Below are 72089 nucleotides of genomic sequence, written 5' to 3'. Positions count from 1 at the left end.
TGAATATCATATGCTATGCAAGGGGCATGGAGTGGAAACAACTTTCATATTTCCAATCAATGACCTTGGTTCTCAAATTCATAACATGAAGCCATCAAATTCGAGATAAGAAGTTCAAGAGCAAGCATTGAAAAGTGATCATCAGATATCAAGAGTTACAAATCCATAGATGGAGGATGTCGAAGAACAAGTTTCGCTCTATGAAAGTCGAAGGCACGTATTAGAATCTTGAAAGAAGAAGATTTATTATCTCTTACCTGGAAATGCCGTCAAACTCCGTAAAAAAAAGAAAAAGAAAATAAAAAAATAAATAATCAGTACCAGAGGGACTCTAGTAAACTAGATCGACTCCCAATCTGAACATCGGAAGGCCTCCTTTGGCCGAATAAATCCCAAAATCAGAACCCAACGTCAAAAGAATACTGGTTTGCAAACCCTTCGAGCCTAAATGAAATTTTCTTGAAAACCCATCAAACTAGGGGCATTCGCCCCGAACTACGCGAGACCTGATCCCTACACTGGGGTACGTAGGCAGCTCGGTTAAACCGAGTTCGGTCGATTCAAAAAAAAGAAAAAAGGAAAAGAAATGTAATCGTTCCAAAAAAAAAGAGGGACCAGTTCCAAAAGAAGAGAGGTCAATTATTCCAGAAAGAAGAAAAACAAAGAAAAATCAATAAACTTTCGAACAATTTATCTTCAAACTAGGGGCATTCGCCCTGAACTATACACGACCTGATTCCTACCTTGGGATATGTAGGCAACCTATTCACAGGTTCGGTCGAAATCTTTGTTGAACCTTAAGCCATTCTTTGAAAAGCCCTATCCTACCTATAAAGTCCTTCCGGTGTTCAGAACTAATGATCTAGGTCCCGAAAAAAAAAAAAAATGATGATGAATAAAAAAAATGGAGTTTGAAGATCTGCTAGACTGAAAACCTGAAAGGGCGGTTTAGGCAAAATTTAAGATCATTCCCCTGTTAAGTTGAAAACCCGAAAGGGCGGCTTAGGCAAAAGCTAAGGGGATAGCCTGCTGAATCGAAAACCTAGAAAGACGGTTCAGGCAAAAGTTAAGGCTACCACGGTCCGCCAAGTTAAAAACCCTGAAGAGGTGACTTGGTCACGGTAAGAGAATCATTATAAGAAGGCTACAGCCAGTATCAAGACTGAAGATCAACTGAAGTTCAAGCAAATTTATAAGAAGGTTACAGCCGGTATCAGGACTGAAGATCAATTGAAGTTCAAACAAATTCAAGTGACATCCTCAAAACTGGGGGCATTGGAGCTAAGCAATCCTAGGAGTTGTAATTAAATCATTGAGGCATTACTGTTTTAAGGAAAAAGTCCAGTGTTTACCAATTGAAAAAAATATTCCTTGAAAGGATAGACTTACCAAATAAAACGTTAACTAAGTCAGAAGCATTACTGTGTCTGTCAGTGTAGTTAATCAATCGTTGTTATTCTATGTTCACTCCTTTAGAGCTCCTCAATCCTTTGAGTAGTGCCTTTTATCTAAGTTTTCTATTTAAAAAGAGTCAATCGTCATCCATATGTCCAAATGATGCAACTGTCTCGGTGAAGGAGGCCCGGCCTCGTCAGCTCCCTGCGATTGTACCTGAAAAAGTTCGAGAATCTAGTCAAACAGCTATATTTCAAAGATGATCAACCCAGAAGAATTCAGAAGTAGAAACATCAGAAAGCCCAGCTTCCGTAAAAAGATCATACCCCAGGAAGGCATCTTAAGCTTGGAAGAGCCTCAGATGCAATGATGGTCGAGCCAATTTCTCAGAAAGATGAACCGTTAAAATTCAGAATTTCCTTCCAGTTAGTTAAATACTTTCCTGGTCAAGAAATGTTTATCTAAACACCTATCAAGAGGCAAGTCCCACTTTTCCATGATTATATCCAAGAGAGCCGTTGTTCTAGATTACCAATTTCAAGTGTCTTGTTCAAGGTTTCAGTCATCCAAATCCCCAAAGACAAGACCAGCAGTCTCTTTGAGAAAAATCTTGTTGAAGTTTCATAAAAGTGTTTCTAATTCATTCTTGTTAGTAATGGTTCTTCGGTTTGCCGTTTCATCATTCGTCAAAGTCCTAGTTTCCGATATCTTTGTCAGGCACGATCTATAACATCCTCGATTTCATTAAGTTCAAAAAAATCAAAAAATCATCAAATCCAATCCTATGTCAAATTCAAGTTCATGAAAAATCTCTAAATTCTTCGTTATTGAATTCATCAATCAAAGCTATCTTGTTTCTTTGAGCCTGTTTGTGAACGGTGCCTCTTTTCTCGAGTCCATTTGTAAATGGTCTCGTCTTCTCCTTGAACCCGTTTGTGAACGGTGTCTCATTTTTCTGAGTCCATTTACGGTCTCATGTCCTCCTTGAGCCCGTTTGTGGACGGTGCCTTATTTCTGAAAAATCAAAAATTCATCAAATCCAATCCTATGTCAAATTCAAGTTCATGAAAAAACTCTAAATTCTTCGTTGTTGAGTTCATCAATCAAAGCTATCTTGTTTCTTTGAGCCCGTTTGTGAACGGTGCCTCATTTCTCGAGTCCATTTGTAAATGGTCCCGTCTTCTCCTTAAGCCCGTTTGTGAACGGTACTTCATTTTCTGAGTCTATTTGTGAATGGTCTCATGTCCTCCTTGAGCCCGTTTGTCGACGCTGCCTTATTTCTGAAAAATCAAAAATTCATCAAATCCAATCCTACGTCAAATTCAAGTTTATGAAAAATCTCTAAATTCTTCGTGGTTGAAGCTATCTTGTTTCTTTGAGCCCATTTGTGAACGGTGCCTCATTTCTCGAGTCCATTTATGAATGGTCTCATGTTCTCCTAGAGCCCGTTTGTGAACGGTGCCTCGTTTCTCGAGTCCATTTGTAAATGGTCTCGTCTTCTCCTTAAACCCGTTTGTGAACGGTGTCTCATTTTTCTGAGTCCATTTACGGTCTCATGTCCTCCTTGAGCCCGTTTGTGGACGGTGCCTTATTTCTGAAAAATCAAAAATTCATCAAATCCAATCCTATGTCAAATTCAAGTTCATGAAAAAACTCTAAATTCTTCGTTGTTGAGTTCATCAATCAAAGCTATCTTGTTTCTTTGAGCCCGTTTGTGAACGGTGCCTCATTTCTCGAGTCCATTTGTAAATGGTCCCGTCTTCTCCTTAAGCCCGTTTGTGAACGGTACTTCATTTTCTGAGTCTATTTGTGAATGGTCTCATGTCCTCCTTGAGCCTGTTTGTGGACGCTGCCTTATTTTTGAAAAATCAAAAATTCATCAAATCCAATCCTACGTCAAATTCAAGTCTCTAAATTCTTCGTGGTTGAAGCTATCTTGTTTCTTTGAGCCCATTTGTGAACGGTGCCTCATTTCTCGAGTCCATTTATGAATGGTCTCATGTTCTCCTAGAGCCCGTTTGTGAACGGTGCCTCGTTTCTCGAGTCCATTTGTGAATGGTCTCGTCTTCTCCTTAAGCCCGTTTGTAAACGGTACCTCATTTTCGAGTCCATTTGTGAATGGTCTCGTCTTCTCCTTAAGCCCGTTTGTGAACGGTACCTCATTTTCTGAGTCTATTTGTGAATGGTCTCATGTTTTCCTTGAGCCCGTTTGTGAACGGTGCCTCGTTTCTCGAGTCCATTTGTGAATGGTCTCGTCTTCTCCTTAAGCCCATTTGTGAACGGTGCCTCATTTCTCGAGTCCATTTATGAATGGTCTCATGTTCTCCTAGAGCCCGTTTGTGAACGGTGCCTCGTTTCTCGAGTCCATTTGTGAATGGTCTCGTCTTCTCCTTAAGCCCGTTTGTGAACGGTACCTCATTTTCTGAGTCTATTTGTGAATGGTCTCATGTTTTCCTTGAGCCCGTTTGTGAACGGTGCCTCGTTTCTCGAATCCATTTGTGAATGGTCTCGTCTTCTCCTTGAGCCCGTTGGTGAACCGTACCTCATTTTCTGAGCCCATTTGTGAATGGTCTTTTTATTCTCCTTGAGCCCGTTTGTGAACGGTACCTCATTTTCTGAGTCTATTTGTGAATGGTCTCATGTTTTCCTTGAGCCCGTTTGTGAACGGTGCCTCGTTTCTCGAATCCATTTGTGAATGGTCTCGTCTTCTCCTTGAGCCCGTTGGTGAACGGTACCTCATTTTCTGAGCCCATTTGTGAATGGTCTTTCATTCTCCTTGAGCCCGTTTGTGAATGGTACCTCATTTTCTGAGTCCATTTGTGAATGGTCTCATGTTCTCCTTGAGCCCGTTTGTGAACGGTGCCTCGTTTCTCGAGTCCATTTGTGAATGGTCATGTGTTCTCTTTAAGCCCGTTTGTAAACGGTACCTCATTTTCGAGTCCATTTGTGAATGGTCTCGTCTTCTCCTTGAGCCCGTTTGTGAACGGTACCTCATTTTCTGAATCCATTTGTGAATGGTCTCTTATCCTCCTTGAGCCCGCTTGTGAAAGATGTCTCATTTTCTTTAAAAAAAAAAAAAAAAAAAAAAAAAAAAAAAAAAAAAACCGCTTGAGAACGATCTTTGTTCTTTCTGTTCGGAATCCATTCGAAAGTGGTATCTCATTCTCTCGTTGCCCGTTTGTGAACGGCACCGCATCAGGATTTCTTATTATGTTCTAATTCTAGGATTTCATTTAGGGCCTTGCATTAGGTAGTAAATGTTTGCGTCTAAGTTCCGTTTGTGTAGAGTCTTTTGTCGATTAAAGCTACGCAAAATGGCTCTGTCATTTTGACTTTGGTATTCGATGACTACGTCATCTCTACCAAAGAGGGGCATCTGTAGACACCCCATTTTGCTCTACCTTAATCGATAAAGAAATTAGGGTTTGTTTTCCGTCGGTTTTCCAATGTCTTTCTTTCCCGCATCCGTTTGTTACATTTCTAAATATTTTTGGTCGTTTCCGTCGTGTTTCGTATTTTCCCGCTAAATGTTGAGAAGGATTATTCAGAAAAATCTAAACCAGAGAGAATTGGGACCCGTTTGGTGGGCCCGCATTGGGTGCTTCGATTAAATTTGGATCGAGAAAGTTGGACCCATTTGCTGGGGCCGCATGATGCATTTTGATTAAATTTGGACTCGTTTGGTGGGCCCGCATTGAACATTTGTTTAAAATCGAATCAACCGAGGGCCCACATTGTGGGGCCCGCGTTGTGGGGCCTCTTGTGAGGCCTCTTATGAAGAGCAATGATGGTAGCTCTCCACTAAGACAACATGATGGGCCCTCCACTAAGAGCAATAATGATGGACTCTCCACTAAGAAACATGATGGGCCCTCCACTAAGAGCAATAATGATGGACTCTCCACTAAGAAACATGATGGGCCCTCCACTAAGAGCAATAATGATGGACTCTCCACTAAGAAACATGATGGGCCCTCCACTAAGAGCAATAATGATGGACTCTCCACTAAGAAACATGATGGGCCCTCCACTAAGAACAATAATGATGGATTCTCCACTAAGAAACATGATGGGCCCTCCACTAAGAACAATAATGATGGATTCTCCACTAAGAGGGACAACATGATGAGCTCTCCACCAACATATCTCTCTCTCTCTCTTTCTCTCCCTATATATATCTCCCTTCCCATCCATAAGAGAAAAAAAAAAAAAAAAAGGAAATTTATCTTCCATTATCTCTTTCTCTTCCATTATCTCTTCTAATCACTCCCTCCAATCCCTTTCCTCAATATATTCTTCCATCCCTCTCCCTAATATTCTTCTTCCATTATCTCTTCACTCCCTCAATCACTCCCTCTAAACACTCCAGAGAAAGCGAAAGACGGCGGAGCGGATCGGCGGCGGCAGGATTTTTTATATTTTTTTGGATTGGGCGGAGATCTTCACCACAGGTAGGTGCATTGTTCTCAAAATATTTCTGTATTTTTCCGAATTTTTCTGATTTTTTCCGCAAATTGTGTTTTAAAAATGGAAAACTCTTCAAAAAACATCTTTTGACGAAGAAAAATTAAATTATATACCAAACAGATTCTAAAATTAATGAAATTTCGTGGGAAAATAATATGTTACTGATTCATTTTACCATGAATTTGTAAAGATTTTTGGAGTTTATTTGGTATATTATTTAATATTTTCTTTGAAACTTATCAGATTTTAGGAGAATTTTTACTAACATCAGATCATCATTGAAATTCATAAAATTTTTACAGTAGTCTTATCTTCCATATTACTTGTTACTGTAAAATTTTCGTATGATTTGGATCTGTTTTAATATGGGATGTAGTGTTAATTTATAATCTGGTCTGGAAATTGTAAAATCCGAAATTGGTAGTAAATAATTTCTAAAATTCATGAAAATCTCACTGCATGCTATTTTGATTCATATAGTATTTCTGTAGAAATTTCATAGAATTTAGAGTTATATTTCTACTAGTTTATGTGTTAATTGTGCAATCTGGACATTTAATGGTTTAATCAAGATTAAATGTGAATTTAATGTAAAAATATGCAAAACTCATCCTGTAAGCTACATACATTTTCATCTTGCTGCTGTAGAAATTTCAAATCATTTCGAATTTATTTGCAACAATTTCACTTGTAAAATCACTCATATGCTTAAAATTGATAAAATCCATTGAAAATTCGAAATCAATTAAAAATTATTGTGAAAATTTCCAAAGAACCTTAAATTCTGTCACATGTTCATTCCTTAATCCATTGAAACAGAAATTTTAGGGTCTTTAGATTTTCCTGGAAAAATGGCCAGTGCATCCCTAATCGTATCCTAATTGCAACCGATCTTTGACAATTTTAATATTTAAGCTATAGCATGTTGTTGGCTCCGAGGTTACTGTCCACGGAAATCCTGAGATTTGCCAGGCAATAAGATGCTATAACCTAAGTATTAAATTGCACAAGGAAAGAGAGCACGATTCCCTTCCTTGGATGCCATTCTTAGCCGAAATTGGCGAACCCTAGAACCGTTGGTATTCCTTAAATGTCCAGAAACTGAAAATCCTCAAAATCTGAAATTCGTTAACTTCAAGAATTTGAATCGATTTGTCTCAAGTCTTCCGGAACCATTCGATTATGGTTTCCAATCTAAGAACCATTAGAGCCCAATTTAGGAACACTGGTGTCGTGCCGTGTCCTAGGTTTTAGGGAGTCCTAGAGTTAGGAGTCCAGCCTCATCACGGACGCTTGCTATGAATAGCAACCGTACCATAGGTCTAGTTACACTAGTCACCCGATCTTTCCCTAGGACAAGCCTAGTAAACTAGGATGTAGGCAAAACCTGCATTAGTCTAAGGGACAACTTGCATTCAGATAAGAATCATATAGCATCTTAGATGAAATCCTAAGATAATAAAATCCTCAACTTGAATTAAATAATTCCTCTTAAAACTGTTGAAACAGTCAAATCCGTCTAAGTCGGTGTCCTAGTTGAGTTAGGCATATGTAGCTTAGCTTAGGTGCACCGAACTACGTCGACTCTGATCCCAGTGAGGCTTGGGTACGTAGGCAGCTTGGATGTCTGACGGCATACCACCCGCGAGTCGGCACCACAACAAATTGTGGTGTTTTGTATATTAATTTTCTTGTAAATACTTAATCAAATCAGTTAGGGTTTTCCATGAAATTAGAATTCTAGGAGAACTTTCACTTAGAATGAATCCAGACAAATTAATAAATCAAGATACACATCTAGGATTCACATTGAAATTAGATTCTAGGATGCATGTCACTTAGTTCGCACATTAACATAGAGTTGAATGAGCCATTTAAAATAAATTTAAAAGAGTTAGCTTTTAGAATCGAAGACCGATTATCGGACAAGAATGGTGCATGTGGTGGATAACTCCCCATACCTTCCATTCTCGTAACCAGGTAGCGAGTCTAGATTTCTGGTTAATTACGGGTCCTAGATCCCACATCTAGGTGGCGACTCTGTCAGTCTCTTTCGTGTGGAATTCGGATTGCCTTAGTGATCCCAAGTCCACAGGAAAGACGAATTCAAATCAATATTAAAATGCACACGCCAATCGCGTGGGAACGAGAGACCAAAGAGAGAGCGCGCGGCGGCTCGCGCCCCACGCCCCTCTCGCGGGATCATGTCCCACAGGTTGTGAGTGCTTACGTGGTTTATAGTTGTTTGGAGGTTGTGGGTGGTTGTTGGTGCATTGGTGGTTGATGGTTGTTTGGAGGTTGTGGGGGTTTGTGGGTGCTTTGGTGGTTGATAGTTGTTTGGAGGATGTGGGTGGTTGTGGGTGCTTTGGTGGTTTATGGTTGTTTGGAGGTTGTGGGTGGTTGTTGGTGCATTGGTGGTTGATGGTTGTTTGGAGGTTGTGAGGGTTTGTGGGTGCTTTGGTAGTTGATGGTTGTTTGGAGATTGTGGGTGGTTGTGGGTGCTTTGGTGGTTTATGGTTGTTTGGAGGTTGTGGGTGGTTGTTGGTTTCGTGCTTTGTGATTGTGGATGTTTTGTTTCAATTGTTGCGACTATAATTATAGTGTTTTTGGTGGTTGGCTCTTATCTTCTGTTATGTTTTGTTTTTTTTAGTATTTGGTAGGCTACCATCATGCCTCGATAACCAGCACATAGGCGCATGTTGATCCTTCGAGCTGCAGCTTTAGTAATCTCTGCGGCGGCTGCAGTTACGCTTATGGTTCGACTATACCTCGAGCAAAATATTACAAGAGCCCCTTACGAAAGTGGGTACTTAACCCATAGGACCTTTGTTAGGCGTATCACACACGCAGAGGACCATTGTGTTGCCCTTCTTCGTATGGATTTCCGGTGCTTCCGCACCTTCCTGGGCCTTTTCAGAAACGCGACCTTGCTAGAAGACACAATTCACTGCACTTTTGAGGAACAGGTGGCCATTTTCTTAAGTGTGATTGCACACAACGAAAGGAATCGTACTATTAGGGCAACCACAAGAAGGTCAGGGGCAACTGTTTCAAAGTATTTTAATAAGGTTCTCGATGTTGTTTTCATTCTGCTAGACATGTTCATATTACGTCCATCAAGGGAGACACCACGGGCAATCCTTGATAATCTTAATTTTATGCCTTACTTTAAGGTATATTTACGGTAGCTACGCATTTCGACTGTTGGTTGTTAGTAATGGCGGTCTGTATGTTTACACTGATGGTTGACATCTGAATGTCTATATTATAGGATTGTATCGGTGCAATTGACGGGACACACATTCATGCAAAAGTATCTCAAGATATTCAAAAAAGATATATTTGTCGTAAGCACGTCCCATCCCAAAATGTGTTAGCCTGTGGACCCCGATCCGAGAGAGGCGGGGGACGAGCCCCAGGAAGTCTTTAGATCATCCACGTGAAGGAGAGCTCTATGAAGGAACTCTCGAAAGAGTGCCCCTCATAGCATAGTGGCAATGTAAGGTGAGATACATCTCGATTCGAGGACTAGCCCGGATTCTAGACGTACCTTAAACAAAGAAGAGTCGCCATCCAAGGAAGTCGGCCCTGCAACCCATACTATGCTCTGTTGCAATGGATAACCACAGATATAAAAGGTCCGTGCCTGGTTATGAATTTGGAAGGTCCGAAGAGCACCTCATCCGCCCAAGTGCAAGCACCTGGTCCCTTATGCCATTTATTAATTGATTTTGAAGAGCTTTGGGCAAAAATTATGTGAAATGGGAACGAATATCCCCAAGATAACGTCTACCTAAGCATGCATGTCCTGGGGATGGGAATAATAAGCACACATAAAATGAATGAAAGAAGTGTCACCTAAGAGTGGCTAGTTTATGAGTGTCATGCCTAAATGATGTCTAAGTTCGGGTGTGCAAACACATGCATGCTACAACTAAAGGTATAAGGTCTGCCCCTTCCCCTCTGCGGGGAATTTTCCCCCTCCCCTTCCCCTCCCCACGGGGAATATCTAATCCCCATCCCCTCCTCTTCCCCGCTCCGCATCCTTCGGGGACAATCACTTTACTTTCTCACTTTACTTTGGTAAATGCTAGGTTTAAAACTAAAGATTTGCTAGGGACAATCACTTCAGGCATGTTGCGGTTGCATGTGAGAGTAGCCACACAACCCACACAGGCTAAACTTTTGTCTTATTCATTTTATTAACCTAGGGACAAAGGTAGTTGCTCTCAGATTCATTTAATTGATCGATAGTCCCTAGCAGATCCCTAATTCCCAATCCCACTTGCCAAAAAGTACTGTACGTGCCACACCATAGGAAGATCCAAACCGTCCATTTGAAGGGCACACCACACTACCATAGGCATAGGATGATCCAAACCTTCCACTTGATGGGCACATTGTAGGATGATCCAAAATGTCCATTTGATGGGCCACAACGTAAATAGGTTGTGGCCCAAAAATCATTTCCATAGGATAATCCCAACCCTCTGATCTATAGAGGAATTGCATATTATGGTACCTTCTATAGATTGGAGAGTTGCAATCATCATATGGAAATGATTTTTGGGCCGCAATCTATTTACGTTGAGGCCCATCAAATGGACGGTTTGGATGATCTATGGTGTGGCCTATAAAGTACTTTTAAATTGTAGCCTATCAAATGGACGGTTTGGATCATCCTATGGTGTAGCCCATACGTTACTTTTTGAAAAATAATGGACTATACGAGCGCACACCATATAAAATCTCATCACTCGTCAGAGAGATGTTGCCTTTATTTGGGGGAGGGAGATTTTCAAAGGATTTAATGTTGCCTTACAGTGATGGTTCGATGGAGAGATTTTAGGGATTTCTAAGGGTAATATACTAATATAATTAGGGACAATGCCCAATGGATTATGGGTAAAAGAGAACATAAAAAGCTATTTCAGGGACAAAACTGTACTAATGGAAATTATGAAAATTTTGGGGGAATCTTGTAGATATGTTTCAATCGAAGGGGTTTCTAGTAGTTTTCCCCAAAAAAAAAACACTTAAAAAAATACAAAAAAAAAATGGCATTAATGAGGCGGGGCGGGGCGGGGCCAACTCCATCCCCTTCTCCTCCCCTTCCCCGCACCGGGGAATTTTTTAAATCCCCTTCCCCTTCCCTGCTCAAATCGGGGAATCCCCTCCCCAAGCGGGGCGGATCCTCGCTTTCCCGGGTGAAATTGCCAGCCCTGTATGTTCACGACTTATTTAGAGGGATATTATTATAAATTGAAGGGGGAAGTGATATTTACGCCCCTTTTGATCACCAAGGACACCCATCGCTAGTGTATCAATGACTAAAGGGGGGCTACTTACTTGACGTCAGAAAGATTCAGTGGGTTTGATTGCCACGTACACTGGTGCTGGGTGTCCCTCGTGATCAAAACGGGCGTAAATATCACTTCTCATTGAAGGCCTCTCTAGATAAAATTTGAATTACACCAATTCGAGCTACCTTTTTTTCAAGTGTAATCAAACAATGGAAAAGCAAGATTTGAATTTCACCAATTCGAGCTACCTTTTTCACGTGTAATCAAACAATGGAAAAGCAAGATTTGAATTTCACCAATTCGAGCTACCTTTTTCACGTGTAATCAAACAATGGAAAAGCAAGATTTGAATTACACCAATTCGAGCTACCTTTTTTTCACGTCTAATCAAACAATGGAAAAGCAAGAAATTCAGGATAAAATTTTCTTTTCCAAACTTTTTAGAACAATTCTTGCAATCCAAACAAGGCCTAAATTATTTCCCCCTAAAAAACCAATGACAAAGGAAATAAGTCAAATAACCTAAAAAAAACCAATGACTAGGAAAAGTAACATCATAGTATCCTATGGATAGACAGATAAGAGAGATAGAGAGACCGAGAGAATGATAGAGAATAAAGTTTTCAACTGCCACATATGCTCTTGATCAGACCATCCGATCAAAACATTGTTTGACTCCTACGGGTAATTGGTTGGATCCCTCCTGTACAGAGATTTCCCTTTTCTTTTAACTAGTCTTTGAACCGACTACCAATGGTTCGAGTCTCTGGATAGGTCTGTGTTGAGTCAACTTGTGCTGGTCTAAACCCTCCCTTAACCCTAACCTTAAATACCACCCCTCCCCTCTTTCCTCTCTCGCGCCCCCCTCCTCTCCGTCTCTCTCCCTCACCTTCTCGCTATTTATACACCGAAAGGGCTTCGATTTTGATTAAAATCCTCATCATATAATTCCATTCATCTGTTCTCTTCGACTTCTTAATCTGATTCTCTATTCACTGCAACCTGATTTTTAGGGTTTTTTTTTTTTTTTGGATCATGGATCTACCGAGCCTTGCTGTTGTTCTTCAAGCCGCACTTAGTCCTCAACCGGAGGAGCGAAAAGCGGCAGAGGAGAGCCTCAATCAGGTGATTTTTAGGGTTTTTTTCCTCTATTTCTGACTCAGTATTGTAGACACCCCATTTTGACCGTACCCTAAACCCTTCATGATTGAGTAAAACCATATCAAACCAATGCTTTAGGACCCCAAATATCGTTCCAAGGTAGCTTAGAGTCCCAGCTAGGTCCCCATAAAATTTCGTCAAAATCCGAGCGCGTTTGCCTAGCGAACGAGCCGAGAGAGGACCGTAGTGTAAAACAGAAAAGGGGGTGTGTTTATCCTGTGAGGGGGGCGAATTTATTCTGGAATGGTGCGTTTTTTTTTATCCGAATGGGACACGATTGTGTCGCGCGCTCATCAAATAATCGCGCAAAACCGCACGATTATCAAATTCGGTAGTGCTGATATCAACACCCCAGATTTCTCTATAAATAAGAGTTTTTAACTCTTTTTCAAAAGAAAAAAAGAAAAAAAAGAAAAAAAAAAGAAAAATCTGAGAGAGAGAGCGAGATCCATCTTCGTCTTCTCCGATCGATCATCGGTCGGACTCCGGCCAAGCTCCAACGGATTAATCCCTTTCTTTTTCCCTTTTTTTACTGAGAGCAAGAGAGAGAGAGAGAGTTTCTCTCCAAATTTCCGATCCAAAACCCGTATTCTCCGATCAAATTTTTCCTTCTCCGGCCAAGATCCGATCGGATTCCGGCAATTTTCCAGCCAGGTTCTTCTTTGATCAGACGTTTTGATTTTCTAATTGTTTCTCTTGTGTTATTCCATCTCAAACCCTATCATCTCCAAATCCCAAGCCCTAATTCCTCATTCGACACCCTAACCTTGGCTCTTCCATTTTTTTTTTTTTTTTCCGATCATGCTCCGATTGTCTCCGGCAATCCTCCGGCCAACATTTCTCCTCTGGCCAGCTGCTCTTTGGTTAGATCTATCCTATGTTCGACTTACAAACGTCAGATCCCAAAGCTTTAAACCCTAGATCTATACTCCTAGACCTTAGATCTATGATCTCTAGCCCTAACCTTCATTGATTCCGGCAATTTCTAACGGAATCCGGTTACTCTTTTGCCATTGCCAATTTTTTTTCTTTCTTTGAAATCTTTTAAAGTCTATGATTCTTTAGATTCCAGAGATCCAAGGCATTAGAACAGTTTTTTTGAAGATTTCATAGGAAAATTGTAGAGAGGGAGAAAATCTTGTTGGAATTCGGCATCAATCTGACCGTGCAACCATTATTTTTTGTTCATTTCCTGAGAAAATCTCAATCAGCAGAAAACAAAGAAATCAACAATTCCCAGTAGGTATGGATTTCTAGTTTGACCCACGGATTCTTTAAATGATATTGCTACTGATGGTTTACAAATTTTTATTTTATTTTTATTTTTAGAGATCCATTAAAATTCTGTGTTTATGATGTTTTGATCCATGTGTTGCTGTGTTTACAATTGAATTGGGATTTCCTTTCATTAACTTTAGGGATTCAATTAGCAGGTGGCTATATATACAAAACTTTTATTACAATTTGCTACTACAGATTTCTGGTACAATCAGTTTTTTTTTTTATATAACAATAAGATTCTCAAAATTTCTATGCATGAAGGTTGTTATTATGTTTTGGACAAGAGAAATGATACTAATGCATCCATTCTCTGTCGTTTGTTGCGGCTATAGCTGAAATGACCCTGCTGTTCAATATATGGCTATCAATGTTCCAATTCCCATTCAGTCATGCATTATTAACTCCATACATATTGAACTGTGCTTCACCCTTGCATGTTAAGCAATCCCCAATTATTTTCAATCAGGTTGTTGAGGTTTCTTTAGAAGTTGTCGTATCTCTTTTAGAGATCCCAGGTATTAAGGGTTAAGATGTCTTGATATTGGATCCTCTGTGTGCTAATGTTGACAACATTTTTTCTCTCTCTTTCTTTTTCTTGATTCGTTAATTTCTTAACGACAGTAATGGCTCAGGACAAGCATAAAATAAGATGAACTCGGGAGTGGTACATACTAGAATGTAGAGTCCTATTATTCCTTTGGTGTTTAAAGACAAATATCCTCCTCTTTGTAGTTTATTCTGTGTTAATTTCAGAGTTTGTAAGGGTTCAATGGGAAACATGGGGTAAATTCTTAAATGCTAGTCTCATCTAGATTTCGTAGTTTTGTACATAAGTTCAAGCTTTATTTTTTATTATAATTCAAGATTATAATTCCAATGAGTTGTCTACTCTCTGATCAGTATTGTCAAGATAATTGCTTTACAGGCTATGTAAGATCAACATTATTTCTAGATTGAACCAAGTTGATTTTATTTCTTATTGAATTAACTAATTCGGGCAGTTCATGAGTGGTTATTTATTCCACTGAGAAAATAAGACAGCATTTGGGTTTAATTGACTGTGTTCATTGTGGAATAAGTCGATCAGGGCAGCAGTTTTCCATCTTACTTGAATTGATTTTGTTTCATATAGAACAGGTACATCAAAGCGGTAACTCCATTTCCTTTCATCTTTTCTTTCCCTTCTCGGGATCTCTATATTGGATTTGAGGGTTTCCTTCGTTTTCATTCTTGCCTTCGGCTTCAGAGTTTATTTCAGCATTGAGATTTAGTGATAACGGAGTGTTTCATGAGCCAACCCTATCTTTTCCTGTCTTAAGATTTTACAGATAAAGGGATCTCTTTCTTAAGGGCATATTCTTCATATCCATAGGATCGTTTCCTAGGGTCTTGTCCTTTAATTTAGGAAGTTATCTTGTCCAGTAGCTTATCATCTTCCCTATCATAAGGGCGATGAAGGCGTTAGCCCAAGCCCATCTTTAGGTGACTTGCTCGGTCTAAGTAGCACTCCTCTTATTTTTAGACTTACTCAGTGTTTAGAAACCCTTATAATTTGTCCTCTCATTGCAAGGGCGATGAAAGAGTTATTTAGAGCCCTCTTTTAGGAGACATGCTATGTCTTGGCAGAAAATCAAACCTTTTAGAGACAGGCTTTGTCTCATTGGCCCAACTTATCCTTTTGTTTTAGGAGACATGTCATGTCTCATTAGAGCCCTTCTCAGAGTCATTAGCATAGGAGTCTGTCCTTTTGTGTTAGGAGTCAGTCTTTCAGTTTCAGGAGTCAGTCCTATCATCATAGGAGTTAAGATTCTTTCTAACCTCTCATCAAATCGTGTGATCTTTATCCGCTCCTGCAAGGTATAGGATGCTGTCCAACCCTTGCAGAGTTGTTATTCTGTTCATTCCCCCGCAAAGCATAGGATGCTGTCCAACCTTTGCGGGATATCAGGAGTTTGTCCTCCCCTTATGATGATAGGAATTTGTCCTCTTGTGTCAAAAAACATAAAAAAAATTTAAAAACCAAAAATCTCAAAAATCTTGAGTCTTTTAAAAGTAGTTAGGAAAGTCTGTTCCGAACTACGTTGGCTTGATCCCTCTCCACAGGCTACGTAGTGCAGCTTGGGATCTTTATCCCAGGTCCAGCCAAACCTTTAAAAATAAACATTTCAAATCTTCCCAAAAATACAAAAATCTTCAAAACCTTTTCAAAAAAAATTTTCCTCTAGAGTTAGGAGTCTGTCCTAGTTGTTTGAGGTGTTTAGAATTAGGAGTCTGTCCTGATTTGTATTGATATGGTGTGTCCTGTCGTGTGAGTGTCCCTAGAGTTAGGAGGCCTCGAGTCGATCGGTTAGACATTTAGTCGAACTGATGGCTAGACTAGGATGCATATAGTCAGCCCGTGGTTTTCTTTAGGATGCACAACCTAGTTACACATAGGATGTAGGGCCCACCTGCATTAGCTTAAGGCTAACCAACTTGCATTAGTTAGGGCATATAGAGAGTCCTAAAAATTACAATTCACCTGAACTTAAGCAATCGTACAAAAAACTTTAAAAATCAGTCGAGTCTAGTGGATCGAGTCTAGGATAGCGGTTCTAGATGGTTAGGCATCATAGTTTAGAATAGGTCATCGAACTACGTTGACTCCGATTCTTCCCGAGGCCGGGATACGTAGAGCAGCTAGGATGGACGACCATCTTGGTCCGAGTCAAGTCGCATTAGAGTTTTAGGGTTCATCTTGTCCAGTCATATATAGAGTTGATTTGTGTGTTTTGCTGTGTTTTCTTACTTTCATGTACAGATCCTATACCTTTAGCTGTAGCATGCTTGTGTTTGCACACCAGAATTTAGACACCAATTAGGTATGACATTCATAACCTAGTTATTCTCAGGTGACACTTCTTTCATTTCTTTTTCTGTGTGCTTATTAATCATCTCCGAGACATGCATGATTAGATAGACGTCTTCTCTGAGATATTCGTTCCCATTTCATATGACTTTCGCCCAAAACTCTTCAAAATTATTAAGTAAATGACATAAGAGACCAGGTGTTTGCACTTGGGCGGATGAGGTGCTCTTTGGACCTTCCGAATTCGTAACCAGGCACGAACCTTTCTTTCATAATCTCTGGTTATCCGTTGCAACAGAGCATAGTATGGGATCCTTGGCCCACTTCCTTGGATGACGACTCTTCTTTGTTTAAGGTACGCCTCGAATCTGGGCCAGTCCCCGAATCGAGAGGTATCTCACCTTTTATCGCCACTCATGCTGTGAGAGGCATTCTTCTTTCGAGAGTTCCTTGGTAGAGCTCTCCATTCACGTGGATGATCCTGAGACTGTTCGTGTGGGGCTCGTCGCCCGCCTCTCTCGGATCGGGGTCCACAAGTATATTCTATTTTAACAACTTACAATCTTTTCCATATGGATTTTTGTTGGATGATTGTTTAGCAATCTAGGTCTTAAGTGTTTTTTTACAATATGTATCGATTTTCTGATTAAAGTTAAATGTTAGCTGTAGTTTGTTTGGTGAAGAAGAGTTGATATTGATAAATTATAGATTTGTTCCACTAATCTTGGATACACTACAATTAGCCCTAATGAGTGTTTATGTAGAACACTTAGAAATCCTATCTACTAAATCTAGCTTAGTTGCTAATCTATCTAAACTATCTAATCTTCCACACACCTGATCAAACGGTCAAGATCTGATGTATTCTAACAAATATGTTGTGGGTTTATTTATTTGGATTGATTGCAGCAATTAGCTTATATTAGTTAGTCTATGGCATTATCAATTTCACATCTGCTGATTCTAAAAAGGTTGTTTTGTGGTAGATTCATTTAAAGGGTCTCTTTTATTTGGATTGATTTAGTTAGTGCGTAATTTGTAAGCTTCGAGTTATGTGGGATCTGAGTCCAGCTTATTACGTGTTCTTAGATTGAACTGTTGTTGATTTCGTTCTTATTCATTTTACTAAATGATTTCTTGATAAATCTGAGATTGTTCACTGTTGTCTTAATTCTTACATGTTATATTTGTACGCTAAAAAATATCTTAATTGAATCTTGATACTCATCAGCTCTTTTTCGGAGTGCTCATATTTTTATTTTTATTTTTCATAATTCAAGATGCTTTGCTATTTTTTCTCAGTTCCAGTATACTCCACATCACAATTCAACATATTTTGCTATTTTTTCCCAGTTCCAGTATACTCCGCAACATTTGGTAAGGCTGTTGCAGATCATTGTAGATGGTAACCGTGACATGCCTGTACGTCAAGTGGCCAGTATTCATTTCAAAAACTTTGTGGCTAAAAATTGGTCGCCTCATGAGCCTGGTATGTCTATATCAGTAAGTAAAGTTCAATCAATTTATTCTCCGTATGTGATTTTAACAGTTGTTGTATCTAATTACTATAGATGAGCAGCACAAGATTTCAACTATTGACAAAGACATGGTCAGGAACAATCTTCTCCGATTCATTGTTCAAATTCCCCCTTTGTTGAGGTACATCAACGAGTGGCCTTCAGCAACATATTTAGCGTCGTGATTGGAAATTTGTGATCATAATTTCTAATTCTGGTTGATCAATTATCTCCTTAGGCTGCATCACTACGGTCCTGTTCGTTTGAGATTATGACAACCGATTGTGAGTACAGAACCAATTATTGGACTCAAAATTAAACGTAAATTTGAGTCCAATAATTGGTTTTGGACTCGCAATCGGTAGGCATAATCTTAAACGAACGGGGCCTAAGGGATTACATTGCCTGCATACTTCTCTATATATGTTGATTCTTGTTTTTTTGTACAAATACGAAATTATGGCCCTGTTCAATATTTCTATTTGCCCTTTAAGCTTCCCTTTTATCCTAAATATTTTTGGATTTTATGTCTGCTTCTAATTTCTATTTTTTGGTCCTGAATTTCACAACTTCCTGTTTTACCTAAATCTATGTGAACTACCTTTTGTCCTTTCATTTTTTAAGTGAAAGTTATGAAACCAAAAGCGATTTCTGTGGAAGATCTCACATTGAAAATACCAATGGCCCATAAACAGGGCAAGGTCATAGGTGTTATGTGGAGCAAAATTTATTATCAACTCTATAATTTGGATGCTTGTTATATATGAAAAATGAATTGTTATGGGGGAGGTGACTAATTTCGTGAAGTTAGAGTACATCGGCCAAAGTGTTGAAGTGTGTTTCTTCAACTATCTAATTGTTTGAGATGTCCCATTCAATTTAAATTGTAGGTTGGGGTGTAGTTATCGAAAACCCATGTCTCATTCACTGTTGTTATACTAGCTAGTCCAATGTAAGCTGAAGTGAATTGAATCTTTTGATGGCCTCCCACCAATCCCCCTTTGGTTGAAAGAATAGATCCCAAATATCAGTTCTGCCCTTCTCTCCTTTCCCTATTTGGAGGTCCTTTCCATACATCTGCAGTTACATCCAAACTGAAGAGCAACTCAGAAAACGATCCACTAATTTATGAGTTTGACACAGTTGAGGTCCTTCAAAAAAAAAAAAAATCACCAACTCTCTTGCGCACTTCTTGGGTTGAAGAGTCTCTAGTGATCATCTGTGTAGAAACTTAGGTGAGCAAAAAAGGGCGTCTTGCTTCCAATGCTAGTGAGATGGCTGGGTGTTGGTATAGTTGCGGGAGGAATCTCAGTAGTTGTGTCAGCCTGTTCACTGATTTGATCCAGGCTGGGTATTCGACTCTTGAAGCTTTGCAGGCTTTATTGTTGGAGGAGTGTTACCGTCATAGCGTGGGACTCTCTGGCAGGCTGTAATTAAAGAAAATGATGGATACGGAGAGAATGAAGGTAGGTCTTCTGAATGGTGGTCAGGGGGTGAATGTGATTGTTGTAAAGAATGGAACTGCCACAATGAAGTTGGGGAAAATAGCATCTAGGAACAGAGAAAGAGACAAGAAAGTTGTTCCTAAATCCCCTCCTAGCGAGGTTCAAGGTGTTACCTGGAGACTGGCTGTGTAAAGAATTTGGTTACCATGCCTTCATGAAAGGAGTGGAATTTATGTGGTATTGATACAAGCCATATCATGGGAATGATGCGAGGAAGGCATTGAAGATCCAGGGTATCGATCTCAAGATGGTTTGGCTGAAAAGTGGCCTGGTTTCTATTTTTGAGGAAGGAAACCATCTCACTGTTACCATTACCATACCAGGGATGGAAGTGGAAGAGAGGGTAGTGATTTTGAAATTGTGCCTCATCGGAAAGGTGAGAAAGGAGACATGGGAGGTGGATGAAATCCATGATTGGGCTCGCTGGTTCTGAAGTATTCCTATCCTCCCCAAACCAAAGCAACTGAATCGGAATGAAGTATTGTTTTGGTTCAAATCAGAGACGCAAGCTACTGGTATTCTTAGATAAGAAGGTCGGGCATTTGGCAAACATCTTATGGAGTTGGAACCGTGGAACTAGGCTTACCACGTTGTGGCGAAGTTCGTTTGGGTAAGATTTTTAGGCACCCCCTACTTGCTAAGGCTTAGTCGACGGTGGAGGCTTTGGGAAGCTTATTTGGAATGATTCTGAAAATCAAAATGGAGGCGGTCGAGGGGCCTAGTTTGGAATATGCTTGCCTAGGGCCTTTGGGGCAGTTCTGAAAATCAAAATGAAGGCGCCGGAGGGGGGCCTTTATTTTCATGGGGAATTGGGCCTTCCTCAGCATTTTGTCTAAGAACTAACCTAACATAGAATTAGACAAACATGTGTGAAATTTAACTTGCACATCCCCAGGTTTGTGAAAATTTGTGGGTTATTAAAACCACTTAAAAGGACTTACTTCAATAAATAAATATACCCCTAAAACTGTTAAAAAACATGTTCTACTGCTAATTGTATAGAGGGGCGTTGGCTTATGGGGGCTACCAATGCCCCTTGGGCTCGAAGGGGATGACCGAGGGGGGTTTGATCAACCTGGCCCCGACGTCGCGATGGTGCTACTCAATAAAGATAATGCTTGCTCCTTTCCCATCACCAATTGGTTTTGGGATAGTTGGTAGCGCTACGATCCTACAGGTGGTATGAGAGCAAGGTCGCGGGTTCGAGACTCCCAGGGTCATCGCCGGGGGTGAGGTGGTGGTGGTGGTGGTGGTGGTGGTGGTGGAGAGTGTTGGCTTATGGGGGCCAGCAAATGCCCCTTGGGCTTGGAGGGCACGGTCATGGATGGTTTGATTAACGTGGCCCCGCGCCGCGATGGTGCTACTCAATGAAGATAATGGTTGTGCCTTTCCCATCACCAATTGGTTTTGGGATAGTTGTTAGCGCCATGATCCTACAAAGGGGTCACCAGAAATCACTTTAAGACCAAACTACCATAGCTCGTGCTGTATGGACATGGGTGGGGCCCATCTTAAACCTCTCCAATTTTAAACATAAGATCCTTTTATGATTATTGGACCTTAAGTTCTTGCTCTCCTCCTTGACTTCTTATTCTTCCTCATGGATGATTGTCGAGCATCTCTAGGGCTGGCATTGGAAGTATAAAATGCGTGGTTCCTTATGTCTGATATCTTGCACACTTCTAGGGAATGTAATTTGTAATATATGCTAGATGTAACTGGGGACATCCTTTTTTTTCTTCGAATTTATGGAGATACAAACAAGGTGATCCACTTGTAGATGTAGTTTTGGTGCTGTTGTAGTGATATAACTTGATGTTAGGACTTGACATTGGGTCTTTTTTGCTGAAAGACATCATCGATTCAATCTTTTTAGTTTACTCCATACTGATTAAACAAAGTCATTTATTGGAGGGTTTTTTTTTTTAGAATAATAGTGATAATTTATCAAAGAATGGCCCTGCTTTTCAGATGATTGAACAACCGGGATCAATTTTCTTATGATACTTATTTGACATTCATTAAACTTATCCAATGAATTATGAGTTCAATAAACCCTTTTGAGCAAAAAAGATGGATCTTCCTTGCTCATCATTAGACAATCACGTACATACCTTGTATGGGGCTAATAGTTCTCCTTTCCCATCTCATGGAAAACCCTTGACATATTTTTAGATTCTGAACAGTGTTTTAGGTTCTTGTTTGCATATTTTAATAAAGTTGCATATTCAAACCTTTCCTATCTGTTAGTATCATTTCACATTGCACATAGGCAAATGTTTTTTTTTTTTCAATGGTAAAGAGATTTCATTGCCGATCCCAACTAGTTTGGGACAAAGGCTTAGTTGAGTTGAGTTGATTAAAGTGATTTCATTAAAGAAAACAGAGACCGAGGAGGTCCCCTAAAAGTACAAAATCATAGAAAGAGTAAGAAAAGAGAAAATGTATACAGATCTTATGACTAGGGAGGGAGGAAATCAAAGAGCTCTATGCTCTACCGGGCAACACCCTTTCTAGCTAATATGTCCGCCTCCCCATTAGCTGGCCGCCTAATATGAATAAAGGAAGTTGATGCCGCCCCAATCCTATCCTGGATCTCATCGAATAAGGCGGCAAATCTCCTTGGAACCCCGTGTGAGCCTCTTAGCCATCTAATGGCATAGGCAAAAATGTTTATTGGGCCTTCTCTCTGTTGTAACTCATTTACTAAATGGATTCCTTTTGATGATTGCCAATTTCTATTATATGGGAGGAACTGTCTGACATCTACTTTGCATCGAACAGAGCACAGCTTGGTGAGTGCCTCAAAATGATCATCCATGCTGATTACCCAGAACAATGGCCTACCCTTCTCCAATGGATAAAGCACAACTTACAAGATCAGCAAGTATATGGAGCTTTATATGTATTGAGGATTCTTTCTCGCAAATACGAGTATGTCTCAATTAAATTTACAAATGAAAATTTCTCCTGCTATATTTTGTTGGTGACTGTGTATCTGATATGCCTTTTCAATTGTTTGATCATCAGTCTCCTCAATTTAATTTGGAAATAGACATGATTACTTCTGTGCACATGTTTGACTTAGAAAACCCAAAAACCTGATAATAAGCACATCCTTATTGTTGTTTTGTATAACTATCAAGTATCTTCTAATGTATTATTCGGAATGGTGTAATTAGTATACAATTATATGTAAGCATGTAACCCTGATACACAAGGCTAAAGGCCGATCAGTTTTATTTTGCTTTCCCTGTCAACATGCATATTTGACATACAACTTCTCCGAGAAAAAAGGGAAAGAAAGAAACGGGGAAGCACATCTTTCTGATTATGTTATGTCTCCATCTTTATATTTCCAACTGAGTGGAAGCATGAAAGTGAATTATACTTGTACTTTCCAAATCAGGCATTGTAGCTCTTTTTCTAGAAACTCTAGTATTCCTTGTCTGAAGAGTTAGAGTCCTATATTGATGTTCTTTTAAAATCTAAACTTCCATTACCTTTTCTCTTGAATGTAGTATTGCATTTCCTTTTCAGGGATCTTTTTGATATTCTTTGTGATGAAGGGTCCTATATATTCTTTTAATTTTTCTTTCTACTTAAAGATTAACTTTTCAAACTATTCGTTTTCTTTGATCCTGTCTAAAGGTTCAAGTCGGATGATGAGCGGACGCCAGTTTACCACATTGTTGACGAGACGTTTCCTCATTTACTTAGTATATTTAATAGACTTGTTCAGATGGGCACTCCTTTGCTGGAAGTGGCAGATTTAATCAAACTCATCTGCAAAATATTCTGGTCTTCGATATATGTATACCTTCTGACACAAGTTGATAATTTTTGTGAAATATTTGTTAGTGCTTATGATTTTACCATGCTTTTGGTTTCATTTTTTCCAGTTAGAGATTCCAAAGCAGCTGTTTGATCCCATTGTCTTCAACGCATGGATGGTCCTATTCCTGAACATATTGGAAAGGCCTGTCCCTTTAGAAGGCCAGCCAAATGACCCAGAATTAAGGAAATCGTGGGGATGGTGGAAAGTGAAGAAATGGACTGTTCACATATTAAACCGATTGTACACTCGGTATGGTTCTTGGGAGCAAAATTGATTCCTGAAACAAGGTTATATTGTTATGGAAATATTTTGGTATATGACCATTTAATCTGCACCTCACAGGTTTGGAGATTCGAAGCTTCAAAAAGCGGAGAACAAAGCTTTTGCTCAAATGTTTCAAAAGAATTATGCTGGGAAAATTTTGGAATGCCACTTAAAATTGTTAGATGTGATCCGCATAGGAGGTTATTTACCTGATAGAGTTATCAACCTTATTCTCCAATATTTGAGCAGCAGGTTGGTGTAATATGAATTCTTGTGGTTTCTCAACTTCAACTATGTACTTATTAATGCCTTATTTTATTTTTTATTTTTTAAGAAGCATATTTAACACTACTATTTAATCAATTATATGAAGTTGATACTTTATATATGATAGTTGGGTTATAATGCTGTATAATGTGATACATAATTGGTATGTAAATGTAATCCTAATATTTTATTTTCTAACAAAAGGATTCTTTCGAGATGAGTATGTTTGGTTGAACTTGGATTCTTTGGTAGAACTTGGATCCTATGGTGAATTTAAGTTTATTATTTTTTCTTTATTTTTTCATTCTTTGTAAATATAAACATGTAAAATATTTCTTAATAAATAAATGTAGACTTCAAGTAGCTACTCAAATAGGACAACCAAAAGCTACAAATGCAACGTAAAATAACCTCCAAAAACTAATGAATACATTAAACATGTACGATACAAACTCTAGCATATAAATATTGCACAGTGTGTGATGTTCAGGTTACCCATCTGTGTTGACATTTCCTTCCCTATGAAAGTAGGAAATACATCTAGCCTCAAAGTTTGCCAAATAAAGATATCTACGGAGTAGACGACTTCTTTTTTAAGCTATTTGATCAGCACTTCATAGTGTCATTTGATCCACAAGTTTTGATCATTGAACCCACCAACGAACTTTATGCTAAGTTTTGGTCACCACCACAACGATTGCATAGCCATAATCTCATATCAATATCTTGCGCAGGATTGTACACTCTTCTATATGGAATGTAGTAACTCGATTCTCCCCTGCTATAGTCTTCTTCGAAACTTATGAACCACGCAACCCTTTCTTTCTCTCATAACAATAACCAAATGCTTCTACTTCTTAACTATCCTATAAACACTCGATAAATTTTACATAAATTTTTTTTTTTATGAAACGGCAAAGAATTACTTTTGAAGGTGACTGTAGTCACTGTAATATAATATTGATTTTCAAGTTTAGTTGGAATCCGTATTTTTATTGCAAGGTACTTTTGGTTAATATGATGATCTTAGCTAGGAAATAATTTCTTTTTTCTACAGTATTTCGAAGAATAGTATGTATCAGTTGCTGCAGCCTCAACTTCATATTGTTCTTTTTGAGATAATTTTTCCACTTATGTGCTTCAATGACAATGATCAAAAGTTATGGAATGAAGATCCACATGAATATGTGAGGAAAGGCTATGGTGAGTCTTTAAAATCAAGCCATTTTACTTTCAATATTTCTGCAGTTATTTTTCTTGATTCGTTCTTAATTTGGTTATTTGGTATTTGCTCCTTTGTTTTTGTGCAGATATTATTGAAGACTTATATAGTCCTTGTACTGCGTCCATGGATTTTGTAAGTGAATTGGTGAGGAAAAGTGGAAAAGGAAACTTTCAAGAGTTCATTCAATTCATTGTACTGACTTTTAAGAGGTATCATAACTGCCCAATATTCTATCAAATATCATTCTAGGCTGAAGGATCAATGCTTTTGAAGTATTTATTATGCAATACAGGTATGATGACGCACCTATAGAATGTAAACCATATCGGCAAAAGGATGGTGCTCTTCTTGCTATTGGGGCATTATGTGATAAATTGAAACAAACTGAACCTTACAAGTCTGAGCTTGAACGTATGTTGGTGCAACATGTTTTCCCTGAATTTAGCAGTCCCGCTGGTCATCTAAGAGCGAAGGTTGGTCATTTTTCTCTCCCTTTAATTCTCTAATACACCCTTCTATAGCTTGCACTGTGGTATAAATTTAATTTTTATTTGATTTATGCTTCTTTATTGATGGAGAGATGGAAGTCACTTCAATGGTTAGTGACTTCACAGTGTTTCAATAAATATGCTCAGTGACAAACCATTTTCTTGCTTTGGATTTGGGTAAGGCATTGAAAATCACAACTGAAACATTGTTTAGTAAGATGATGGTGCATATGAAGACTATCATAGATTCCATTTGCTACAAAGCAATAGATAGAGAGAACCATCTTTCAATGTTATTCGGTGGCTTAGAGATTTTAAGGTTGCTCCATGGCGGTTTTGCTTAGTATTTCGACGAGATTCTAGATTGAGTGGAAGGATCGTCGATATCGCTCGTCCATATCAGGAGATCCGCTAATAGTGTTGCTGATAGATTAGCTCGGGAGGGTGCCGATAGGCCGGGGTTGGAGATGTATGATTTTCTTCCCCCATGATTGTTCCGTTACTTTGTTTCGTTTGGTTTTTGTATTTTTGTTGTGTTTTGATCTTCTCTTGTATTTCTCAGGTTGACCTCCTCGGTCTCCCTTTGCCTTGTTAATAATATTATCTTGCCATTTGAAAAAAAAAAACAATAGAGAGAGAAACAAACTCCCACAAATGGATCCACCAAAACAAGAGCAGAAATGCATTTTAAATGTCAGGCAAGAAATGTCAAGAGACTGTCATTACTAAAAGTAAAAACACCCTATAGCTAATTGATTCAACAACAAACCTTCTCTATGTATATGAAGAAGCATTCATGTTGCATATACATCTTAAATGTCCGGCAAAAAATGTCAAGAGACTATGTCATTACAAAAAACATCATATAGCTAATCGATTCAACAACGGATCTTCTCTATTTATACAAGGAAGCATTCATGTTTAAAACAGCAAGTCCAAAAAGTCTCAATAGAGGTAAAACTTGAGAGGTTTGTAGAAATGTCAGCATATCTTAGAAGCCCTTGGGCTCTCAAGGAAATATGAAAAAGTTGGGATAAATATAGACACCCTGTCATCTGAGTTCAAGTGCAATTGGTAATGATCCCTTCATCAATATTGGTTACCCAATATTGAGCGTGTTTGATTTTCTATTTAGTGGGTTCCTCAATAAGGGCCTTACGGATGTTAATATTTCTAGCTTGATTTTTTGAAGCCAAGGTAAAACAATAGTATTCTCTCATATTAAAGACGGGATATTACTGGCCTAGTTCTGACCTTTGTACCTTTTGAATGACTTACGTCAATAGCTTTCTTGAATAGGTAACCAATGGCTTCCGCCGGTAGCTGATGCCTCTTGAAATGGAGAAAAAGCCATGTGGAGCTCCATTAGTTATAATAGAAAATTGGGCAGAATGTATGCTAGAAATCCACTTCCTTCACCTCAAGCCAAAACCCACTTATTTGTAGCGCCTAAAAAATAATAGGCCACTCATGACAATCACATGCCTTTTCTTAGACACCACTTCCTCCTTATGCAGTCAATGCTTCGTTGGCAACAAACGCTCTGGAACTTGTCTTGATACATATCCACTTTGCTTTATATCTACGAGAAAGCCATAATCCCTTTAGTATTTAAAGATATACATTGACCAAAATTATGTAGACCCCACCATCTAGGCTTGTAGGTCTAAATTCTTTTATGTCCTCTATATTCTTCACCTTGGGGATCAAAGCAATAAAAGATTCATTAAATGCTTTGGATGCCTAATGAGAAAAATAGAACTCTTCCATGACCGTCATCACATTGGAGTTGATGGTTTCCCAAAACTCTTGGAAAAGCTCTAGGGAAAAATCGTTCATGCCAAGAGACTTATCGTTTTGAAGACTAAAAGCTGCCTTCCTAAAGTGAATCTCTTGGTACTTTCTTTCTTCAGCCACAAGCCTTGATATCATTGACGCAAAAGAATCTCCTCTTGGTCACTAATCCCTTCCTTGCTTAATTCACCTATGCATCTTTCTTTGTTTGACATAGTAGAAGTTTCCTCCTTATAGCCTAAAGTTCAGTCTCGGTTTCATTATTCCACTTTCGAAGGTTCTCTTCAAGATCTACAGAGCCTGTTCACCATGAGGATAGCAAGCCGGGATTTATTTTATCCTTACGTAGACTTGGTTAGATAAACTTATCCAAGCAGGATAGCCAATCCCAATAATAACTTATCCAAGAATTTCTATCCTCGTGATGAACAGCGCTATAAGCTTGCAAAATAGTGTGACACACCTAGGGCTGCTTTCAAAGGATTTTGATTTCCACCACCTAACGAAAAATCTTTGAAGTCAAGAGAGAAAAACACAGTTGCTGGAATCTCAATGGGGTAGGCTTCCTCATGCCCTCGGTCGTGTTTGAGGAATGAGTGAATGCTCTGATAAAGACAGATGAGAATTATTTGAAAGGAATCAAGAAATGATTTGATGCAATACATATCCTTGGTTCGAAAAAAAATTTAGAATGGGAGGATGGCCTTTGGAGAAAGGAGTTGTTATGAATTTTGGTGATTTTGTTTGAATTGGAGATAGTCCATGTCTGGTTAGAAGTTGGGTTGCCTGAAGTTTGCTATTTGAATTGAAGAGGTTTACGTTGAACTAGGAAGGTTGAATAAGGATTGATATATATCTATATACTATATAGCAGAAGAGAAAAGGAGAGAATTATTTGAATTTCTCCCAAAATTCTATGAGAATTACACATCACTTTTTTTGACTTTTTTTAACAAAGGCACCCATTCAACCCACATATTTTCAATCCTACCCCCTCCTTTATTCTTTTTAATAAAGGCACCCATTAAAGCCACATAATTTCAATCCTACCAATTTACGGAATTATTTGAAAAAATAAATCATTATTTGCTAGCCACCTTCTCGAAAGGCTACGTCTCGCCCATCCTTTGCAATTGTATGTGTTCAGAGATTTGTCTTATTAGAGGTGGTGAATAACTGCACGGAAATACTATTTCTTCAAAGGTGGCTAGCAATAATAAGTACCGAAAGAAGCTACCAATAATAATCATTAGTAGTAAAGTTTTGGAGGGAAATTATGGACGACGGGTACTTGTATATGACAATTACAGAAAAAATTACAAAAAGAGGTATCGAAATATGACAATTACGAAAAAACTACTTTTCCTTAGTAGTTTTTTGAGGATATTATGTATGAGTACTGTTCTTAAATATACTATGATCTGAGGATACCCTTGTAGGATGACAATAGGAGTTCCAGTCTATGCTTGCCAATGATACAATGGTGTCCTTCTGGCACTCCTCTATAGATTATTATATACTATTATTATATGTTGTAGGAAATTAAAGTCGTGAATTTTGACAATGGACCATTCTAAAAAAAATAAAAATAAAATTGACAATGGTTTTTTGAGCTTATGCAATTTTTTTCTTCATAACTACTCACTAATGCCTTTTCTTATGCTCGTGGTACATGTAAATTGTGGGTATTTGAATTTCTGGCATTTGTGTTTTATGTACCTTTGGATGCCTATGTTTAATCTGTATGGAGTCTTTATTGTTTCTATAATAATTTGGGATTTCATAGTTATTTCATGCTTATTTTCCTTTTAAGTGAGATTTGATGAATTATAAGAAAATTTCTAGTAAAATCTTTTATAGTCATCACTTATGGATGAGAACCATTCTCATGTTTTACCCGTGTTCATGATTAGGATCCAATTAAACATCCGATTAAGCAGATTCCATACAATACACAATCAATCAAAACACAATTCCTGAGACATTTCTGCAAGTTGTATTTTGAGAACCTTAAACGCCAATTGCAGAGAAAAAAAGACAAGTTAAGATAACGGGAATACAAGGGATATCAGTCGTATACAATACTAAAATACATCTTTCTATGTAACTACTATATTAGTATATAGGGTTCATGATCTTTTTCAAAATTTAGTATATACTAGAAAATTCATACTAAATCTCCCAATCATGAATAATACTCAAAGTCTCAAACCAACTTTCCTGTAAAACATATGTACAGGTCCTCGATTTATTTTGTTAAGGGGGCTTTGGTATTCAGGCTTTGTTTGGTAATCAAGCCATTCATTTGCATGCATTCCAAAATTTTACTTCTTCTAAAAAAATTAACCGCCTGTTTGTCTACGTGAATTCTGAGATTTCAGAATCCAGGTTTTAGTTTGGAAGCAGTGTAAAATTCTGGATTTTTACATTGGAAGTAGGTTGCAGATGCGGGGGAAGTAGGTTGCAGATGAAGGGTTTAAGTAAGAAATCCTGGTTTTAGAAATCTGTTCCCCATCCTGAGGATTCTAAAACCTGGAAACAGGGGCGATCTACTCTCTCGCTCGATGGAAAGAAAGGCGACTAATCAGAAAACGACGGACGGTCTCCTTCTCTAGTCTTCGATCCACGATTTTGAGGAAATCCAAGATTCTAAAATCCGTGTATCCAAACGGCCCCTAAATGACACTACAAATGTGGGTTTAGTTTGATATACAGACCAGCACCACATAGAAGCCCCCAAACACTGATATAACGGCTCTAGCCAGGAACACATGTTTAAAATTGAGGTTCTCATCGATGGAAGGGCGATGGATATTGGGGTGCCAGACATTTTTCTAAATTCCTCTACTGCATTGCTTAATGGAGTTAAGAACTGAAAACTTTAGGAAAAACAAGGCATACTAACTATGCTAAACCCCTTTTAACAATTACAGTACCCCGAATCTTAAACAAAGCATTCTGCTGAGAATAATCTACAGAGAACCAAAAAAATGGCAAGGCATATAGATTAATTTTCATGATAGAAATATTCACAGCTATCAACAACACAAAATGGTTCAAGAAGTTCAGTTCAATCTAAACAGAGATTTGACCTTTTTTTTTGTTTTATAAGCTTTCAATCATTTGAGAAATTTCCTTTCTCATATTACCCTATAAGTAACATCATCACTAGACAGAGATTTGACCTTTTGTTTGTTTTCTAAGCTTTCAATCATTTGAGAAATTTAATTCCTCATATTATCCTATAAGTCAATCATCATTCTAGACAGAGAAGGTCTATTGGCCAATAGGCTGGAAAGAAGGTCTACTTATCCTTCAGGCAAAAATGCGTTGTAATTAAAAGTGAGAAGCGGGGTCAGGTTAGAGTACACAGGGTCCCACAAAAAGTCTACACATAATGTGAAATGATATATTCGCCCCATTTTTACATGGGACAACCCCCTCTAGTGTAAAAGAGTAGATGATACACTAGAGGGGGCCGTCCCAAGTAAAAACGGGGCCAATATGTCACTTCCCCATTTTATTTCAAGTCATTTTTTGGGAGAGAAGAAACATAGTTATTCTATTATACTAAAAATACCATAATAACATTTATATTTAAATTAATAACAATTATATATTCATTACTATAGGTTTTATTTCTGTCATCCTTGTGCACTCAATTGTTTGGGTAGCCCCAACTCCCACTTCCATTCCTCATTTCCTAATTCTTCATGTCAAACTAATATTATCAAATTATTTGACCTATAATTCTAATATTTTACACACTAAAAGTCTAAAACAATAGTAATAAGTTGAGTTTGTTGCCTATATATGTAAATACACCCATCAAATATCTACAACAAATGATACACTATTCTAACTTCCATATACCCAAACAACTATCAAAACTACAAAACCAACTTCCCATGAAAATTAGTTCCATAAAAGGAGTCCTAAAGTGAGAAAGAAAAGAAACTCATTCGTAATTAATTTAGCCTACTGATGTGGGCACTACCATGTTTTGATAATTGCACTAACTCATCTTGTCTTTTATTATTTAAACAACTGTCAAAGGTTATTATCATTCCCAAAAAGCTCTCAGAAGCCAATCCAAAAGAAAAGACAAGCTGAGTTTGTGTAATTATCAGAACATGGTAGTACAAATATCAATAGCCTTAATTTTATAAAATAATGTCGCGGGAAAGAATTATGGGGAAAATGAAACTTTCTTAAACAAAAGAGTGCAGGGAAATGGACCTATAAGAAAGAATTGCCATTCCTATGAACAAAAACAGAAATAACACAACGAATGAGAGAACTATGGTCACCCTTCTCAGACTATTTTGATATTTTGCTCTTCACCCTTCTCAGACTATTTTGATGTTTTGCTCTTCTCACGGTCCATACATGCCAGAGAGGGTGAGCTAGGGTTCTCACAAGATAGAAATGAAAAGTCTATTAGGTTTCTCACTATTTAAACATTATAATTTTGAATCTTAATGTTTGCTAAATGTAAAATACTAAAGCTTCCAATGAGGAAAGGCTACTTACTATTATTTTAATGAGGAACAGGTGGAGAATTATCCCCAAGTTTTTAATCATTTGTTAATTTTATGTAACTAGCTTAGTAATAAATATCCCTGTATTGAGGAACCTGTTTCCTAAAACTAGAAAATGTGTTCCCTAAATTTAGGAAACCGGTTCCTAGTTTAGTTTCCAGGAACAGTGATGGAGGCCATTGTAGGGTCCATATTTTGATTTTAGGTGTCCTTTAGATGTTTTTTAAGTCTATGAGACTCACCAAGGTTTTCCCAACAATATCACTTGGTTTCTTTAAGTTGCAGGTGTTTAAATGGAGCCCACATGTTACCATTAATAAAAAGCTGGAGTCCACATGTTTATTATGAATTTCTTAAGTTACAATAACACATATGTCATTTGTCTTGTTAATTCACTTAAGTTTAAGTGTCCATAAGGGCCCACATGACATAACGTGACATCGTGTCACTTAAGTGATTAATATGGCCCACATTGCTGCCATTCAAAAAAAGAAAGAAAAAGGGCCCACATTGCAACATAACTGAGTCCTTATATTTGAAGTGGGCTGGTTTCAATGAGAATTTAGGAGTCCTAGTGGGTTTCAAGAGTCCTAGTTTACTTTTAGTAAGGAGAGTCCATGTAATAAGAGGAATTCCTAGGGTATCCGACCTCAATAACCTGTTCCTAGTCCATTTTAGTGAGGAATTCCTTTTTTTCTTTTGGACAGTCACATAGGGTATCCCACCTCAATTTATAGGGTGGGACTATTCCCTACTGATGCGTGTGCAATCAGCTGTAAACCACGCATACAGGGTAAGCCCGTGGGGATTCGAACTCGCATCAGTGGGGAGCAAACCCATATCTTTAAGCCAAAGAGCCGCACCCGTACGGGTTAGTCAGGAGTTTGCAGTTTAAGTTAGTAGGAGTCTGATTTAGACTAGGAGTTGGTTTGTAATAAGGATTAGGATTTTTTTTTTCAAATTTCGTATGGCTTGCATAGTCTATAAATATGAATGACATATTGGTCCTGAAAACCGTTGAATGTGAGTGGAAATTGATATTTTCTTATGTTGATTGGGTGTGGTCTTTTTCTGAAGTGTGATGCTTCATATCCTTAGGTGTGATGCCTAGGAGAACCTAGTGTGACTTCGGGTTATTTTTTTCCCCTGTACTTTTCCTTTTCCTTCTTTCCTTCTCTTTATTTCTTTTCATTCATCTATTCTCCCAAGCCTACCTGATCCTGCCACTCTATCCCCATATTCCCTTAGATTAGCCAACCAAAGTCTGACTCTACCTTGAAGCAGTCCTTTACTTGGTTGGCCTACATCAATTGGTTTCAGAGCTACATACCCAATTGTCTTCCCTTACCCATCCTGCATAAACATGTTTCCTAAATAAAAAAATTATTTTATCCCCGTCTCCATTATGTTTTCTGGGAAACGAGTAAGATGACCAAAAGGGGAGTTTCTCGGTAACTATGCATAATACTGATAACCTTGAATGTATCTGGAGGACAAAACGAAAACGTATAGTTGCTCGAAGTTAAGCGATCAACATTCAAAAACCAACAATTCCCTAAAACATCAAATCCTAAGTTTCAGCTGAAGTGGATCAAAGTTGCCATGTGAAGTCAGTGAAATTATCTTGTTAATTTTTCTCCTCATGTCCTAAAGTCTTTTCTCTTTTACTCATTTCTTCGGTTTTATCTTTTCTAGAAAGATCGAATGATGGATTGTCCTGTTTTAACGTGTAGAGTATGGATGGAGCTGGTGAAAGTGTGAACAAATATAGGAATCTAATATCTATTTTATTCCTCATTAAGACATCCTGGATTTTATTGAACTTCTCACTTAGCGGCAATCATGTAATTTTTTTAAGTTTGATTAGTAATTTATTAACATAAAGGGTATAGAATTGAATTGTGCTCAATGGTGTAATTAATTATTGAATGTCTCACTTAGCAGCAATCTTGCAATTTTTGTAAGTTTGATTAATAATTTAATATCATAAAGGGTGTAGAATAAAATTTTGCTGGACGATGTTAGTTCTATGCTCTCCCATTCTCCTTCTTGGATTCATTCACGACACCCACAACTGGATGACTATGGTCAAACCAGTCAAAACGACACATATACTCTTCTCTGCCTTTACCACCTTTTCTTGTCTTCCATAGGGTGTAAGAGGTCCTCATGGGCCCCACTTGATAAGTTTTTCAAAAAAATAAAAAACTCTCATTTTATGTGAAAACATAAAATGAGATATCTTGTTCATAAGAGACGAGATCTGGTCTTCTATAAGAGACGAGATCCTGTTCATATTTATGTGAAGTGCACACAAGTCAATTTTATGGTGTTAAATAGATTTTTTTTTCATTTTTGTCAAAGATTCTAGGATGAATCTATAAAGGTTGTCTTCTTACACTGAACGACGGACTTCGAGTAATTTTGGTGTTTTTCTAGCAACGTATGGAACTATTGGGTTTTCGTTGGCAGCCGCTCCCAATCCCTTATGTAGTTGGGCTTGTTTGTTGTTTGTTTTATTTTTGTTTTTTGTTTTTTAATTTTTGAATAGCAGGGCTAGCAATAAAAATTAGTCATTCTAATCAAAAGGGAACAGTGGTTTAAACATGCCCCCCCCCCCCCCGCCCCGCCCCCGGACATCTGTTGTAGAGTTCTATGGATTAAGACATCCTGGATTTAATTGAACTTCTCACTCAGCGGCAATCATGTAATTTTTTTTAAGTTTGATTAGTAATTTATTAACATAAAGGGTATAGAATTGAATTGTGCTCAATGGTGTAATTAATTATTGAATGTCTCACTTAGCAGCAATCTTGCAACTTTTGTAAGTTTGATTAATAATTTAATATCATAAAGGGCGTAGAACAAAATTTTGCTGGACGGTGTTAGTTCTATGCTCTCCCATTATCCTTCTTGGATTCATTCACGACACCCACAACTGGATGACTATGGTCAAACCAGTCAAAACAACACATATACTCTTCTCTGCCTTTACCACCTTTTCTTGTCTTCCATAGGGTGTAAGAGGTCCTCGTGGGCCCCACTTGATAATTTTTTCAAAAAAAAGAAGAAAAACTCTCATTTTATGTGAAAACATAAAATGAGATATCTTGTTCATAAGAGATGAGATCCTGTTCATTTTTATGTGAAGTGCACACAAGCCAATTTTATGGTGTTGAATAGATTTTTTTTTTCATTTTTGTCAAAGAATCTAGGATGAGTCTATAAAGGTTGTCTTTTTACACTGAACGACCGACTTCGAGTAATTTGGGTTGTTTTTCTAGCAACGTATGGAACTATTGGGTTTTCGTTGGCAGTCGCTCCCAATCCCTTATGTAGTTGGGCTTGTTTGTTGTTTGTTTTATTTTTGTTTTTTGTTTTTAAATTTTTGAATAGCAGGGCTAGCAATAAAAATTAGGCATTCTAATTAAAAGGGAACAGTGGTTTAAACATGCGCGACCCCCCCCCCCCCACCCCAATCTTGTTGTAGAGTTCTATGGATTAAGACGTCCTGGATTTTATTGAACTTCTCACTTAGCGGCAATCATGTAATTTTTTTAAGTTTGATTAGTAATTTATTAACATAATGGGTATAGAATTGAATTGTGCTCAATGGTGTAATTAATTATTGAATGTCTCACTTAGCAGCAATCTTGCAATTTTTGTAAGTTTGATTAATAATTTAATATCATAAAGGGTGTAGAACAAAATTTTTGCTGGACTGTGTTAGTTCTATGCTCTCCCATTCTCCTTCTTGGATTCATTCACGACACTCACAACTGGATGACTATGGTCAAACCAGTCAAAACGACATATATACTCTTCTCTACCTGTACCACATTTTCTTGTCTTCCATAGGGTGTAAGAGGTCCTCGTGGGCCCCACTTGATAATTTAAAAAAAAAAAAAACTCTCATTTTATGTGAAAACATAAAATGAGAAATCTTGTTCATAAGAGACAAGATCTGGTCTTCCATAAGAGACGAGATCCTGTTCATTTTTATGTGAAGTGCACACAAGTCAATTTTATGCTGTTAAATTGATTTTTTTTTCATTTTTGTCAAAGAATCTAGGATGAGTCTATAAAGGTTGTCTTTTTACACTGAACGACCAACTGTGAGTAGTTTGGGTGTTTTTCTAGCAACGTATGGAACTATTGGGTTTTCGTTGGCAGTCGCTCCCAATCCCTTATGTAGTTGGGCTTGTTTGTTGATTGTTTTATTTTTGTTTTTAAATTTTTGAATAGCAGGGCTAGCAATAAAAATTAGCCATTCTAATTAAAAGGGAATAGTGGTTTAAACATGCGCCCCCCCCCCCCCCCCCGTGACATCTGTTGTAGAGTGCTATGGATTACAAAGATCTAAATTTGAGAATCCTACAATAGTAATTACCTCAGAACCTGAGGTTCAGATGCAGCCAAAGGCAATTGAATATTGTATAATCTTGGAGGTAGAATTTGAGAAATCCTTAGTATGTTTAATGGTAATCAAATAGCGTAATAGTTACGTATTGGTTTTCCATTTTAAAATTGTAATGTCCATTATTGCTAGAGTGAGAAGCGATGCTGGTATCTAAAGTAGGAAGTGGGGTTTATAAGGAGAAAATTTTGGAACCGAGAAACATGGTTTTAAATTTCCCTAAAAGAACCGAAATGTTTCCGTTTCCATCCCTACCGAAATGAAATCTCAATGAATATCTTCCACATCTTTATTTCCAAATGAAATTCCCGAAATGGACAGAAATTCGATCAAAATTCTCGAAATTCAACCGAATTGGTTGGAATGAAAAAAAAATTGAAGGTCATGATTTGCGTTTAATTTCATTAATGTAAAGAATGATATTTGGTAGGCAACATCGTTGAACTGCACAACAAAGGAACTATCTTATGCATGGGATGTCAAATCGGCACGGGACCAACACTAGCATGTAACTCTGTGATATTGACATAGAGTTGGGGTCTTTAGAGGGGAGACTGGTCATTTACTTTCTTATGCTTTATTACATTGTATTTCTTTATTGACTTTACTGTTATAGACATGTGCGACAACACATCTCACTAGTGGTGTGTTTGGCATCGTTTTTAAAGAACGTTTTTTGCATTCTTTTTTTAAATTTTCGAATCAGAAAAGCTAAAAACATGTTTGGCAATGTCTTGGGAATCATTGTTATTGATTTTCTTTTTGCTTCATAAACGCTAAAAGGTAACGAAAAAACCACCGTCACAAAAAAAGTCATCAATTTACCAAAATCCAAAAATATCAAAAAATATCAAATGCTAAACTGGGTTTTTGGGGATTTCACGGAGGCCCTTTCTCTAATGCCCTAAACGCCCCCCCTCCTCTCTCTCTTGATGATCTTCTCAGGCCTCTACAAAACAACCGCCACAGACAGATTACAACATCTCAAGGAGATGTCGGCCAACAAGTGCCTCAAAACGCTAGAAATCTTCTGCTATTTTTTTTCCTTCATTTGTTATTTTGCTTTGCCTTTCCCCCCTTTTTTATCTGTATTGAGAGCGAAAACAAAGCTTACTCTTACCTTTTCAACACCTGTTTCTCTTTCAAACCCATTCTCTATCTCCTATTAGCAACATTATCATCATCATCTCCAATTGAAGACAGGTCTTTACCTACGCATCCCCATCTCTCTCTCTCTTCCTCTCATTTTTCTCTTTTTTATCCTCATTAGTTTGAACTGAGTTGGGATGTGTTTTTTATTTATTTATTTTCAACCTCTATCTGCAGATCTGGCAGCGATAACCTGAGCGATGGATCTGGAGATGATTGGGATGGGGTTTCCCACACAACTTCTCCCGTAATTGATGTGTTAGCCGGCAAACCATGGAGGTGGCTGGATCTATGAATTTCACCCGAGTTCGTGCTTCTGGAGATGAGACGCAAAAACATGAAAAAACTCTCCTCGACCTGACCCTCGATTCCTCGAAAGAAACATCAGTATTTTGAGTTTGTATGAAGCGAGGTATCAATTTAGGGTTTAATGTCTTGTTATGGTTTTTTTTTTTTTTTTTTGAATTTCTTGAGTTTGCATTCCCACTGGGGTGGACGTTTTTGGGTTTATAAAACAAATTAGCACACCATTCGACTCCCCTGATACCTAATATTGTAATCCTTCCTTCTATAAGAAATCTGTGTATACTTACATTATTTTCTTCCATGTTCTTTTTTCAGATCTTAGATTGTAAAGTGTATGCTTGCCTTGAAGGGGATAACATCTACTGTTGGAAAGGAACAAGGGACAATCACTGGAAGCCATGATACAACATATGAAGGTTTGGTTTACAAGGTTATTTCCTTTCCCATTGATTATCTATTCCAGCCTTCAAAGGTGTTGTACATTTATTGTTGTTTTACCGATTGTGAAGGGACACATGTGGGTTTCCATTCCAAATCAGATGGCCAACTGAGGATGGTTGGCCGGGTTAAGGAGGAACTCTAGAAACCGGGTGGTTGCTGGAGATAAAAAGTGGTTTTCGAGGGTAGCCATGTGATGCTCGAATCTGGCAACATCTACATCACAATCACCTGCGGGCCCACATTCGATGTGGTGGCACGCTCAATTGGGTATGGGAGTATTTTCTTCTTTTTTTTCAAATTTCTTGAGTTTTGCATTCCTAGTGCGGTGGATGTTTTTGGGTTTGTAAAACAAATTAGCACATCATTCGCCTTGTCGGACTTCAGTTGATTTTATTTTGTTATTCTTGTTTCTAATGGTCTTCTTTTTTATGTTCATCTATGATGAACGGACTACAACCTGAGGTAATGGCCTTAATGGTAAGAAGCATGCCAAAATTTCTTGTCAACACCCCTTATACCTAATATTGTAACCCTTGCTTCTGAAAGAATTCTGTATAGTACTCATATTCATTTCTTTCACATTTTTTTTGGATGTCTCTAGATTCTAAAGGGTTTGCTTTCCCTGTAGGGTATAACGTCTATGGTTGGAAAGGGACAATCACTAGAAGGAATGACTTATAAGGTCTGTTTCCTTTCCCATTGATTATCCAATCGAGCCTCCAAAGGTGAAATTCAAGACATTGTGCTTCCATCCCAATGTAGATCTCTATGGCAGTGTTTGCTGGAACATTCTTCAGGTAATGCCCATTCCTATTTTGAATCATGCCTAAACAAATACGGTACGTACCCTCCTTTCTATTTTTAGTCCTCATATTTTTCTTTCTATTTTTAACGCATCGAGGACAATGCATAATTCAAGTATGGGGGGTAGCTTTTAGAAACTTTGATTTTCTAGTCTTTTCTATAATTTAAAGTTACAAAGTTTCTTTTCCTTTTGTTTTTGGTATTTCTCTCAAATTAGAAAGAACTTGGTATTCTTAGAAAGAAAGTTGTTTTCCTATTTTAAGAAAGAAAGTTAATGGATATTTTAATTTTGGAATTTGAAAAATTAGAAAGAATACTTTCCTTTCTTAGTTTTGTTTTCTTTTGGAATCTTTCTTTTAAAAGGATTTGAATAAGAAATAGAAATAGAAACTTGCTTTTTATATGGTATGGATAAAAAGGAAAGAAAGGTTGAAACAAAAGAAAGAAAGAATGATTTTTAGAAAGTTTGCTTTTTTATTATAGTTTTGATTTGTAGCCTTTTTGACTTGAGCTATTAAGTCTGAAGGGTTTTTACGCCTAGTTCCTTAAAGCCAACTGGCTTGAGAGCAACTGACTGAAAACTCCATACATGGGTCAATTAGAAAGCTTAATAAATCAAAGCACTGCACGTAATCAAAGGTAAAGTTTGAACTCATATGCATCAATGTCTATGACATATGCAAATCAAAGATTAGTCGGACACTGTTTAGTAGCCTGGGTGTCTGGTGCATGCCCTGCATGTCATTCACGCCAAAAGCAGTAGAGGATTACAAAAACTGAGTTCTATTCTTAGAAAGTAATGGAAAAGTGTAAGGATGGTGGACCATATAAGATTGCAATTTTTCTATTAAGTTTCAAAATCAAATTTCTTTTATGGTACGATTACATTAGAGGCAAGTTTAAGGGAGCAAAGTAGGACAAATTCAAAAGAGGATTCCTTGATTAAAATATTTTTCTAATTTTTTTCAACTTGGGAAAGGATGCAAAGTTTAAGTATGAGGGTATTCTTGTTCCTCTATTTTGAGTAATTTATCAAAGAAAAAGGCTTAGAATTTTTTTGGCTTTATTCTATAGTGAGATTTGGAAAGAAAAGTTTATTTTTAGAATTTTGTGTGTATATTCACAGCAAACACACACGAGACAAAACTCGTCCACTAGGGTAACCTAGGGGTTTAAAGGCTTGTTGCACATGCTAAGTGCAATCGTGATTTCTACGAAAGTGAGTTAGGATTTTGTTTTTGTTTTTATTTTTATTTTTGTATATTTTCATTTTGTTTGCTTGAGGACAAGCAAAGGTTAAGTATGGGAAAATCTGATGAGCACATTTATGTGTGAATTGTAGGTAGGAAAAGCATGCATTTTTGTTATTTAAAGCGGTACTACGAAGGTACTTTATCATTCGCCTTGTCAGACTTCAGTTGATTTTATTTTGTTATTCTTGTTTCTGATGGTCTTCTTTTCTATGTTCATCTATGATGGAACGGACTACAACCTGAGGTAATGGCCTTAATGGTAAGAAGCATACCAAAATTTCTCGTCAACACCCCTTATACCTAATATTGTAACCCTTGCTTCTGAAAGAATTCTGTATAGTACTCATATTCATTTCTTCCACATTTTTTTTAGATGTCTCTGGATTCTAAAGGGTTTGCTTTCCCTGTAGGGTATAACGTCTATGGTTGGAAATGGACAATCACTGGAAGGAATGGCTTACAAGGTCTCTGTTTCCTTTCCCATTGATTATCCAATCGAGCCTCCAAAGGTGAAATTCAAGACATGGTGCTTCCATCCGAATGTAGATCTCTATGGCAGTGTTTGCTAGGACATTTTTCAGGTAAATGCCCATTCCTATTTCGAATCATGCCTAAACAAATACGGTACGTACCCTCCTTTCTATTTTTAGTCCTCATATTTTTTTTCTATTTTTAACGCATTGAAGACAATGCATAATTCAAGTATGGGGGGTAGCTTTTAGAAACCTTCCTTCGCTAGTCTTTTCTATAATTTAAAGTTAGAAAGTTTCTTTTCCTTTTGTTTTTGGTATTTCTCTCAAATTAGAAAGAACTTGGTATTCTTTGAAAGAAAGCTGTTTTCCTATTTTAAGAAAGAAAGTTAGTGGATATTTTAATTTTGGAATTTGAAAAAGTAGAAAGAATACTTTCCTTTCTTAGTTTTGTTTTCTTGTGGAATCTTTCTTTTAAAAGGATTTGAATAAGAAATAGAAATAGAAACTTTCTTTTTATATGGTATGGGTAAAAAGGAAAGAAAGGTTGAAACAAAATAAAGAAAGAATGATTTTTAGAAAGTTTGCTTCTTGATTATAGTTTTGATTTGTAGCCTTTTTGACTTGAGCTATTAAGTCTGAAGGGTTTTTACGCCTAGTTCCTTAAAGCCAACTGGCTTGAGAGCAACTGACTGAAAACTCCATACATGGGTCAATTAGAAAGCTTAATAAATCAAAGCACTGCACGTAATCAAAGGTAAAGTTTGAACTCATATGCATCAATGTCTATGACATATGCAAATCAAAGATTAGTCGGACACTGTTTAGTAGCCTGGGTGTCTGGTGCATGCCCTGCATGTCATTCACGCCAAAAGCAGTAGAGGATTACAAAAACTGAGTTCTATTCTTAGAAAGTAATGGAAAAGTGTAAGGATGGTGGACCATATAAGATTGCAATTTTTCTATTAAGTTTCAAAATCAAATTTCTTTTATGGTACGATTACATTAGAGGCAAGTTTAAGGGAGCAAAGTAGGACAAATTCAAAAGAGGATTCCTTGATTAAAATATTTTTCTAATTTTTTTCAACTTGGGAAAGGATGCAAAGTTTAAGTATGAGGGTATTCTTGTTCCTCTATTTTGAGTAATTTATCAAAGAAAAAGGCTTAGAATTTTTTTGGCTTTATTCTATAGTGAGATTTGGAAAGAAAAGTTTATTTTTAGAATTTTGTGTGTATATTCACAGCAAACACACACGAGACAAAACTCGTCCACTAGGGTAACCTAGGGGTTTAAAGGCTTGTTGCACATGCTAAGTGCAATCGTGATTCCTACGAAAGTGAGTTAGGATTTTGTTTTTGTTTTTATTTTTATTTTTGTATATTTTCATTTTGTTTGCCTGAGGACAAGCAAAGTTTAAGTATGGGGAAATCTGATGAGCACATTTATGTGTGAATTGTAGGTAGGAAAAGCATGCATTTTTGTTATTTAAAGCGGTACTACTAAGGTACTTTATCATTCGCCTTGTCAGACTTCAGTTGATTTTATTTTGTTATTCTTGTTTCTGATGGTCTTCTTTTTTATGTTCATCTATGATGGAACGGACTACAACCTGAGGTAATGGCCTTAATGGTAAGAAGCATGCCAAAATTTCTCGTCAACACCCCTTCTACCTAATATTGTAACCCTTGCTTCTGAAAGAATTCTGTATAGTACTCCTATTCATTTCTTCCACATTTTTTTTAGATGTCTCTGGATTCTAAAGGGTTTGCTTTCCCTATAGGGTATAACGTCTATGGTTGGAAAGGGATAATCACTGGAAGGAATGGCTTACAAGGTCTCTGTTTCCTTTCCCATTGATTATCCAATCGAGCCTCCAAAGGTGAAATTCAAGACATTGTGCTTCCATCCCAATGTAGATCTCTATGGCAGTGTTTGCTGGGACATTCTTCAAGTAAATGCCCATTCCTATTTCAGTTCTTGTTGACTTGTTTTTTTTTTAAATCTATGCCGGTATACACCCCCTTTTCCTCTTTCATATCCCAATTTGAATAAAAACTTGTATTTGATCTTAAAACATTGTTTATGCTTTGGCCATCTACAAAACAACACATATTTTATCTTTGCTTTCTTTTTATACCAATCAAAGTCGGAAGGAGGAACTCCATATTTTGTTTTTGGAATTGCAGGATAAAATGACAATATACAAGACTAAATCTTCCGGCCCTTCTTTTATTTATTTTCTTCCTTAAGTTTTACTTTATTGTTTATGGTTTGAGATCCAGTCATCATGATGCTAAATTTTTTATGTATGAGTATTGGCCTCAGCTATTTGAGGGCACCCTTGTAGGATGACAGTAGGTCTGCCAGTCTCTGCTTGTTTTGTATGTAAGCTAGACTAGCAGTCACGACCTTGCCAATGATACAAGGGCATCTTCTACCACTCCTCTTTAGATTATTATAGGTTGTAGGAAATTAAAGTTGTTGTTACGTTCCATTGGAGATGAAGACGATGGAGATAGAGATAGAGAAGAGAAAAACGAGTGAATGAGGTGAGTCTCACCCCACGCACTGTTTTTATTGATATATGTGTGTGTATGTGTATACATGGGAAAAGACAGAACTGCCCCTATAAAGAGGGGGAGGGGGGGTGCGCACTTACACAGCCTTATTCAACAGTTATGGATTTTGACAATGGTTTTTCGAACTCGTGCAATTTTTTTCTTCGTAACTACTTAATAAGGCCTTTTCTTATGCTTGTGGTACATGTAAATTGTGGTCATTTGAATTTATGGCATTTTAGTTTTATGTAACTTTTTGATGCCTATGTTTAATCTATGTTGAATCATTATTGGTTCTATTATAATTCAGGGTTTCATAGTTATTGCTTGCTTATTTTACGTTTCAGTGAGAACTGAAGAATTATAAGAAAATTTCTATTAAAAAAGCCGTGTTATCAACACTTTTGGATGAGAACCATACTCATGTTTTACCCATATTGGGTACTGGTATCTGTGTCATGCATGTTCATTATAAGAAGCTCTATTTCCTTGTTAGAGTTAAGAAAAGAAAATGTTTGAGATGGTAGACATAAAAATGCGTTTATTTAGTAGTTGATAAAACAATATTTTATGCTGCAATGGATTTGCTTTTAGAGTTCTAGCATGTAAAACCATCAATTGTCTTCAGCATTTTTCATGAAGGAAATGCTCAAGATTGGTGAATAGTAATAGTTAATGTCAATTATGAGAAGTCTCACTGTTGTTGGTATGAAATTGGTTCATACTTGTCAATTATTGACATCTCAGGTATACAAAAATTATAGTATTTAATATATAGGCTTGTTGAGTATTGTCTCCTTCGTCCTATACATTAGTATTAAATTGGTTCTTACTTACCAATAGTTGATGTTTCTATTATATGAAAAATTATACTCATATATGTGTTTGTTGAGTATTGACTCTTTCGTCCTACATTCGCTTTGTTGTCATAACTTCTCTCTCTAAATTTCAAATTACTCCTGTCATTGAAATTCAGTACTAGTTATATCTGTGTCAGACCGCTCTTCCGATGATATCCATTGGATGGGCATCTGCTTTTGCTTCTCCTCCTCTGTTGGCATTGTCAATAATTGCTGGTAGTGAAACTGTGACACTTGCAACTTAGACGTGACAATTCATTGCTTCAGAGAAAAACAATTAGGCTGCACACTTTTTAAAGCTTTCAGAAGCCCCCTGACACACCTAACAAGTCATCCTCTGTTCCTAATGACAGGTATCTTAAGTTATTCATTGTTTAACAATATGTTTTCAGATTAGTTCACACAATTCTGCATTCGATTTTAATTTTCTGTTGAAGGCTTCAGGGTGTGCTGCTTACTTCACTTATGCAGGTTTTCTGGAAGTTGGATATTATGGAAAGTTCTGTGAGAATGAGAAGATGTTTGAGAAGGAACTACGAACGATCTGACTATTTGGCTGCTGCTGCTAATTCTGGAGATCATCTACTGCAACTTAAACATCACTTGTCATACAAATGACCCTGAGGGTTTTTGAACTACTTCTATTCTGATGGCAGAAACAATCTCAAGGGACGAAGGGAATGAAGAAGATAAGTAGACAAAACCTGATAATTATGAGGGTGAAACACATGATACGGAATAGTCAGGAAAATCAGCTAGTGCCGAGTGAACCTTTGCCTGGCCCAATAGATTTTACAGAATCTGAAGGTGCAAATGACAGGAATTTTGTTCAAAATGCATCAGTAGTAGCCCCTTGGTTGATGCCAAGTGAATTTGATGAAAGAATTTTTCTTTAACTTTCCTCATTGATGGTCTGGCCATTGAGGATTATACGAGCAATCTTTCAAGTAAGTGCACTACTTAAAGTTTTTTCTAATGGGAAATTCTTCTATTATTCGTGCATTGAATACTTTGTGCTTCATCTGTTTCTCTTAGCCTTAGTGTTTTAAGGGTACTTCGGCCCAAAATTCTTTGCAGTTGTGACATCAATAGCTATGTCATATATAATGTGATGGGGAACTAAGAAAATTTCAAATTTTAAAAGTTCTAACATACTTCCATGTATTCGTTTTGTTGAGAAACAGTCTGAACCAAATAAGCTCAGAAGTAGTGATAATGGTCCACTATACTATAGTCCCACACTAGATTGCAAAACCATATTATTTGTTCATCCATCCTATTCTAAAAGCCTAAATCATGTAATTTCATCAACCATCTTCCTTTGTAATTCCTACTGTATCCTACCACGTCTAACTCTCACTGCCCTAGATTTCCAAGTTCAATCATAAAAATCATCTCATGCGTCCGCTGTGTATGCCCATTTTCGTCTTTTCATCCGTTGAACTACCCCCCCCCCCCCCGAAGACACAACACGTATTGCTCGGTTCTCCTCCAGCATCACACCTGTCGATCGAACCGCCTAAATTACCCGTGAAGAAGAAGCACACTTGTTGCTCATTTTCAGTCAAGCACCCCACCTGTTAATCGAAATCGAACCCTCCATCCATCGTCAAAATGGTTTTCCCCTGGAGCAGAGGCAAGCTTACGTCAAACGAGAGAGAGAGAGAGAGAGAGAGAGAGAGAGAGAGAGAGAGAGACTATTTTATTTTGCATCTGTTCCTCTGTTTCTCACATAGAGACCTTGATTAGGGGTTTGTTCTTCGTCTCTTCTCAGATAATTTTCCTTTGCATTATTAAAATTGTGTTATGAAATCTCAGGATTTTTTAGTTTCTTGTTGGCAGGTAGAGAAATTTTCTGGGGTTTTGGGTGTCTTGAAGGTTTTCTGAACTTTTTCTCGTGTTTTTTCAAGGATGGTAGTTTTTTGTATGATTTGAGATGGGGACTTGAAGAGATGGATGGTAGAGAGTCTTCATTAGCTCCTGTTACTCAAAGCAGGTTGGGCTTCTTAGATCATTTTTTCCCTACTCGTTTTGACACTTCACAAACTTTTTTGTTCCAGTGGTGCAGGTCGGTGTTCATCCCTCTCAAATCAATTAAACCCCATTGCTAATTTCTTGTGCCAGACAACATAAAACCCTTCATATTTATACAGGGTTTTTTTTCCTTATGTAGTTAGGGACTTAGGGTTTCTGTTTGGATATCTATGTTTTATCCTTTGATTTGTTTCTTTAACATTTTTGGTTCGTTTTGGATACAGTGGTTGAGCCATACATTGACACTCTCTGTGTTCATCAGCTGGGGAGAAGGCCAATGAGTGCATGGTTCTGGATAACGAGGCCCTCTATGATATAATTTACATGTTTGTACGCCCTGTCATCATATAATTTCTCCTGCTTCAGAACTCTCAAGCTGGTAGCTGTAAGTGTGCCACATATGCTTCAAATACTTACATAAATATCATTTTAATGGGCCTTGTTTAGAGTATTATGTGGATTTTTATGAATTTTTTCTTTGGTCTTCGATATTTCTATGAGTGTTTTTTTCTTAGTTTATAAAAATGGGTTACTTTTATTTATAGTCACTGTAACTACACTGTTTATTAAGTAATGATTTAAACGATTTTTGTTATCTTTCAGTAAGATGGATTTTTATATTCATGTTTCTAACAAAGTGAGATGATGTTGTATTATATATTTAAATTGCACTTGTTGGGAAAGCTCATGTTCGGATTATGGCAGCTATCACTTTCGGCTTGAGTGGAAGCTCCTGTTGGGAAAATAAGACGAGGAGTACCATCTATAGTATAAGACAACTTTTTTTTTTTGCTGGAACTGAAAAGCAAGTTGTTAAACCAGCATGAAGAAGTATCCTCAATAATTTATTTTGCTTGGTTATTGCTCCAGTGCATTACATGGGGTTGTTTATTTCTTACTAGGGTATTTTATGTGGACTTGGATTTTGGTAATCTGTATTTCTGGCTGTCTGGAAAACCCATTAATTTTGAAAAAGCCATTGTTTAATTTTTCATATGATGTGCTTATTAGAAGTAAAATGACTACCATATAATTTTCTCGGATTGTCGTCCATGAAATGCCCTCTTTTCCAAGCGGGTACTCAAATCTAAAAGTGACATTTCCCCATGTAATATGTAGATTCAAGTGGTTTTGTAATCAGAATTTGAAAGGGACGGGCCTTCTACTGGCATGTTTCTCTGGAACTTGATATCTTTGGACTAAATGAATATGTGGCAGCAGACTGACCAAGCAGTAAGTAGGTCAACACAATGCACATGGTTTATTGGACGATGATGCTAAAAGGTGTATATTAAACAACATAATTTACGCCCCATGACAATTCTTAGATATAAAGTAAAGTATTTACATACTTGATTTCTTTATGAGTTAAGTGTGCTTCTTTATGAGATTTAAGACTTTTCTTTATGAGGTTTAGGACGACGCCACGTATCAGGCTGGATAATAGAATTGGCAGTGACATCCCTACCCAAAATATGGATTAAATTGCCTCCTGCCCTAATAGAAATGCTAAAACTCGTGTTGATTATATTTACAGTTCTACTTGATCTCTTCTGCTTGCTAAAGCCATGGGTAAAGAAACTTAGCATTTGATATGCTAATCCAAAGTTTATTTTCGGAGGATTTCAAACTTTCACTATAAGCTTCTGTTCTATCTTAAGCTCGAATACTCAGTTGATGACATGAAGATTGGCCTTCGATACACAACTGATCTAAGTTGCTTGTCCTGGACAGTGGAGGAAAAATCACATAAGCTGTTAATGTAATTGGCTGCCCTTCATATGTGTTTTAAGTCTAGGATCACTGAAGTTCGTATTCTCATTTAATGCTTTCTCATTGGACATGTTTCTTTTCTATAATGACAACCTATTTACTGAATTTTCTCTCGGTGATCTAAACTAATTGATCTCTGCAACAATGAGTGGTGTTACTTGCTGCCTGAGGTTCCCTAGTCGGTTGAACTCCGACCTTCGAAAGCTTGTAGCAAACCTGATCCCATTCCTCCGTCTTCACTTCTTCATGGTTGGTTTTGCCCCTCTAACCTCAGGGGTGTCTCAGCAGTACCTCCCTCTGTCCCTGACCTAACCCAGCGAATGTAGGATTCAAAGAACATGATGTATGCAAATGACCCCTTCCATGGCTGCTATTTGATTGCCTCTGCCATGTTCAGAAGCAAGATGAGCACCAAGTAGATGAGCAGATCATGATCAACGTGCAGAACAAGAACTGAAGTTCGTTGAAGGTCAATGGATCCCCAACAATGTGAAGTCAAGTTTATGCGACATCCCCCCTCGGGGGCTGCCCATGGCTTCAACTTTTATTGGAAACTCAATCCAGGAGATGTTACCGACTGACACAGAGTGTCAGACCAGTTTACTGTCATGTTTAGACAGAAATCTTTCTTCTATTGGTACACTGGAGGGGGGATGGACGAGATGGAATTTTTGGAGGCTGAAAGCAACATAAACGATCTGGTGTCGGAATGTCAGCGATACCAGGATGAGACAGCATTCAGCCTCATGAACTATCCGGTGTCAGAATATCAGCGGTGTGAGGATGCGATAGCCGAAGACGAAGGTGATTATGAAGATGAGGCAGAAGAAGGGCTCAAGAGATGTGAGGTCTTTGAAAAAGGGATGAAATTGGTGGTAATGCTGATATGTGAGAATGAAGCTGCTCTATGAATGCTGATGCTTTGATATATCCTCTTATCCCAACTTGAAAGTTTGGATGGTTGTGGGAGGAGATGGGGCTTTAGGTAGGGGTAATGCATTCTGGCTCTTTATAGAGCTTTGTTAGTTGATGCTTGGAGATAGATCAAAGATATCTGAGAAATGTTGATGTTGACTTTGAGAGCCAATATATGCTTACTACAAATAAAACAATAAGAAACTAAAGTGGCATTTATGAACATGTAGAATTGATGGAGAGAAACACATAGGGGGTCGATTTACGATATTTGGTGGTCGATTTATCACTTCCCTATATATATGGTTACTGTTAATGGGTACATTGTGCGTAGTCTTTTGTTCTTGGAGAGAGTAAGTTCATTGGTCATATACGTCATTGATATCACAATGGATAATTAAGAAACGATGTGAAAAAAATGGTGATGAAGGTCACAAAATTCATTTGTAAAAAAAAGTTCTGTAAAAAGGTTTCTGATTCTTCTACAATGGGTAGTACTTTAGGAATATTGCAAAATTTATAGTCCTTAATAGGAAAAGGTGGATTGCATGATCAATAAGTCAAAGTTGGGTTGGGTCGGATTGAGATTTTTCTAAAATGTGAATTGGAATCAACCCGATCCCAAGGATTTTGTGCGGTGTCCACCCGAAAAATTTCTCGAAAATACGTAGGTGATAGGGCATCTCTATGGGGCCAAGGATTTTGTAAGTTGTCCACCAAGGATAGAAGCTTATTGTCTCATGGAACATTCTACCTTACTAAGGTTCCCTCCATGTAAACATCCTCATCATTGCCAAGACCATGAAACTGAATAACCATATATGATGCTCAATTTCAGTTCTACTGCTAATCGCTCGTCCTGTAAACATGTTGCATCAGACAATATGGTATTCATAAGTGCTCCACTTTTCAAATTTTTTTCTTTTTTAGACGTACAATTTGCTGGTCTTTTATTGCCTTTTCTCTATTACATAATGCAAAAGAATATTTCAGACCAGTTAGAGCTGGATGCATGCATCAAACTCTTTGAGCAAAGTCCTATGAAGGACTTTACTTCTTCCTAGGTTCACTTTTGAGCTCTAGAAGAACTACAAGTCCCTGTTTGTGGATATTCACCATGGGTTATTTGAGACATCTTGCTTCAAGCTGGTTTAAAATTTGAAAAGCAGGTTGTGCGTGCTTTTTTATTAATTTATGAGAACTAATAAGAGTTGCTATGTGCAGGATAAGTGAGTGAACTGACAAGCCAAGGTGAAGCTCAAATTTACTCAAGTTACCCTCCTCAAGTATGTTAGAGAATTTGAGATGTCCAAGGATTGTGATGGTATGTTTACTTATTATTTCTGTCCCCAATCCTTTTTAAGGCTTTTCTAATTATGCTGCCTACCATTAAACAAAATTCTTATGTTGCCATTTGTTTGCCTCATAAATCACATTTCACAAAACATACTAATTGTTACCCATTGATTATCTTCACTATAGTGTTTGATGCTTGTATTCTACTTTGAAATTGGAATCTTAGAGATCTACATATTTGGTTCTTTCTGTAAAAAAAATTTCCTACAGTCTTTACACCTGTTGGTTTTATTTTATTCCACTCAACACAATTAAAAGAATATAGGTTTCATTCATCAGCCAATATTCCAAGAGTGCTTTTGCATTTTTTCATTCATCATCCAACACTCTTTAACCACAGTAATGCTTTTGCAATTTTTCTATTCCGAGAATGAGAAGCGAAGCATTGAAGATCGCATCCACAACATCTCTACACAGAAGTGAAATGTGGTAAGAAACATAGGCAATGAAGTAAAGAGGTACATTGTGGACCCAATGAATGTGGAAAGCCGTATGTACGGCTTGGTGGGAGATCTTTCATAACTTTCGTGATCCGCCGGTCACATAATATTCTATTTCAGGTCCCTTTTTATTTGAAATGGTATTATACTTGTGGCCTATCAGGGTGAAACATTTTTTGTACCAAAGTTCGTAATTTTTAGAAGGTATTAGAAAGCCTTAATAATGCTATGGCCTAGAAAGTCTATTCCCTCGGGTGATTAAATGTATTAGTAATGCATGAAAGCTCAAGGACATTGATGTCAATTTTTTTCCCTGTGCTTTTGTTGGTCATTAAACCTTATAATTTCCTTATCTCCATTTTGTAAGATGTCGATTCTTGAATGATTATGATTCTTCAAGGTAAATGATAAATGCACCCCTTTTCATCACATGGGACACCCAACTGCAGTGTATGTGGCAATCAAATCCGTTGAATCCTTCTGACGTGAAGTACATCAGCCCCGATGCAGTCATTGTTACTCTGCTCTGCTGGGTGTCCCAAGTGATGAAAATGGGCCCTTCTTCAAATACCACCACTCCAAGTTTTGTTAAGCATAAACATATGGTATGCTTCTTTAACGCCTAAAACTTCTACATTTGTTATCCTCTCATCAGTTTCACGTGCAACGCCGTGCCCTTTTAGTAGTCTACCCTAATGCTAAAGGTCTTTGCTAATGGATTTCAGATTGCCCAAGTTTCTTTGCATCCATATTGGAGAAGATTGATTTGGGATGATTATATGCACGATCTCTTGTAAAGTTTTTTGGTAATGGACTTCTTATTTCACAAGTTCCCATGCATCCATATTGGAGAAGATTAATTTGGGATGATTATATGCAGGATGTCTCACTGACTTCTTTGTCGTGTTCCATTCTAGATAATAAAATTATTAGGTAATCTTACCAAAAAGGGATTTGCTAGGGTCCATCGCAAAAGGCATTCGCAGGTGGTCTGTCGCATGTCAGACCACCCACCTCGTGAATGAAGACAACAGCTTTTGTCTCCATCCAAGAGGTGGGTGGCCTGACATGCGACAGACCACCTGCGAAATGCCTTTTGCAATGGACACTAACAATTCCCTACCAAAAAACCTACAATCAACGCACAAAAGCATGTTGTTAAGTTCTTGTCATCATTAGATCTTGGAATTCTTGCCAAATCCTTTTTTTGATGTAGACCATGATAACAATGTTGCTATCAGCAACAAGTCTGCCTATAGAATATTTGATGTGCCAAGTATCTGGAGAAGCTGGTAATTTTGACTTAGAAGTGTTATAACTCTGAGACTTTTAGAGATGTCTGGAAGGAGCTTTTGAGAATATCAAGTTTTGGAGAAGCTGGTAATTTGCCTTTTAGGTTTGAGCATATAAAGTTTTCCAAGCTATAGGAAATCTTTCGAAAGATCTTTTTAAATTCATATTATTTGAGAGACTGAATTTTTTGTGCACTTTGCTCTATTGACCGTATGATACAGTTGGTAGGGTTTGATTATCAAACCCCTCCTCTGTTTGAATTTTGAATTTATTTGTAACTTTTTTCAATTGTAATGTGATATTAGAAGCGAACTTTCAGATGCCTTAACCAAAGATAATGCGTAGGTTTAGATCAACTTTTCTGTGAAGATAGGAATGCTTTATTTACTTACTGCAACTTGAGGAGGAGGATTTAAGTTATTAGAATTAAGGTGTCAAATGGTTTGTGTTTCCTGTTTTCTAGATTTGAATATACCTTACTTCATTAATGACCTTCATCCGTCACTTTTTAACTTGGGACTTAAACACGCGCCTTTAGACTTTTCATGGAAAGCAAAATTCCATTTTCTCGATTTCAAATTGTATCAAGATTTTCCGTGTTTCTGCTGTTTGTTTCCCTTTCATGAATCGCAGCTAGTGAATCAAATTAAGAATTAGAAGACATTATTCAGTGGTTATACTTATACTGGTGCGCATTAAAGTTACTAATTATGGATACATAGTTATGGTCTATTTTGTAGTCTATATTGTGTTGTATAATTAGTTTCTTTGCTTTAGTAGTCGTCAAAAGGTTCCAAAGTGAAATGTTCGAATTATATTTGGTGTGCATTAAATATAATAATTCTCGAAACCTAGCCATGGTTGATGTTTTTGCCTATACTGTGTTGTATAATCAATTGCATGCTTGTAGTAGTCTTCAAAAGGGTCCAAAGTGACTAATTGTGTGAATGATATTTTTCTCATGTTTTACCGTAATGTATGTCTGACAATTACAGTTAGTGTATTTTCCAAACCCTTTTCCTTTTTCTAAATTGTGGGATTAATTTTCTCTTTTACATTATGACAAATAGATTCAATTTCATAGTTGAGGACAACACTGACGACAATCCCATGGAAGATGGGTTGGATTCTAGTGCTCAAACCAGATATCGAGAGAAGGACTAGAGTTGGTTGATCTCTTCCTTTCATCAAATGTTTGGTAGAAGGTGAGTTCAACCCTTTTTTCTTTGTTTTTTTACTTCACTTTTCATTGCCTGCCAACACATTCTTATCATTTGGGTCTCCATTTCTGTAATTTTTCATCTTGGCATTCTACCAACTCTGTAGGTAACTAGATGGTCGCCCACTGACTAGAATTGAAAAACTTTGTGTTAAATATTTATGTGAATGCCTACTGTTATTCTTACCTCATAAAGGATGAGGGCTAACACTCTCACCCCTTCAGATTTGGTATCATCAAGCCTTGTCGGGATGTGTTTACTCTTATCTAATATGGAAATACCGAACACTTTACTACAAGGTTTATTGTTAGGAATGATAAAATGATCCCACAAGGTAAAAGTCATAGATAGTTTTAATAAGTTCCATTTTCTTGTTAGTCATCTGTGCCGAAGAGAAGAGTTCTAGATGGTGGAATATATCTTGCAAGTTGGCATTGATCCCGATTGCATACATATGTTTATTACTTCTCTCTCTCTGTTGGCATTGCTAGTCTAGTCCATTCTATTTTAATTGCTTGAAGGTGGCATATGTTGACAGTGACTAGAGAAGAGGTCAGATAGTGAAGAACTTATTTTAAGATTCCCATAAGGATTTGGAAATACCTGACTCCTGATTATAGGGATTATTTTTAGGAATGATAAAATTATCCCACAAGGTAAAAGTCATAGATATTCTATTCCATTCAATTAGTAGTTGTCTTTTATCTATTGGCATGCTAGTCTAATGTATTCTATTCTAATTGCTTGTAGGCGGCATATATTGACAGTGACTTAAGAGGAGGTCTGAGATTCATATAAGGATTTCGAAATAGCTAACACTTGACTGCAAGCATTATTTTTAGAAAGGACAAAATGATGCGACAAGGCAAAAGTCTTAGATGGTTTTATATAGTTCTATTTAGTACTTCTCTTTTCTCTCTTGGCTTGTTAGTCTAGTCCATTCTATTCTAAATGCTTGAACATGGCATATATTGGCAGTGATTGGAGAAGAAGTCGGAATGTCGGATAGTGAAGAACTGATTCGATGATTGCTATAAGGATTTGGAAATACCTAACACCTGACTGTAAGGATTATTTTTAGGAATGATAAAATGATTTCACAAGGTAAAAGTCACAGATAGTCTAATCCCTTCTATTTAGTACTTCTCTTTTCTCTCTTGGCATGCAAAATTATTCCATTTTATTCTAATTGCTTATTCGGGGCATATATTGACAATGAATAGAGAAGAGTTCAGATAGTGAAGAACTGATTCTTAGATTCATATAAGGATTTCGAAATACCTAACACCAGACTATAAGGATTATTGAATTGCATGCACATGTATTGACAATGATTACAGTAGAGTTCGGATAGTGAAGAACTGATTCTTAGATTTCTGTAAGGATTCAAAATACCTAACGGGCTGGCTATAAGGATTATTTTTAAGAACCTTAAAATGATTCCACAAGGTAAAATTCGTAGAATGTCAATTTTTTTTTCATTTTTTATTATTTGTAATTAGGGTTAGGCAAGACCCAAACCAGATACAGAGGAAGAAAAAAAAAAGAGAAAGTTACAAGCGATTATATATCATTCCATCGAAGTCCTCCTTGAAAATTGCAAGAAGAGGAGGGGGGATCAAATGGGATGGGTTAGAGCCTCCCTTAATGGGGCAGTCGTGTTTGGATAGGAAATTCGTGGCTCGATTTGCCTCGCTCCAGACATGAGTGATGGTCCATTGATCAAGCATAGAGAGATTTCTTTGAATTTTCGTTAGGAGGGGTTTCTTTCTCCAAGGACATGGGACTAGTCCAGTGACAATGTGGACAGCAAGTAATGATTCTAACTCAATCCACAGGTGTTTAATTCCCAGGTGAGATGCGAGGCTAATTCCATGTTAAATTGCTTGGAGCTCCAACTCTTGAATAGTTTCGGGATTCTTTTGGACAGAAAATGCAGAAATCACTTCCCCCTTTGAATTTCTCAGAATCCCTCCAATACCTGCATTCAAACCCGCTAGGGATGCATCTGAGTTTAGTTTAATTGTATTACTGATTGGGATCCTCCAATGACATTGCTTCACTATTTTTAGTTTTTCAAAGTATGGAAGCCGGAGAATTTCAGTGAGAAACTTATCTCGGGTGGATATGATGCTATCAAGCTTCAGGAAGATACATCTAGACCTAACGGCGTCAATGATTTCTTTTAAAATCTGCTTCTTGTGTCTCCGGCCCATGGGCTCTTTTGTTTCTCTCCATCCAAATACAGTGAATGGAGGCAGTGAGAGCGATTTTCATTGTCTTACAAAACTGAGTTGAGCCTTGATGCCTCGTTCTAATCCATTCTTCTTCCATAATGGATTTTAGGGGCTTTCGCCTGTGAGAGAATCTCCATAAGATAGATCTCCAGACCCAAGCTGAGTGATGAGCACATTTATGTGTGAATTGTAAGTAGGAAAAGCATGCATTTTTGTTATTTAAAGCGGTACTACTAAGGTACTTTATTATTTTTGGTATTTCATGGCTACTTCGGATTTTTACGGAAAATAGAGCTAAGGCCTATGAAATGAACAGTTTAGATCATCCAATAGAAATGGTTTGGGCCATGGTCATCAGGGCTCACAAATTGGACAGTTTGGATTAGTGAACAAGTGACCCCTATAGTTGGTTTTTATCACTAATGTTTGAATGGCTTAGATCAACTTACAAGGATGGTTTAGGGGTGTAAGTAATTTATATGCCAATATATCCATCAATATTGAATGATTTAGATCAACCCAATAATTGGATCGTTTGGAACATCACATGGGAATGGGTTTAAGTGTTATTGTGCAATACTTCATGGAAGGAGGATGGTGTTCTTTTGCAGTGACCCTCTCTATTCATGATTTCGTACACATTTTTGCATGAAATAGTAATTTCTATTTCACCTACTTGCACTTGCTCTCACTATTTCTAAATATTGCAACCCATGGGATAATCTGAACCGTTGAGATGAGCATGACATCATGGCTGATTTCAAAATAGGCAAAGCCATAGCCATGTTGGGAATTTTTGAACCAAAATAAAGATTGTCTTATGTGATGTGGGACCCACTTGGGTTTTTGGAAAGCACTGTTGTGGAAAGCAATTTCGTCGTCTTGTCATTTCTATATTTGCACGGGCTGGATGATAAAAAATAAAAAAAAAGCGTACATATGCATGTGCGTGGGAAATCCAACAAGGGTTTTTCTTTTATAGAAGTTTGACTTTTAATGGCAACAAGCCATATTTGACAAGTGGGTGACGTTTTGCTCTCTACTTCTCTACCACTCTCAAGCTCTCTCTCTCTCTCTCTCTTAGGTTTTCTTATTCTCTCTTGCTCTTTTTCATGTTTTTTTTTCTTTTCTACTCTCAACCAAGGATCAATCATCCACCGTTCAATCCAAGGTGACACTAAAGCTTGAAGAGGACGATTGGGCCAAAGTTGGAGGAGAAAAAGACTAAGTTCTATTTAATTTTTGTTATTTATTTTAAGTTCAATTTGATGTAATTTTGTTTCAATTCAAGTTAGTGAAGAAGTAATTTGCTTTTGTTTCATAGCCTTTCAAGTTCTATATGGCAATTCTTCTCCCATCTATCTCTTTTATTTTATTTTTTTACTTCTTCATGAATAACTAAATCCTAATTACTTAGGATTTAGTTGAAGCCATGGGAAGGAGAACTATTTATAATTAATTCAATCTGCTCAATTGAAAATTTGTGTAGGATTTTTGTGTTTGGAAAATCCCAATCATTCATGCCATTGGCTTTCCCCTTTCGTATGAATGATTGTTGATTAACAGATATAAAGTTCTATATAATCAATGTAAATTGGAGAGTGGATTTGATTAATTACTTATAAGGAATGACATCCCTTTGACCTTATTCCTTATTGACTAGTTAATCGAATTTTCAACCCAATTCAAGAGTTGTTTGAATTAATCAATCTAATCCAAACCCATGTTGGATTCTAACCCTAAGTAATCTTTTATATTGAATTAAGGTTTTTACACTATTCCAAATTACTTTTGCAATTTTCCAATTAACTTAGGCCCTTAGAATTTTGGTTTTCTAATTAAATTAGATAAGTAGTTAAAAGAGATCATTAGAACCTTGGTACACTTTGCCTAAATTAGGATTTTAAATAAAAAAGATTTTAGTTAAATTTGATTCTTAGATTGATTAGAATATACGCTTATATATAGTGTTGGCTCCGAGGTCAAGTCCACGGAAATCCTAAGTCCATTCCAGGCAACATTATATCATAGCTAGTATTCTAATCGGTACAAGAATAGGATTGACAACTAGATTTCTCTTCCCTGAGTTCGACCCGTATTTACACGATCCATACACTTGCGGTTATTTAATAAATCAATCAAGTTTTTGGCGCCGTTGCCGGGGAAGAGAGTTGCATTAGAATCTTAATTATTCGAAGTGTTAGATTAGTAGTTATTTTTAGTTTAGTTATAATTTTGGTTTCTTGCCTATCCATCTCTCTTACTTGGTTTTCCTGTGTTTACTAGTGCAGGTTGGGTGCAGAACTCGGCCAATCGACTAGAAAGAGCAAACCGGTTAGAGACGGCGGAAGGCATCGCACCAAATCCAAATCAAGTAGTCATGGCGGAAGAACAAGAGCCGCCCAAGAGTTTGCGCGATCGCTTCTATCCAGCCGGAACCGCGCAACCTTCTTGCATTAGATTGCCGATTGCACATGGTAATAATTTTGAGCTAAAATCGCAATTTATCTCTTTGCTTCCTCATTTTCATGGCCTCCTTTCGGAGGATGCTTATCTATTTTTGCGTGAGTTTGAAGATGTATGTGCTTTGATTAAGTTGCAACAACTTACCGATGATGCGGTAAAGTTACGGTTTATTACTTTTTCGCTCAAGGATGGAGCCAAAAAGTGGCTCTATGGCTTACCAACGAACTCCATCACCACTTGGGAGGAGTTTGCCGTCGCTTTCCTAAAAAAGTTTTTCCCATTACATAAAACTAATAAGCTTAGGAACAATATTTTACAATTCAAACAAAAGCCATTAGAGTCATTTTCTAAGTTTATGGAGAGGTTCAAAGACCTACTCCAAGAGTTTCCTCACCATGGAACTGATTTGTGGCACTTATGCCAAATTGTTTATGAGGGCATAGATTACCAAACAAAGCAACTTCTTGAGTCCATGTGTCCTAATGGTTTTACATCTTTCACGGTTGAGGCCGCGGCATTGAACTTCTTACTTGATTTGGCGGAAAAAACGAGAGAGTGGGAATCCACTCAAGACGGTGAGAGAGCCACTTCAAGCAAGGGATTTCTAATAGAGGGTGCCGTGGCAAAAGAGGCCCATCTTGATAGCCTAATCAAAAGGCTAGAAGCAATAGTTGTCAAAGGACCCTCACAAGTCAATCAAATTGCACATAGTGTTCCCATGTGTAATTGGTGTCAAGCCATAGACCATGTCATGGAAGAGTGTCAAACTCTTGCTAAATTTGGTAATTCTAATGAGAATGTGAGTGCTCTTTATGCTAATAATCCTTATTCTAGCACTTATAATCCGGGATGGAGAAATCCTCCCAACTTTTCATGGAGTCAAAGTGGGCCATCTAATTTCCAAGGCCAAGGCCAACTCGGCCAACCTAGGCCCACCTTCCCTCCCACTTTTGGTCGGCCATCCCCTTCCCCTCCTACTTTTCAAAATCCCATGATTAATAATGTTTCAAATCAGCAACCGCCGGGTTTTCAAAAACAAGGAGAGTCGGCACGCATAGCTTCCTTAGAAAAAGCATAGAACTTCTCACTAGCACTTTCATGACAAGCCAACACAACATGGAGAAGCAAATCTCCCAACTTGCCATGGCATTGCATGAGAGGGAAAAGGGGAAGATGCCAAGTCAACCCGTTCCTAATCCAAGGAACGTGAATATGAATGTGAATCAACTGGTACCGCCAAATCAGTTGAATGCCATTCAACCAATTTTTCCGCCGCAAGAGCCCTCCAACGAATGTAATGCCGTATATGCTTTAAGGAGTGGTAGAGATTACCACAAGGAGGAGGTCAGATCTGAACCTTCTATAGATATACAAGATACATCCAAAGAGGTAAGAAAAGACTCCCCTCCAACAGGCTCGATTGCGGAACCCAACCAGGTACGTGAAGAGCAGGCTGTTTCTGCACCTGAAAATGAGTATGTGCCTAAAGCTCCTTTTTCCAAGGAGACTTGCTAATAATAAGAAGGTGGATGCCATGGATAAAATTTTAAATGTGTTTAAACAAGTGCAAATAAACATTCCTTTATTAGATGCGATTTCTCAGGTTCCTACTTATGCCAAAGTGTTGAAAGATTTGTGCACACAAAAGCGCACAACTAATGTGTCCAAGAAAGCTTTCTTGGCCGCAAATATAAGTTCCATCTTGTCTCAACAAATGGTGGCTAAGTATAAGGATCCAGGATGTCCTATTATTTCTTATACTATTGGTAACACAAATATTGAACATGCTCTTTTGGATTTGGGTGCAAGTGTAAATTTCTTGCATTTTTCTGTATTTAAACAACTAGGATTAGGAGACCTCAAACCAACCACCATCACTCTTCAATTGGCGGATAGATCAATTAAAACACCCAAAGGGATGGTTGAGGATGTGTTAGTTAAAGTAGGTGATTTTTTATTTTTCGTAGATTTTGTTGTGTTAGATACCGAGCATGTTGCTAATATCAATGATCAAATTCCTATCATCCTTGGTAGGCCGTTCCTTGCCACTAGCAACACTCTAATTAATTATAGAAATGGATTAATGAAATTATCTTTTGGAAACACATCGGTTGATTTTAATGTCTTTAGATTGGGAAGCAACCAAATTTTCATGAAGAAATCAATATGTTGCATTCCTTTCCTGACGATATTGTTTCTAATTTTGAAATTGATTTTGATGCATGATTCCTCTTTTATTAACTAAATCTAAGAGTCAATACCATCTCACCCTCATCTCAAAGCACGGCTAAAAGCTCCTTTACACCATCTCTAGGTTTTCATATGTCTAAAAGATGGATTCTTATAAAGATTCTAAAATTAGAAACTCTCTATTTTTTCAATCTCCATCCTTCATCAAGTAAATCTAAGATTGAAAACCAACTCATCATCATCCCAAAACTTGGCTAAGAGCTCCATGCCACCATCTATAGGGTCTCCTATGTCAAAAAGATGGATGTTTTATAAACTTTCTAAAATAAAAAACTTTCTATTTTTTCAATCTCCATCCTTCATCAACTAAACCTAAGATTCAAAACCATCTCATCGTCATCCCAAAACTTGGCTAAAAGCTCCTCCACACCATCTCTAGGGTCTCCTGTGTCTAAAAGATTGATGTTTTATAAAGTTTCAAAACTTGGCTAAAAGCTCCTTAACACCATCTCGAGTTTTCCTATGTCTAAAAGATGGATGTCTTTTGAAGTTTTCAACATAAGAAACTTTAAATTTTTTCAATTTCCATCATCAATCAACTAAATCTAAGATTAAATATCATCTCATTTTCATCTCAAAACTTGGCTAAAAGCCCTTTCATACCATATCTAAGGTTTCCTATGTCTAAAATATGTATGTTTTATAAAGTTTCTAAAATAAGAAACTTTCGATTTTCCAATCTCCACCCTTGATCAACCAAATCCAAGATTCAATACAATCTAATCCACATCTCAAAACCTTGCTAAAAGCTCATTGACACCACTTATTGGGTTTCCTATGTCTAAAAGATTGATGTCTTATAAATTTTCTAGAATAAGAAATTTTCTATTTTTTCAATCTCCATCCTTGATCAACTAAATCTAAGCTTTAATACCATCAAATCCTCATTTCAAAACATGGCTAAAAGCCCCTTGACACCATTTATAGGGTTTCCTATGTCTAAAAGATGGATGTTTTATAAAGTTTCTATAATAAGAAACTTAATCAACTAATTCTAAGATTCAGTACCATTGCAACCTCATCCCAAACTTGGCTAAAAGCTCATTCACACCATCTCTAAGGTTTCTTACATAAAAAAGATGGATGTTTCATAAAGTTTCTAAAATAAGAAACTTTCTACTTTTCCAATCTCCATCCTTCTTCAACTAAATCTAAGATTCAATACCATCTCATCGTCATCTCAAAACTTGGCTAAATGCACATTGATACTGTCTCTAGGGTCTCTTATGTCCAAAAGATGGATATTTTACAAAGTTTCTAAAATAATAAACTTTTTATTTTTTCAATCTGCATCCTATATCAACTAAATTTAAGATTCAATACTAACAAATCATCATCTCAAAACTTGGCTAAAAGCTCCTTCACACCATCTGTAGGGTTTTCTAAGTCTAAAAGATTAATATTTTACAAAGTTTCTAAAATAATAAACTTTCTATATTTTCAATCTCCATCCTTCATATTCCAAATCTATGATTCAATACCATGTCATCTTCATCCCAAAACAAGGCTAAAAGCTCCTTCACACCATCTATAGGGTTTCTTATGTCTAAAATGTGGATGTTTTATAAAGTTTCTAAAATTCGAAACTTTCAGTTTTTTTCAATTTCTATCCGTGATCAACAAAATCTAAGATTCAAGACCATTTAATCCTCATCTCAAAACTTGGCTAAAAGCTCATTGACACCATCTCTAGTGTTTCTTATGTTTAAAAGATAGATGTTTTATAAAGTTTCTAAAATAAGAAACTTTCTATTTTTTCAATCTCCATCCTTAATCAACTAAATCTAAGATTTTATACCATCTCATCATCATCCCAAAACTTGGCTAAAAGGTCATTGACACCATCTCTAAGGTCTCCTATGTCTAAAAGATGAATGCTTTATAAAATTTCTAACATATGAAACATTCTATTTTTTCAATCTCCATACTTCTTTAACTAAATCTATGATTTTATATCATCTTATCCTCATCCCAAAACATGGCTAAAAAATCCTTGACACCATCTAGGGTCTCCTATATTTAAAAGATTGACGTTTTATAAAGTTTCAAAAATAAGCAACTTACAATTTTTTCAATCTTCACCCTTTATCAACTAAATCTAAGATTCAATACCATCTCATCCTCATCTCAAAACTTGGTTAAAAGCTCCTTAACACCATCTCTAAGTTTTCATATGTCTAAAAGATGGATGACTCATATAGTTTCTAAAATAAGAAACTTTCTATTTTTTAAATTTCCATCATTCATCAACTAAATCTAAGATTCAATATCATCTTATCCTCATCTCAAAACTTTGCTAAAAGCTCCTTCACACCATCTCTAGGGTTTCCTTTGTCTAAAAGATTGATGTTTTATAAAGTTTCGGATCATCATCTCAAAACTTGGCTAAAAGACGGATGTTTTATAAAGTTTCTAAAATAAGAACCTTTCTATTTTTTCAATCTCCATCCTTTATCAACTGAATAAGAAACTAAATCTCAGATTCAATACCATCTAATCCTCATCTCAAAACTTGGCTAAAAGCTCCTTGACACCATCTATGGGGTTTCCTATGTCTAAAAGATTGATGTCTTATGAATTTTCTACAATAAGAAATTTTTTATTTTTTCAATCTTAATCCTTGATTAACTAAATCTAAGCTTCAATACCATCAAATCCTCATTTCAAAACACGGCTAAAAGCTCCTTGACACCATCTATAAGGTTTCATATGTCTAAAAAATGGATGTTTTATAAAGTTTCTAAAATAAGAAACTTAATCAACAAAATCTAAGATTCATTACCATCGCAACCTAATCACCAAACTTGGCTAAAAGCTCCTTTCCACCATCTCTAGGAATTCTTACGTCTAAAAGATGGATGTTTTATAAAGTTTTTAAAATAAGAAACTTTCTATTTTTTCAATCTCCATCCTTCTTCAACTAAATTTAAGATTTAATACCATCTCATCCTCATCTCAAAACTTGGCTAAAAGCTCATTGACACTATCCCTAGGATCTCCTATGTCCAAAAGATTGATGTTTTTCAAAGTTTCCAAAATAATAAACTTTCTATTTTTTCAATCTCCATCTTTTATCAACTAAATCTAAGATTCGTGTTGAATTCTTATTTGTAAATGCATATGCAGAATGCATGCCTATGCATACAGGTAAAAATAGGTGAGGCATGTAGCTCATCTGGAAGAATAAACACAAAATCTGCCACAAAGTAGTCGATGTTGCATTCAGTAGTGGTAAATGGTATGAAAAATACACAATCAGAATTTGAAAGCACAATCTAGATTTAGCATTCACATATATCAGTAAAAAAGGCTTCCTCGGACTAAAATAAATACCTTGTCCATCGGAAGTTAACATTCTACGCATTATAGGTAATAGAGTCGGCTCAATCTGAATGAAAAGATGGGGTAGCCTGCTCACAGATTCAAGAATCGTGCTTATGGCACGCAGACATCCAACAGCTGCCAGTGCACCTAGATCATCAGTGTCATCCTCGGCTTCAGAAGTATCCATACACTTCCAAAATGCAGCAGCCTAAAAGTGAAGGAAGTAAAAAAAAACAATGAGTAGATTAGAAGAAAATAAACTCAAGTACCCAAATAGATAAAAGTCATGGTTATGAAAGTATTTTTACCAAATTTTGACATAATCCAAGAGCATAAGGTGCCATCTTTTCCCCAAATTTGTCCACAATAGTCTCAAGGGTAAACACAAGGTCCTCATTCTCAACCTCATTCATGAGCTTAAAAAACTCCGTGCATAGGCCATTGAAATGTGTATAAAACAAATTGGCAACACATACAAATAGTAGTGATGATAAAAGAAAAAGCACATACCATCGAGTAATTGAGGAAGAATAGGACGGATTTCATTTAAATCTGCAAGAAAAGATGGGATTATTTAGCATTGAAAGAAGTTAGTGTATAGAACAGAGGACAACAAGGAAAGACATACCTTTGCAAGCTTCCACAAAAGAGCGCAATGCAAAGACAGAATCAACACGTACTGGGAGCTCTGGATCACGCAATCCAGCAACAACACAATTTAAAGCCTTGCGGAAATTGTTCTGATCCGAAAAGTTGATATGGGCATACTGTCCTGCAACCACGCTGCCTAATAATCCATAAATTTGATATATCAATTTGCAAAAGAAGAAAGTTCCATAGTACAAAACTGAATGAAAAGGCAGAAATATACAAGCCAATTCAATTGCAAGCAAGCAAGGTTGTATTAGGAAAAGCTACAGGCATGTTACTAGTTCAATGTTTTGATGGGGACGAGAAAGCCAATCTCAAACTCTTTATTTTATTTTTATTCCGATCGTATCTACACCACATTTTTCCAGGTTGCAACTCATAATTAGGGCGGTTCCCAATTCTTTCACAGAAGTGAGGGTGTATGGCTTAATTTGCTTCTTAAAGTTTCCTATTTCTCTTCTTCCTTCCACAACACTTTGTGGAGATAATACTCAACTCAACTCAACTCAACTAAGCCTTTGTCCCAAACTAGTTCGGGTTGGCTATTGAATCCTTTAGAAAATTTTCATGAAGAAGGTGAAAGGATCTACTCGGCTCAAATTGACTAAGTCTAATCCTGCAACTAGTTGGGTTCGTCTACATGAATCATTTTCTCCCATTCTATCCTATCCAAGGTCATGTTTTTTGTTATGTTCCTAGCCCTCAAGTCTTTCCTCACTGTTTCTACCCAAGTTGTTTTCGGTCTGCCCCTACTCCTTTTTACTCCATCAACTTGGCACGAGTCACTTCTTCTCACTGGAGCATCCAAATGCCTACGTTGGATATGCCCATACCATCTTAAGTGACGCTACCTCAATTGGTTCCAACCCCACCTTTTTTACGGATGACTTCATTTTTAATTCAATCTAACCTTGTGTGGCCGCACATCCATCTAAGCATTCGCATCTCCACCACACTCATCTTATGCACATGCTGCTTCTTGACGGCCCAACATTTTGAGCTGTACAGTATGCTTGGCCTTATAGTCTCTGCTCGCCCAGGCTGCCTAGGCGCTGGGCGCAGAAAAAATGCACCACCCAGGCCCTGGGCGTTTAAAAAAGCGGTCTCACCGCCTGGACGTTATTAGGCAGCCGCCCAGGCGATTTGAGCGTGGGCCTGGGCGGGGTGGGTTTGAAGACTCAGATGAAGATAGAGTCTTGGTCTTGGAGGGAGAGGACAATGATTGGTGAAGACTGAAGAAGTGCTTGGATTTTAATCTTTTTTTGGTCATGGATTTTTGTTGTATTGTTAAATACTTAAATTATTAAGTACTTTATGCTTAATTTCTTATTATGTTTTTAACTTTTTATTATTTAATGTTTAGTGCTTATGCAAAAATGGTTTGGATTGTTATGTAGTCAAGTATTTATATTTTATATAAAAAATGCAAGATATTATGAAAATATATTAATATCTAAAAAAAATGAAAAATGCCTCAAAATGCTTGGGCGGCCTAGGCACTGGCAGGTCAGTCAGCCGCACAGCTCCGCCCAGCGCTTTTTAGAATACTGCTCATAGTTGTCTTATAAAACTTTCCCTTCAACTTGGTAGGTATTTTACGATCGCACAGAGCGCCTGAAGCATGATTCCACTTCAACCAACCTGCTCTTATTATGTGGTTAACATCCTCTTCAATCTCTCCTTCCTTATATAGGATTGAACCAAGATAGCGAAAGATATCCCTCATAGGTACCTCCTGTCCGCTCATATTTACTAGATCGTCGCCCCGCTTCCTTACATTACTAAAGTTGCACTCCATATACTTTGTCTTAGTCGTGCTCACTCTAAAACCTTTGGATTCCGAAGCAGTTCTCCATAACTCTAACTTAGCATTAACTCCTGCTTTGGTTTTGTCAATTAATACTATGTCATCTGCAAATAACATAAACCACAACACCTCGTCCTGAATACCCTCCGTTAGTTCAACCATCACTAGAGTAAAAAGATAAGGGCTTAGAGCTGATCCTTGGTGCTGTCCCATTGTAATTGGAAACTCACTTGATGTGCCATCCGTAGTTCTGACATTAGTTACTGCTCCATCGTACATATCCTTAATCATATGAACATATTTATTAGGCATTTTTTTCCTTTCAAGGACCCACCACATAACACTCCTAGGAACGCTATCATACGCTTTCTTCAAATCAATGAAAACCATATGAAGGTTCTGTTTATTTTCACTTAATCTCTCCATTAACCGCCTAATCAAGAGGATAGCTTCCATGGTCGATCGTTCGGGCATTAAGCCAAACTGATTCTCCGACATCTTAGTCTCTTTTCTTAGTTTATGCTCAATTACCCTCTCCCAAAGCTTCATGGTATGACTCATTAGCTTAATCCCCTGGTAATTGGTGCAGCTCTGAATATCTCGTTTATTTTTATAAATAGGTACTATTGTATTCTTCCTCCACTCATCATGCATCTTCTTAGTCTTCAAAATATTGTTAAATAATCTAGTTAATCAAACCAAACCCACATCACCCAAGCATCTCGAAGTTTCAATAGGAATATCATCAGGCCCCATAGCCTTACCTAATTTCATCTCCTTCATAGCCACTCTTACCTTTGATGTTCGGATTCTACGAACAAACCTCCGGTTATCTAAATAGCACTTTATGGAGATAATAAAAGTGCTATTTAGATTGTCACTCTATGTCAGCAGCATCTAGTGAGGGTGTATGGCTTCTCTTAGAGGCTTGTTTACACCATTTTGTGTACATAATCATAAAATACATTACTTATATACACATCTTTTAATCACATCGGCGTTACGCATTTGGTCTTCAATTTTGTTTATAGTATATGAGTATTTAAGTCACCAAGTCATATGCATTTTGGGAAATTACTCCATACCCTATAGACAACTTTTACCACCCTAAACCCTACCAACCTTGAAACATGCTTGCCTTTCATCGATACCCAACTGTCCCATTCCCACCTTCTAGTGATTTCCCTCCAAATTCCAACCTCCTTGTCGTAGCCAGAAAGATTGGGAGCTTCAGATTGATCTAGCAACTTCATGAGACATACCTTTTCACCTGAATGCTTGGTTAAGCGATCTATACCTTATATCAAAGGTCATTTAGATTTTTGGTGGGTTTTCCACATTTCACCTTTTGAGCCTTACAATGTTGGTCCAAAATCCAATTCCAAGAAATGTGACTAATTTCAAACAGTGAGATCTATGGATGGCTTGCCCACAAGTTGATTGCCACCAATTTTTGTTATCATTACATCTTAGGTTGTAGTTAAAGTGATCTTAAGTTTGGCTGCGATAGTTGCTAACATAGGTTCTTTAAATGTGTTATTTTGATCATATTTCTCATGATTGGTCATGTTAGCCAATTAAGTTAATGCGTTTGGTAACTTGGGGGATACAAAGTATCAATATTTCTTAGAAAGAGAGGAGTTTCTTTAATTTCATTGAGTTAAAGAGCAAGGCTTCCAAGGCTTGGGAAGGTGATGGAGCTACATATCAACAAAGTGAATTTATAGTTTTTTTGGTTACGATGCAATCTTTGGATCCATAATGTTGGGAGACCCAGTTTAGGGTCAAGCTCCCTAAGAGGAGTCATTTGGAAGATGATAGTTTTGCTTGAAGGCCAACATCCATATAGTTAATTTAAAAAAAAAATCTTGGAGGCTAATTTTCTCAACTTTCTTGATCTAAATTACAATACATTTGATGAGTAACACATGCGAATAAACTTAGACATTATATCCCTGAAGAGGAGGATTTTGCATAAGAAAATCATGAAGATAAACTTTTGGAAATTGTAAATGAACATGTTTTAAAAGTAGTATGAAACTCAGTTCAAGTATTTAGCTTGTTGAATTGATGAACGAAAGCTGCTTGGCTCACAAATTGAAATAACTTGCGGATGCGTCCGCTTTTAACAAAGGAAATACTAGTGCTTGTTTTGAGGATCTTTCAAGATTTGTAATAATTACTTCTAAGGATTTTTCAAGGCTTCTCTTTTGGGCAGTAAACTGCAAGTCAATGTGCAATAGTAAAATTTATGATGAATTTCAAATGGTGATATTAGCAAGGGACACAGCCACAATTCGACTGTGTAAATTTGATTGATCTTCCCATTCAAACTTTTCAGAATTCTATTTTTTTCAGTATGAGCCGTATAATTTTCTTGAGAAGTCAAGGAGTTTGGACACATTTACTTGCTTTTGTTATTCAATTCTTGTTTGAGATGAGTAATATTGTTATTAGTTTTAGTAACTTTTGTCATGCAGGGAAATATGTCTAAAGTTTGTACGAACCTAGAAAGGAGTCCTTTTCCTAGTGCTATGTTTTACATATGAGCTTTAAGATGTAGGAGGAACATTCTCAACATTAAACCCGTTCTCTTTAATCTATGTATCTTATGGTTTGTCTCTAAGTCTTTCGAATAAACCACACACACAGATATATATATATATATATATATAAAGAGAGAGAGAGAGAGAGAGAGAGAGAGAGAGAGAGCTTATCTAAGCTATAGCTCAAAAACACATGTGGCCCCACATTTTTTTGGGGGGGTCCAAAGCATTCATTTGGAAGGCCCTTCCATGGGTAGGGTGTGTACCAAAAATCAGCCCTATAGGATCATCCTAACCCAATCAAAGGTGGAATGGAAAATGGACAGACACTGTGTGTCCATGTTTCTGCCCATTTTTTCCCTCAACAAATGGCAGGGTTAGGATGATCCTATAGGGCTGATTTTTGGTACACACCCTATCTATGGAAGCGCCTTCCAAATGAATGCTTTGGATCCCCCAAAAATGTGGGGCCACGTGTTTTTGAGCTATAGCTTAGATAAGCTTATCTAAGCTATAGCTTAGGAACACTTCCTCATATATATATATATATATATATATTATATTTTCGGGAATTAATATTTGCATCCATGAAGTTAGAAATTTTCTTTTGGGAAATTATCTTTCCACTCCCTGCTGTGGCCTACTTACCTCTCTCTGTCTAGGAATTTGTTCAGTCGGTGCTAAATGCTCTAGATGATAATCCATCCCTTTTGATTATTGTTTTTTTAGGAGCAAAGAGTAGTGCTACCATTCAAAAAAAAGAAAAAAGAGAGAAGAGTAGTACTTCCATGATTCTCTCTCTCTCTCTCTCTCTTTCTCTCTCTCTCTGCCTTGTTGGCTCGAGGCAAGGCAAGGTTAGTCCTTTAAAGAAATTCATTGATAAAGGGTTTGTTATGATGGAGGCCAAGCTGAGACCATTGGCCATCCAATTACACCCATGTCCCGGTGATGCAGGACGGATCTGGAGCGGCCACATTGAACGCAATCCCCCATCCACATAGACATACTCATGCAATTCGACAACCACAAAATAAGTAAATCCCCATTATTTTCATAAATTTGGCCCAAATCCAAATTTGCAAAATGATAATTGTACCCCCCCTATTGGGGCTTGACTTTTATTGTGTTCAGTGCTGGGCAGGTGGGCCACATATGGTTGCAACCTGTTTGGGAACCACTGAAGGTTTCCTTATTTGTGTGGTATGAACAGAAGTCTGTTGTTGCATACGAGTTGGCGAAAATGAAATTTATAATGTCTTGTGATGTGATTACCGTCACCTTCGAAGAACGTCATCTCTTCCAATCACTTAGTTCTTGTGAGATAGCTTGTGATGGATCTAACCAGCACATTAAAAGCACAATAATCACTTTGTTGAGCATCTATCCCAATTTGCTATCTTTGTTGAAGGTTCAAAACTCTTGTTCTCCAATCTGCACAAATTAGTAGCATCATCACCAACTCTCATCGCTAAAAATGACGCACCTAGCCTCATTCCTTGCTAGCTGTCAAATCAAGAAAGAAAGACGGGGTGAATCTTGCCCAAGATGTGCTAAACTGATAAAATCTTGCCCAAGATGTGCTAAATCTTGCCACTCCTCATTGGTTGCTTTCCATAATAGATTACCACTCTTGGGACACAAGGGGTGTTGTTCTAGCCTAAAACCATCCAAATAGGCCTCTTATGTCTCTAAATCTTGACCTATTCCTACAACCATTCTCAACCTATTTCTTTGATCTCTTCCAACCCTTCCACTTGTCATTCTTCTTGCAACAATACGGTTATTATTGGTGATAAAATCACAGTCCTTGCCAGATTTTCTTTGTGCCACTCAAGTCCCACCAAGATGGCTAACATCACCGCCTTTGAGAGTTTGTTGTTGCTTGGATGGGGAAATAGAAAATCCTAAAGAAAAGAGATTGAGGAAAGGGAGGTAGGCTGAGCTGGTGATTAGCAAAAAAGTCAAAGCAAGGGGAGCTAAAAAAACTAGGGGGTTAAAATATCATTTCCTTTTATGTCTCTAAAACTTGACCTATTCCTACAAACCTATTTTACCTCTTTCAACCCTTCCTCTTATGATTCCTCTTTCAACAATACCCTTGATTGTATTGGTGATAAAATCATAGTCCTTTGCCAGCTTCTCTTTGTGCCACTCAAGCCCAACGAAGATGGCAAATATCAGCATCTTTGCGAGTTAATTGTTGCTTGAATGGGGCAAATAGAAAATGCTAAAGAAAAGAAATGAGGAAGGGAAGCTAGGCTAGGTTAGTGATTGCCAAAAAAGACAAAGCAAGGGAAACAAAAAAAAATTCGGGATTAAAGTCATTTAATATTTTACATATCTATCATGTTGACATAGGGAAATGATACCAGCAATCGTTTTACGCTTATCTGGTTAAGTGCTATCAACCATAGTTTCAAAACTGCCCCGTGTCATCGTGGACTTGCTTGAGTCAACTCCCCTTTACCTTGTCCGCCTTCTTGTCGAAGTCTGCGTTTTGCCCAACAAAGTCAATCAAAACTCCGTTGACTCTTATGACCGCATCAACAGAGAACTCAGCCGCGTCAACCTAGTACTCGATCACGTCGCGTCGAGTAAATTAGGATTTGCTCTGGCTTCTTTTTAACCCGCATCCACGTTTTGAAACAATGCTATCAACAACCAATTGAATACATGTTTAATATAGGGACGAATGCCATTATCGAGATAAAAAAGTGTCGATGTCATTTCCCACACATATATTCGATAAGTCTTTGCACTTTCATTTCACAAATGAACTTACTTACGAGTACATTATTGCCAATTCCAAAAAATGTTTTTCAAACAAGTAGTAATGATCCTAGTGACAAAACATGAATTTTCTTCCACGAGTCCATACTCATTTTGTGGTATGATCCTAGCAAAGAAACACAATTTCTAACAAGGAGCAATTGAGCACTTCTAATGAGAATGCCAAGCAATGACACCAAGTTCAGCTAACAAGCCTATCTAATACTTGGCAATGCTCTCTAGTAACTAGTCGACCTTTTGACAGTTTGTTTGCCGATAGAAATTAAACTTAAAATGACTCGTAACGAGATGGAGGTCTAATCACTCGCTTCTCACACATTTTCACATGTTATTGTAGAATGATAAGAAATAACATGATACAATTAGATTTCCAGAATGCCATTCAAAAAAAAATAAAAAAATTACAGAATTATGATTATTAGTGTATTGAATGTAGTACATGGTTGGAAATTTTGGGTGTGTAAAATGCATATTGCTCTTTGTTGTCGTTTACATTTATATGCATTAAGGTTTTGCTTTGATATCAGTTGTTTTGACATGGTAAGGAAGTAAAATATTGAGTCCTCAGTTGTAAATTTCGTTTCGGTTGCCATTTCGTTTTGGCGATGGAATGGAACTTTTCGATCATTTCAATAATTTCTTTTTGTGTTCGATCGAAACTTTTCCTTCCGGTACGATGAGGGATTTTTTAATACTTAAAAATATGAAAAAGTCCAAAAAAATCTGAAATTGTTAGAAAAATATATGAAATAATTAACTGATCCAAATATGTAAAAGATCCAACATTTACTTAAAGGAAAATCACCATCAGCCGAAATGCCTTTGTTGACCTAT

General features: G+C 37.3%; 1 protein-coding gene, 1 long non-coding RNA gene and 1 pseudogene across 2 annotated transcripts; all 3 read left to right on the top strand.

Annotated features, from left to right (window-relative positions):
* Positions 1–12057: 12057 nt before the first annotated feature.
* LOC143854889 (importin beta-like SAD2 homolog) lies at positions 12058–39066 on the top strand. The gene is made up of 11 exons (XM_077365009.1): positions 12058–12290; positions 17809–17958; positions 18032–18114; positions 22262–22411; positions 23129–23291; positions 23380–23564; positions 23658–23831; positions 24904–25049; positions 25157–25280; positions 25364–25544; positions 38836–39066. Exons 1-11 carry the CDS (start codon positions 12201–12203, stop codon positions 38908–38910), a joined length of 1521 nt encoding a protein of 506 aa, XP_077221124.1. The 5' UTR covers positions 12058–12200; the 3' UTR covers positions 38911–39066.
* Positions 37644–38615, top strand: LOC143855234 (uncharacterized). Its single transcript, XR_013237745.1, has 3 exons — positions 37644–37872; positions 38082–38182; positions 38276–38615. It is a non-coding gene; the product is annotated as an uncharacterized LOC143855234 (long non-coding RNA).
* Positions 39067–48104: 9038 nt separating the features above from the next.
* LOC143854751 (tubulin beta-1 chain pseudogene) lies at positions 48105–48871 on the top strand (annotated as a pseudogene).
* Positions 48872–72089: the final 23218 nt, after the last annotated feature.

This window comes from Tasmannia lanceolata, unplaced genomic scaffold (genome assembly GCF_043159265.1).
Source record: "Tasmannia lanceolata isolate RefF3 unplaced genomic scaffold, GAP_Taslan_0.1 ptg000020l, whole genome shotgun sequence".
NCBI lineage: Eukaryota > Viridiplantae > Streptophyta > Magnoliopsida > Canellales > Winteraceae > Tasmannia > Tasmannia lanceolata.
The sequence above is the reverse complement of the archived record's forward strand: the minus strand, read 5'-3'. Positions and strand labels throughout refer to the sequence as shown.

Bases quoted from the DNA above. Each gene is read 5' to 3' on its own strand.
- LOC143854889 (XM_077365009.1), top strand. From the start codon at position 12,201: ATGGATCTACCGAGCCTTGCTGTTGTTCTTCAAGCCGCACTTAGTCCT. The intron at 17,959-18,031 runs GTAAGTAAAGTT...ACTATAGATGAG, and splicing joins AGCCTGGTATGTCTATATCA to CAGCACAAGATTTCAACTAT. The intron at 25,281-25,363 runs GTATCATAACTG...TATGCAATACAG, and splicing joins ATTGTACTGACTTTTAAGAG to GTATGATGACGCACCTATAG.